This window comes from Trichomycterus rosablanca, chromosome 22 (genome assembly GCF_030014385.1).
Source record: "Trichomycterus rosablanca isolate fTriRos1 chromosome 22, fTriRos1.hap1, whole genome shotgun sequence".
Lineage (NCBI taxonomy): Eukaryota > Metazoa > Chordata > Actinopteri > Siluriformes > Trichomycteridae > Trichomycterus > Trichomycterus rosablanca.
Window position 1 is genome coordinate 13,794,460 of NC_086009.1, and position 72,089 is coordinate 13,866,548.

The 72,089-nt window shown below is 41.5% G+C and overlaps 1 protein-coding gene across 2 annotated transcripts; it reads right to left on the reverse strand.

The window, feature by feature from the left end:
• Positions 1 to 13,703: 13,703 nt before the first annotated feature.
• col1a1a (collagen, type I, alpha 1a) lies at positions 13,704 to 33,696 on the reverse strand. Of its 2 annotated transcripts, none has more exons than XM_062984826.1 (51): positions 33,491 to 33,696; positions 31,740 to 31,931; positions 30,992 to 31,014; positions 30,797 to 30,832; positions 30,214 to 30,306; positions 29,677 to 29,751; positions 28,974 to 29,018; positions 28,726 to 28,779; positions 28,276 to 28,329; positions 28,038 to 28,091; positions 27,892 to 27,945; positions 27,748 to 27,801; positions 27,252 to 27,296; positions 27,111 to 27,164; positions 26,615 to 26,659; positions 26,464 to 26,517; positions 25,597 to 25,695; positions 25,383 to 25,427; positions 25,178 to 25,276; positions 25,037 to 25,090; positions 24,542 to 24,649; positions 24,360 to 24,413; positions 24,160 to 24,258; positions 23,280 to 23,333; positions 23,030 to 23,128; positions 22,875 to 22,928; positions 22,730 to 22,783; positions 22,564 to 22,617; positions 22,416 to 22,469; positions 22,288 to 22,332; positions 22,103 to 22,201; positions 21,891 to 21,998; positions 19,950 to 20,057; positions 19,794 to 19,847; positions 19,617 to 19,670; positions 19,142 to 19,249; positions 18,976 to 19,029; positions 18,832 to 18,885; positions 18,528 to 18,689; positions 18,338 to 18,445; positions 17,987 to 18,094; positions 17,836 to 17,889; positions 17,637 to 17,744; positions 17,479 to 17,532; positions 17,203 to 17,310; positions 16,982 to 17,035; positions 16,768 to 16,875; positions 16,397 to 16,676; positions 16,074 to 16,264; positions 15,737 to 15,979; positions 13,704 to 15,035 (listed from the first exon to the last, which is right to left on the reverse strand). In XM_062984826.1, exons 1-51 carry the CDS (start codon positions 33,570 to 33,572, stop codon positions 14,889 to 14,891), a joined length of 4,350 nt encoding a protein of 1,449 aa, XP_062840896.1. In that variant the 5' UTR covers positions 33,573 to 33,696; the 3' UTR covers positions 13,704 to 14,888. The 2 variants fall into 2 exon arrangements, with proteins under 2 accessions (XP_062840896.1, XP_062840895.1); XM_062984825.1 differs by having other exon boundaries at positions 30,992 to 31,017.
• Positions 33,697 to 72,089: the final 38,393 nt, after the last annotated feature.

A 72,089-nucleotide genomic window follows, 5' to 3' on the forward strand; every position in this document is an offset into this window, starting at 1 on the left:
AGTTGCATCTTGTCTAAAACGCAATTGTAAGACTATCTGTTACAATCTGAATTGATTGACCATAGTCTGGAAAGGCACACAATTTACACTGCAGTGCAAACACTAAGCCATGAAGTCCAAGAAAGTGTCTGTAGATCTCTGCAATCTAATTATGGCAAGGCATACAAATCAATGCAATTATATAAAACAATACATAGGCTAAACAAGATCTGTGGGTTCATGTGTTCCCAGAACCACAGTGGCCTCAATAATATGAAAATGGAAGAAGCTTTGTATAACCTTGAATCTTCCTAGAGTTGGATGTCCAGCCAAATTGGACATCTGGGCTGTAGGAGTGTCAAAAGGAACGAAAGATCAGATAGACAGATAGATAGATAGATAGAGTACCTTTACCACACCAACTGGTGACTCTCGCGCATATAGTGGAGTTACGGGTGGGGTCCGCTCTGGAAATGGGACCTCATGCCAACTCTGGGGCAATCTGCTCTCCCAGGGTGGTTCCATAGTAAGGCCTAAAATGTTGCAACACTGGGCCGAGTTCCCAGAAAGCTAAACAATGCTGGCATACGTGCTATGAGTTTCACAGAGGAGGGATAATGTTATGGGGTTGCTTGAGTCAATCTTAAAGGTAAATAGGTGCAAAGTTGGGACCAACTCAATATTATTCTATGGTTTTTAAATAGGCTGTCATAAAAGCTCCTGTAGATGCAATTTGTAGGTGTCGAAATACTTTTGTTGACACACACACACACACATACACATATTTATGTATATATTAACATATAAATAATATGTAATTAACACATTTTCGGCAGACTTGATGTAGATTTTTTTGCTAAACGTAGCCAGGCTTGGGTGTCTTGCCACCCTACACAGCTCAGACATATGAAGAATATGGGCGATTGATGTCACATGTAGTACACAACCAGTACTTCTAGTACAGCCAGAAAGTCTTCAGTGCTGCTGAAGGCTTCCTGCCAGCAGTATTTTCATCAATTTTGAAGATGTCCAGATCCTGGTAGTGTCACTGTGGTGCAGACCGTGGCTTTTGCTTTAAGATGCAAGTAAATGTCAGAAAAATCCTACTAGAAGAGCTAAACTGTGGTTAATCAGTCACTTCAATGGGCAGCAGGTGTCACTGACTACTATTTAACATGAGTCTGAATGTGATTGGTTCATTCTGAACACAGCCACAGCCACAATTTTTCATGAGTGCACACACCTATGCAACCACATTATTTTATTTTTTTCCTCTCTAAACAGTTTATGTATGTATATATATTTTCCACAGCAGATTTGTTGCATTTTGAAATGTTGGTAAAGTAAAAACTAGATAGATATATACATTTTGTAATAATTGTTTTCAAATCCATCCATCCATCTTATTAAGTACGTCAATCATTCATTTTAATTGTCTTCAGCTGAAGTCCTGGATGAAAAAAATCTTACAGTTGTGAATGTTTTACAGCAGTTCTTTACAGTTGATTAGATATAAGCACCATTAATTTAAAATATGCAAATGATTTATATGATCAAATGTATACTTATTATCGCATCAGCAAGCTTAAATGTCATGATAATATAAATAGAAATGTATTTATTTATTTATTAAGATTTAACGTCATGTTTTACACTTTGGTTACATTCATGACAGAACAGGTAGTTACTTGTTACACAAGATTCATCAGTTCACAAGTTTATTGTCAAACACAGTCATGGACAATTTAGTATCTCCAGTTCACCTAACTGTATGTCTTTGGACTGTGGGAGGAAACTGGAGCTCCCGGAGGAAACCCACGCAGACACTGGGAGAACATGCAAACTCCACACAGAAAGGACCTGGACCGCCCCACCTGGGGATTAAACCCAGGACCTTTTTGCTGTGTGGCGACAGTGCTACCCACTGAGCCACCGTGCTGCCCCTATTATAAGAAATTAATGTCAGGCTGTCAGAATGTTTTCATTAATTAGTCAGTAATCAGGAAGAAAATGCAAAAAAATTGGTAAAGATACATAAAAGACATTTAAACACCACAACATCTGCCAGTATTTTAAACTAATCTGTATTTACCATATATGACCACTAGATGTCAGTATTTGCTTGTTTTAAGACAAGTGTGCGGCATGCCTTATTACATTGAGCAGTATATACTGTATATATAAACACACCCCTTATGGGGAAGTGTATAACACTGATTATCTCTTCATCACGGCACCTGTTAGTGGGTGGGATATATTAGGCAACAAGTGAACATTTTATCCTCAAAGTTGATGTGTTAGAAGCAGGAGAAATGGACAAGTGTAAGGATTTGAGCGAGTTTGACAAGGGCCAAATTGTGATGGCTAGACGACTGGGTCAGAGCATCTCCAAAACTGCAGCTCTTGTGGGGTGTTCCCGGTCTGCAGTGGTCAGTATCTATCAAAAGTGGTCCAAAGAAGGAACAGTGGTAAACCGGCGACAGGGTCATGGGCGGCTAAGGCGCATTGATGCACGTGGGGAGCGAAGGCTGGCCCGTGTGGTCCGATCCAACAGACGAGCTACTGTAGCTCAAATTGCTGAAGAAGTTAATGCTGTTTCTGATAAAAAGGTGTCAGGATACACAGTGCATCACAGTTGCAGGGCTGTTTTGGCAGCAAAAGGGAGACCAACACAATATTACAAAGGTGGTCATAAGGTTATGCTTGATCGGTGTATATATATAGTGAAGACTAGTGGTAGTAGTAGTATTGTTTTAATAAAATCTCTTTTTATGGGTAAATTACTTTTTTATGGGAAATTACAGTTTTTACAGTTGATTTGACAGCACTGTTTCATGACAGCTTAGCGCACAGCCCTAATTATTTCATTCTATTGTGCCAAGTCTTACAGCAAGACTCATTTTAATCATATGGGAGTGTGTATCATTATATCACGTTAAAAAGTCTGGTCAAGGGCCACTCAGGTGAAGCAGCGGTAAAAACACGAGCTGGAACTCGAATACATCGTATCGAATCTTAGCTCTGCCTGCCGGCTAAGGCTGAGCGGCCACATGAACAACGATTGGCCTGTTGTTCAGATATATGCGGGACTAAGCCGGATGGAGTCTCTCTCTCTCATGACTGGTGCAATTAAGACCTCTGCTGGCTGATTGATGGCGCCTGCACAGAGATGAAAAAAGAGTGCTGTCAGGGTGTGTCTCTCCGTACACAACGTTGAGCTGCACTGCACTCGTCGAAGTGTAGGTGATAAGATGCATACGGCATGCTGCCCATGTGTCGGAGGGGGCGTGGGTTAGCTTCGTTCTCCTCAGAGCAGGGATCGGCATTGGTGGAGAGGAAGCATGACGCAATCGGGCAACTGGATGCGCTGAAAAGGGAGAAAAAGGGGAGAAAATGCATAAATAAAATAATAACAAAAAAAAATTTGGTCAGGTACAGTACAGCATAATTCACTTGCCTAGTCAGCTAAATAAGAAATAGATTTATAATATTTGTAAGTATTTAAGCAATATTAATAACGTATTTGTTAAAATAATAGCACGTTTAATGCAGTAATGTAAAAACAATCCCTGTTTATTAACATTTTTATACTACACAGGTTTTTCTAGACATATTAGATAAAAAAATTTACATTTGCATTCAAATAAAGACACCTAAAACATGTAAGTAGGTGTGTTGGCTATTTCTGAATTGACCATAAATTTGTGAATAAGTAGGTTAATAAATGATAAATAATAAAAGTAATAATAAAAAAAGGTGCACATTTTTGCTTCGTTACCACCAGATGGCGATATTTATCCATGCTGCAGAACCTACATTGCATAGGAAATACGGCCAGCTTCTCTGGTGTCTGGACTCGACATACAGAAACAGATTAAAACAGATTAAAGGGCTTGAATTAAAAATACCTTACCACAGGTCAAGAATCTCTAGAGAGCACCAAAATACCTGGCTTTCCCTGACAATTTATGTATGTACAGATGTTGATGAAATTATTGGAACCCTTTCATTGCATTCATATGTGAACCCTTCTTCTACTAGCAGGAATAAAAACCCAATAAAACTAAATTTGAACGCAGGTGAAACTAAATTGGAACTTTTTGGTAATTTACACCAACTGTAAGGAGGCTCAATGATGTTTTGGGGTTGCTTAGGCACTGGGTGCCTTGAATCTATGCAGGGGACAAAGTCGTCAGAAGACTATCAAGGCATTTTGTTTCAGACTGTACAGCCCAGTGTCTGAAAGCTGTGCCCCAGTCACGGCAGGATAATGACCCAAGGCACACACACACACACACACACACCAAAAAGCACCCAGGAATGGGCGAGAGGGAAACATCTGACTTCTGAAGTTGCCTACAGTGAGTTTTGATCTGAATCCTATTAAGCTTTTATGGTAACTGAAACGTGTATCAATCTTATACCTCAAAATTAAGAGCCATAGCCGTTAATTGAACATGGGGGGTGAGGGGTACAGCAGTTCTATGCAGTTGATTAGATATAAGCACTACTAATTTACAGTATGTAAATGCTTTATATAATCTAAATGACCAAATGTATAATAATTGTCACATCAGCAAGCTTAAATACCATGATCATCTCGAAATAAATAATCAGAAAATACTAAAAAATGCTTTTTTAGTATAAGAAATAATGTCTGATTGGCTTTATTTAATTGTCAGTAATCAGTAAATTGGTAAAGAAACATAAAAGAATTTTAAACACAGGGCAGTTGTAGCGGTTAAGTGACTAGACTAATAAGCAGAAGGTCGCTGGTTCAAACCCCACCACTGCCAGGTTGCCACTGTTGGGCCCTTGAGCAAGGCCCTTAACCCTTAATTGCTTAAACTGTATACTGCCACACTACTGTAAGTCGCTTTGGATAAAAAGTGTCTGCTAAATGGCAAAAAAAGTCAAACAGCATCTGCCAATATTTTAAAGTAGCCTGTATTTACCATGTATGGCCACTAGATGTCAGTATTTGCTTGTCTTAAGATAAGTGTGCGGCAAATTCAGGATCACAGACTGTTGCCCAACCAAAATACAACTTCTTTTAATTTTCTTATATATTTACATAGATTATACAATAGTTCTATTTTGTTAGTTTAACATTCTGTAATTCTATATATAATAAACAATAAAATTATGAATATTTTGTTATATTGTGCATAGACACATGGTCACTCACTCACTTGCTCACTCAATAATAAGTAGGTGTTCATATACTTTTGATCATACAGTTTATATTCAGTGCATATATCACAGTGCAGGCCACACCTTCAACTGTAGTGAATAAAGAATGATTATGAGACTGTAAGAGAAGGGAGGGGAACTGTAAGGAGGTGTGGTCGGAGTTCAGGGTGGCTTCCTCTTTGGGCTGGGCCGCCCAACCCCCATTTTTATTTAGTTAAGAAACCAAAACGTAAGGAAATGGGGAGGAGGTGGGTGTGAGGATTCCTTAAGTAAGAGAGAAGGGGGTGCATAAGCAGTCAATTAGGATTTGGGAGGAGTTTCAGATGTGTTCTTTCTCCCAAACTGGAGTTATTCCTTAGCTCCATTAATCAGTTGGAAATCAGCTGTGAAATGTCTATTCTATTTAAGGTAAAAAAAAAAAGGATAATGGATACAATATGCTTCTGTTTCAACTTAGGTTCCACAATAGGTGTCCAACAGTTTATGTACATCTGTATGTAGAATGTTTTGCTCCTAGGCTTCTTTCTTTTGCATTTTGTTTTCACTCTTGGTTCTTATCATATTTCAGAACCCAGATTTGATTATACAATTAAACTTTGTAAAATAGGATATAAAAGGCAAATCTCTTTGTCATTGTGCTTCTGTACTTCTGTACTTACCAGTGATCATCTGCTCAATCAAAACTTTCAGTTCAAACCTGTACAAGGGTAGTTCATACAAGACAACATATGTAAGTAGAAGCTGAGTGTACCCAACTTAAAGTGTCCAAACTACAGACCGCAGGCCATTTGCGGCTTGTTACCATTTTTAAAACGGCTCGTGAGGTATTTTAGAAATAAAATTACATGCTGCTATTACATTTACATTTTCTGCATTTAGCAGACGCTTTTGTCCAAAGCGACTTACATTATACAGTCTAAGCAATTCAGTGTTAAGGGCCTTGCTCAAGGCCTCAACAGTGGAAACCTGGCAGTGGTGGGGTTTAAACCAGCAACCTTCTGCTTACTAGTCCAGTACCTTAACCGCTAGGCTACAACTGCCACAAACTGTTATTGAACAGTTTGAACTCTGGGTGTTGCTATTGTATCAAACTATATACATCTGGGTGTTGCTAAATCTTCTTTCCCCCAACTCAAAACATTGATATTATACTTACATTAACCTTCCTGAGTTTTTGGATAAACATGGCGGCTCCAAAGAAACGGGCTGGGAAAATGAATATTTTTTTTACTGAGTACCAAGTAAAGTGTGTATGTTTAATTTAAAGAAGTACTGTATAACAATCTTCCCATTAGGATTATAAAATGGGGAGTGGAACTGGCAAAATCTTAGTTTACACAACACTGTCAAAGATAGATCATTAGTCACTCAAATAAAAAGGAAATGTAGTTGTTAGCAATCAAGTATATCTACTCACTCACTCACTGTCTTAACCGCTTATTCAGTTAGGGTCGTGGGGGGCCAGCTTTTCACTGGGCGCAAGGCACACAGTAACAACCTGGACGGGGCGCCAGTACATCACAGGGCAGACACACACACACACACGTATATATATATATATACAGTGTATCACAAAAGTGAGTACACCCCTCACATTTCTGCAGATATTTAAGTATATCTTTTCATGGGACAACACTGACAAAATGACACTTTGACACAATGAAAAGTAGTCTGTGTGCAGCTTATATAACAGTGTAAATTTATTCCTCCCTCAAAATAACTCAATATACAGCCATTAATGTCTAAACCACCGGCAACAAAAGTGAGTACACCCCTTAGTGAAAGTTCCTGAAGTGTCAATATTTTGTGTGGCCACCATTATTTCCCAGAACTGCCTTAACTCTCCTGGGCATGGAGTTTACCAGAGCTTCACAGGTTGCCACTGGAATGCTTTTCCACTCCTCCATGACGACATCACGGAGCTGGCGGATATTCGAGACTTTGCGCTCCTCCACCTTCCGCTTGAGGATGCCCCAAAGATGTTCTATTGGGTTTAGGTCTGGAGACATGCTTGGCCAGTCCATCACCTTTACCCTCAGCCTCTTCAGTAAAGCAGTGGTCGTCTTAGAGGTGTGTTTGGGGTCATTATCATGCTGGAACACTGCCCTGCGACCCAGTTTCCGGAGGGAGGGGATCATGCTCTGCTTCAGTATTTCACAGTACATATTGGAGTTCATGTGTCCTTCAATGAAATGTAACTCCCCAACACCTGCTGCACTCATGCAGCCCCAGACCATGGCATTCCCACCACCATGCTTGACTGTAGGCATGACACACTTATCTTTGTACTCCTCACCTGATTGCCGCCACACATGCTTGAGACCATCTGAACCAAACAAATTAATCTTGGTCTCATCAGACCATAGGACATGGTTCCAGTAATCCATGTCCTTTGTTGACATGTCTTTAGCAAACTGTTTGCGGGCTTTCTTGTGTAGAGACTTCAGAAGAGGCTTCCTTCTGGGGTGAAAGCCATGCAGACCAATTTGATGTAGTGTGCGGCGTATGGTCTGAGCACTGACAGGCTGACCCCCCACCTTTTCAATCTCTGCAGCAATGCTGACAGCACTCCTGCGCCTATCTTTCAAAGACAGCAGTTGGATGTGACGCTGAGCACGTGCACTCAGCTTCTTTGGACGACCAACGTGAGGTCTTTTCTGAGTGGACCCTGCTCTTTTAAAACGCTGGATGATCTTGGCCACTGTGCTGCAGCTCAGTTTCAGGGTGTTGGCAATCTTCTTGTAGCCTTGGCCATCTTCATGTAGCGCAACAATTCGTCTTTTAAGATCCTCAGAGAGTACTTTGCCATGAGGTGCCATGTTGGAACTTTCAGTGACCAGTATGAGAGAGTGTGAGAGCTGTACTACTAAATTGAACACACCTGCTCCCTATGCACACCTGAGACCTAGTAACACTAACGAGTCACATGGCATTTTGGAGGGAAAATGACAAGCAGTGCTCAATTTGGACATTTAGGGGTGTAGTCTCTTAGGGGTGTACTCACTTTTGTTGCCGGTGGTTTAGACATTAATGGCTGTATATTGAGTTATTTTGAGGGAAGAATAAATTTACACTGTTATATAAGCTGCACACAGACTACTTTTCATTGTGTCAAAGTGTCATTTTGTCAGTGTTGTCCCATGAAAAGATATACTTAAATATCTGCAGAAATGTGAGGGGTGTACTCACTTTTGTGATACACTGTATATATATATATATATATATATATATATATATATATACAGTGTATCACAAAAGTGAGTACACCCCTCACATTTCTGCAAATATTTTATTATATCTTTTCATGGGACAACACTATAGAAATAAAACTTGGATATAACTTAGAGTAGTCAGTGTACAACTTGTATAGCAGTGTAGATTTACTGTCTTCTGAAAATAACTCAACACACAGCCATTAATGTCTAAATAGCTGGCAACATAAGTGAGTACACCCCACAGTGAACATGTCCAAATTGTGCCCAAAGTGTCAATATTTGGTGTGACCACCATTATTATCCAGCACTGCCTTAACCCTCCTGGGCATGGAATTCACCAGAGCTGCACAGGTTGCTACTGGAATCCTCTTCCACTCCTCCATGATGACATCACGGAGCTGGTGGATGTTAGACACCTTGAACTCCTCCACCTTCCACTTGAGGATGCGCCACAGGTGCTCAATTGGGTTTAGTCCATCACCTTTACCTTCAGCTTCCTCAGCAAGGCAGTTGTCATCTTGGAGGTTGTGTTTGGGGTCGTTATCCTGTTGGAAAACTGCCATGAGGCCCAGTTTTCGAAGGGAGGGGATCATGCTCTGTTTCAGAATGTCACAGTACATGTTGGAATTCATGTTTCCCTCAATGAACCGCAGCTCCCCAGTGCCAGCAACACTCATGCAGCCCAAGACCATGATGCTACCACCACCATGCTTGACTGTAGGCAAGATACAGTTGTCTTGGTACTTCTCACCAGGGCGCCGCCACACATGCTGGACACCATCTGAGCCAAACAAGTTTATCTTGGTCTCGTCAGACCACAGGGCATTCCAGTAATCCTTGTTCTTGGACTGCTTGTCTTCAGCAAACTGTTTGCGGGCTTTCTTGTGCGTCAGCTTCCTTCTGGGATGACGACCATGCAGACCGAGTTGATGCAGTGTGCGGTGTATGATCTGAGCACTGACAGGCTGACCTCCCACGTCTTCAACCTCTGCAGCAATGCTGGCAGCACTCATGTGTCTATTTTTTAAGGCCAACCTCTGGATTTGACGCCGAACACGTAGACTCAATTTCTTTGGTCGACCCTGGCGAAGCCTGTTCCGAGTGGAACCTGTCCTGGAAAACCGCTGTATGACCTTGGCCACCATGCTGTAGCTCAGTTTCAGGGTGTTAGCAATCTTCTTATAGCCCAGGCCATCTTTGTGGAGAGCAACAATTCTATTTCTCACATCCTCAGAGAGTTCTTTGCCATGAGGTGCCATGTTGAATATCCAGTGGCCAGTATGAGAGAATTGTACCCAAAACACCAAATTTAACAGCCCTGCTCCCCATTTACACCTGGGACCTTGACACATGACACCAGGGAGGGACAACGACAAATTTGGGCACAATTTGGACATGTTCACTGTGGGGTGTACTCACTTATGTTGCCAGCTATTTAGACATTAATGGCTGTGTGTTGAGTTATTTTCAGAAGACAGTAAATCTACACTGCTATACAAGTTGTACACTGACTACTCTAAGTTATATCCAAGTTTCATGTCTATAGTGTTGTCCCATGAAAAGATATAATGAAATATTTGCAGAAATGTGAGGGGTGTACTCACTTTTGTGATACACTGTATATATATATATATACACACACACACGCATACACACACCCATTCACCTATAGGGCAATTCAGTGTCAATTAACCTGACTGCATGTTTTTGGACTGTGGGAGGAAACAGGAGCTACCGGAGGAAACCCACGTAGACACGGGAACAACATGCAAACTCTGCACAGGATGGACCCGGACCGCCCCGCCTGGGGATTGAAGCCAGAACCTTTTTGTGTGAGGCAACGGTGCTACCCACTGAGCCACCATGCCGCCCCAAGTAGATCTATTATATGTGTATTTGTTTTATTACAAAAGAGTCTGTGGCCCGTGTTTGCATATTTTTTACTCATGGAATACGTTTCCTGATTGTTTTAATTCACTAATTTTATTAATTTCAATTAACAACTAAAGTGATATTAACATGATTTTTAGGACCTTGTAGCTTAGTGTATAAGTGCTTGCTTTTATACCTTTCTCTGTGTGGAGCTTCATACGTGGATCTGGTGGTTCCCATTTCACCATAAGATTTTTCTAGTGCAGATGAGAAATAAACTAGTTTAGATTACATTTGTACAGGAAAAACTCTTATGTGCATCGCCTGCGTAAAAAGGTTTGACTAAAGCACTAAATGGCTGTGTGTGAAATAGCCTACTACATACTTGTGTACTGATGGGGCCCCAAATCAGTATGCCACCACAATTATTTTTTCCTAGTATGCGAAAGACACCCAGATGACATCATTTCCAGTATGGGACCAGAGCTATATTCATGGCGTACTGCATCCCATCATGCAACGTGGCCAGTTTTGACCTGCCATTAAAAAAAGTGGGCGGAATGTTGATATGTTTGTGTCCTCTGTAGTACGGTTTGCTTTGCATATACGATACTATATTGCATACTACTCAGTGTACATTATGTAGTACACTATTTTGAAGACAGCCATGGATTTAATACGAACAACCATTGTTTTTAATCAACCATTACCTTACTCTAGTTTAAGTTCCACTTGGGTGCAAGTACAGAAAAGTAACTTAATGCTCGTCTTTCTTGAGTTCTGGGTGGAGGATCGATAAGTCATAAGTCGAGCGAGACTAGTGGCTCGGAGGTTGCGTGGTACAAAGCAGGGTTTTATTAGTAAAAGCGGGGTTCTGCTTTGTAGGCGAGCATCAGTGTATGTGGGCAGCTACTGGAAGCCAGTGAAGACACCGCAGCAGTGGGGTGATGTGACAGTGTTTAGGCTGGTTAAAAACCAGGCGGGCAGCTGCTTTTTGAATCATTTGTAAGAACTTAATAGTGGACATAGGAGCACCTGCCAGGTGGGAGTTGCAGTAGTCCAACCGTGAGATTACAAGTGACTGCACAAGAATCTTCTTGATGTTGTAGAGGAGGAACCGGTACAATCTTGTCATGTTGGCTACATTAGAAGAGAAGGTCAGCTGGTTATCCAGGACAACACCAAGGTTCTGTACATATCAGATGGTCTGATCTGGGAGTCATCAAGAGAGATGACTAGGTCTTGAGTTGGAGATTGAAGATTGTAAGCTCGGTCTTAGAATGTTAGATGCTTATACTGACCAGGGTATGATTGGTAAAACTTGTCCTCATCATGACCTCAGACATCCCAAGTGTCCCGGAAGTTCTGGGAGTCTCCCGCATATACATAGCGGCTCCCTGATGCCTGCAAGTCAGATAAAATCTCCCGGAATCTAGAACGAGCGGCCAAGAGTGACACACACACGCACGCAGGCGACACAGACCTTTTCCCCCGATCACGTATTAAATCCGTTATCTGATATACAATCTAGCGCACTGTGTAGGGAACATAAATCAATTGTCTAATATACTGTCTAGTGCACTATGTAGGAAAGATAAATCCGTTATCTGATATACAATTTGGTGCACTATGTAGGGAACATAATTAATTATGTAATACACTATCTAGTGCACTATGTAAGGAACACAAATCATCATCTAGTTATACTTTCTAGTGCACTATGTAGTGAACATGAACGCGTTATCTAATACACTATCTAGTGCACTATGTAGGGAACATAAATCCGTGATCTGATATACAATCTAGTGCACTGTGTAGGGAACATAAACCAATTGTCTAATTCACTATCTAGTGCGCTACGTACGAAAACATAAATTAATATCTAAAATACTATCTAGTGCACTATGTAGGGAACATAAATCCGTTATCTGATATACAATTTAGTGCACTATGTAGAGAACCTAAATCCGTTAAATAATACGCTACCTAAAGCATTATGTAAGGAACATAAGTCTATTATCTAGTACACTATCTAGTGCACTAAGTGAGGAACATAAATTCTTTTCTAATATACAATCTAGTGCACTATGTAGGAACATAAATCTATTATCTTTCACACCATCTAGTGCACTATGTAGTACACATTAATGTGTTTGTGACGCGAACAGTTAGCTTAGTAGCTCAGTTAGCAGCTTCTAAAAGTTCTGTTATCACCCAATATCCTTTGGTGTGTGCGAGAGGTTTTTTAGCTTTTTTTTTTAGGGGGGGTTCGGCGTCCGGGTCCGGGGGTACCTCCCTGAAATGAGTTTTTGCAACTTGGGATGTCTGTGACCTGATAAATGTAACTGGTTTTATATTTTGTTCCTGACCAGATCAAGCTTATTACACCACCCTCCCAGTGCTAAATAAATAAATAAATAAAATAATAACTAAATCGGCAGTAAGTTTCAGACATAGCGTTGTTGTCACCATCCCACATGATTTGAATAGTCATGAATAGTAAATGAATAGTCACCTAACAAGTTTAAATAAACATTATGTGATGGTCATGATTACCTATTCACATATTGAACATAACATTGTGTGGAGGTTGTGTGCTTGCTGGACATGCACCTCAGATTAGAGCCTACACAAAGTGCTTATAGCATAATTTATGCTGTATCATAGTTTGGCAGAATGAAATTCCACAATCCTGCAATGTACAAATAAAATACTAGTCTACTAGTGTATGCTACCAAACCTTGGTACAGGCTACCAGTTGTATTAAAATACTGGAATGGGTCTGTTTGAGGCAGCCCCCCGGTACGGATGCCTGCACATACCTGACACACAATAGCTCCCTTGTATCTAGCAAACCTTCGAGATTCCTTTCACCAACTAAAACCAGTCTGCACCGCTCACAGAGGCACACACATCGCATAAGCTCGTAGGAGCTAAAAGGACCGAGTTGGATTGCGCCTGGGATCGAGTCACGTCTGGGATACTGCCTATCTAGTACGCCTGAATGGAGAGAAGTGAATGCGACCGGTCGGCGGATGGGAAAATACGTTTTAACCAGGCTGTGATGATGAATCTCAGTGGATTTATGGGCAGCTCTAGATTCTCAGAATCTCTGTATCTGTATTTAACTTTGGATTATTTACGATTATTTATGAGTTCAACCAGAACTCCGGACTACAGGCAGGTAATTTTGCTCTACACCCGAGGAGAATCGGTAGTGGGTATCTTAGCAGCTAAGCAATTGAATGAATTACCAGGACATGGTGATTTTAATTTTAGGGTATTATTTAAGTGCAATAAATGTACAACTGTCAGACAGCCATTTCTGTTATTTTTTTTAATCCTCTTAAGTCAAAACAACTGTAACAGGTGCAAGGTGTGCTTCATTCAAGTCCATTGGGCAGTCAGGGATGAGTCAAGATCAATTCTGACAAACATAAGATCGACCACTTAACATGCTTTATTTCAGCACTCAAAATAATTAAAAACATCTCAAATTATTATACATATACAAAATAGGTACAGATCATCTTGTTTGAACCCCCCCTATTGTGTGTATGCTTCTCTCGCTAGTTTGATGGGATGTTCTAATTCTCTTGCCGTCTTGAGAAAGCTTCCGGCTAAAACAAATTCAACAAATCCTGACACAAAGGGGAAGAAAAGGGGGCACTGCTACTTGTTTTGTAAAGAAAACCAAAAGACAACAACCAAAAAGTGTCAAAGGTCGGAAGATTTAAAAAAAGACTCCACCTGCTTATTTCTACACTTGAAAAGACCACGTGCATTAAAGCTTTTATTGTGATTCCATCATGAAAGGCGGCTGCAGAGATCGAGATTGAGGCAACACATATCAGCAAGAGAGGCACATGTTACAACTGGACAGCAAGAGAATAGGATTTTTTTTTGTTTAGCACCAAAGGCCCCGCGAGCAAGAATGTGATGCACATTAGGTTAGAAATCATTCTTAACACATCAAGCTAACAGGACCTCATGAAATAGCACCGTTTGCAGCTGTTACTTGCATGCGTGAACATACTTCTGTGTAAAATCCTTACGGGATGTTGGAAGCACTGGGTCATAATGGTGGTTCTTATTCTGAGGTAGACATAAGATATCCAAACTAAGTTGAACCCCTGTCTTTCTGTGACTCTCGAAAGGAACAATGTTCTGTTCATTCCTTCTGATGGGTAGAACACAAAGACACCTGCATGTCATTTTACAGATTTATTTAACACCTGAACATGGTACAAAGCATTTGTTTTTTTCTTTTTCATTGTCCTTCCTTAGTGGTAAAAAAGTCACCTGTATCTCTCTACTGTTGTTTTTTTTAAGTATTAAACTCCAGGGGGATTTTACACTTTAAAAGTATATATTATTTTCTTGTTGCCAGTGAAACAAATGAGTCTTCTAAAGTATCCTTGGTGTGGATGGTGGCAAATAGTGGTCCCAAAAAAAAAAAGCTTGATAACAAAACCTGTCTTCTGAAGCGTAGTTCTAAGCAAGTGGACCATTTGGACAGCCAAATCGATGTCTATTTTTTTTTTAATGCATAGAAAAAATATTTCAGAGAGATGACTGCTAGAAAACACACACACAACACACGAACAATTTCAAGTCCAGATTTCCTTTTTACAAGAAGCAGACCGGGCCAACTTCAATGCCAAATTCCTGATCGGGTGCACCAACGTCCATAGGAGCAATGTCAATAATGGGCAGCCGAGATGTTTTCGTTGTTTTGTAGTCGATGACTGTCTTGCCCCATGCACCAGTGTGCGACTGGAGGAAAAAAGAAGAGAAAAATATGTTAAGTATATACATCATCATAAAAAGGCATAATTAATTGGGTCTGATTATACAATCTAGGGAATTCAGTGTCAAGGGCTTTGCTCAAGTGTTAGTAATGTGGTTTGAACCAGCAACCTTACTGCTTACTGGTCCACTACCCTAACCACTAAGCTACAACTGCCACACTTAAGTTGCAAGATATTCATCATGCTGAAATCATTCAAAAAGAAGTCGATCCCCTGGTGGGGCGGTCTGGGTCCTTTCTGTGTGGAATTTGCATGTTCTCCTAGTGTCTGCGTGGGTTTCCTCCCACAGTCCAAAGACATGCAAGTGAGGTAAATTGGAGATACTAAATTGTCCATGACTGTGTTATGACTATTGAACCTTGTGTAATGAGTAACTACCGTTCCTGTCATGAATGTAATCAAACCAGTACAGTCAGATTAGATATACAGTCAGGGGGTGTATTGAGTGACTTGACTTTTCTGGTGTATATTGGGGAGCAAGGGGCTAACAGCAAGACAATGTAATTAATATATCTAACTTCACTGTACTAGTATTATTAACTTGTTTTGATTATATACTGGCCTTGTATTACGTTTACATGTGCATGTGTGGTATTGGGGGAATGGATTTAGTTCCTCTTTCTTCTTATTTGATCAAAAAACTCTGTTACTATAGACTTAACATACCGTGCAGCCGTCCTCGGTGACGCTGTATGTGAAGCGGCTGTTGCCCTCTGCTCTGATCTCGATCTCGTTGGAGCCCTGTAGGAGCAGAGCCTTCTTGAGGTTGCCTGTGGCCTGATCCATGTAAGCAATGCTGTTCTTGCAGTGGTATGTGACGTTCTGGGAGGCCTCGGTGGACATAAGGCGCAGGAAGGTGAGTTGGATGTTGACATCTTCAGGCTTGGAGCCCTCGCTGCCGTACTCAAACTGAAGGGGGAGGAGAGAGATTGAATAAGGGTGAGAAAACATCATTAGGATACAATAAGTATTCGAAGTATGCTCTTTTTAAAAGGGTTCTTACCTGGTAGCCATCGCTCATTGCCTCTCCGAACCAGACGTGCTTCTTCTCCTTGATGTTCTTGCTTGTGTACCAGTTCTTCTTGGGAATGCTGGTCTGTGTTGGGTTGACGCAGGTCTCGCCGGTCTCCATGTTACAGTAGACCTTGATGGCATCCTGGTTGCAGCCCTGGTCAGGGTCAATCCAGTACTCGCCTATTGAAACAGTTATAAAAACATGAACCAGGTATATGGTACAACCAGGACCTTTTCTGTTATACGGTGGTCTTACTGTACACTACCTAACTGTGATCATCTCAACTGTTGAAGATAGCTGTGTTTACATACCGCTCTTCCAGTCAGGGTGGCACATCTTCAGGTCACGGCAGGTGCGTGCAGGGTTCTTCTTGGTGCCGTCTGGGCTGCGGATGTTCTCGATCTGCTGGCTCAGAGACTTCAGGGTGGTGTCAACCTCCAGGTCGCGGTCGCGCATCACGTTGGCGTCGTCGGCGCGGAAGTGACGGAAGGGATCCGGGGCCTTCTCCTGGGGTGCGGCAATGAAGCCGATGTCGAATCCGCCACCGGAGGGTCCAGGAGCTCCAGCGGGTCCAGGTGGTCCTGGGGGTCCCTAAACCGGGATGAAAATACGAATGTGAAGTGAATTTGTAGGCTGACAAGGAGACTTTGAAATGAAGAGAGCAAATGAAGGGGCAACTTACGGCAGGTCCGATTTCACCAGTGCGACCACGAGGTCCAGGGGGTCCGATGGGTCCAGGAAGTCCACTCATGCCATCCTTACCAGATGAACCAGAAGATCCAGCGGGTCCCTGTTGTTATGCAGAGTGGGAAAAGTATAAAATTAGGAAAAGGACTGTGCAGATTAATAATCTACTACCTATGAAGTTATATATGAGGTTAAATATTAAAACTCACCCTAGGTCCAGCAGGGCCAGAGGAACCAGCAGGTCCAGCCTCTCCAGAAGGTCCCTACAAGAAAAAATGAAAGACTAATGCATGTGTTTCTTTAAGGCTTAGAAATATAACACATAGGTTTGTGTGGAATGAATATATTGACTCAATATACAACAGCTATTGGTTAATATTTTGCTTCAAAAATGGCTTTAGATATATCAGGACAATAGGGCATCACTTACAGAGGGTCCAGGTGGTCCCTGCATTCCAGTAAATCCTCTGTGTCCCTTCATGCCTCTCTCTCCACCCTCTCCAGCCTCACCCTTGTCTCCACGTGCTCCAGCAGGTCCCTGCACAGAGATATTTGAGCTTAGAATAAAATCGTTGTTAGACATGACTGATCATCCAGTGCCACTTGCGTCCATTCCCAAATCAAGTAAAGGTAATAAAATTGAATGTAAATTTACAGCCATTGTTAATTGCTAATTAGTTATTTACTTTATTTAATAGAAACTTACAGAGGGACCACGGGGACCAGAAGGACCAGCAGAACCAGCAGGGCCAGCGGGACCCTAAAAGAAAAAAGAACAAACAATGCCGGGATAATAAATAACTATGCAGCTATGCAGCAGCTGACAAACTAGATATCTTTCGTTAATGGTAGTTGCAGCCTTACAGACTCTCCACGATCACCAGTCTTTCCTGCAGGTCCGACAGGTCCGGGAGTACCATGGGGTCCGGGAGCGCCAGGGGCACCGGAAGCACCGGACTCACCACGGTCACCCTATAATACACAGAGTGCTCGGTTAACAAATGAAAAGATGACTGAACTTATAATGAGTCTTTCCGACATTTGTCTTGGTGATGTGGTTTACCTTGGGGCCAGCAGCACCATCACGGCCAGAAGGACCCTCATTACCGGGACTTCCCTAGGAAACAAATCACATCACATCGCATGCGTCGCATTAAAATGCAGCAAACATCAAAAAGTCACTATGATGGCAAGTCTGTGATGTGTTTGCTCACCTCACGACCAGGCTCGCCAGAAGGGCCAGCCAGTCCAGGGGGTCCGGTTGGTCCAGAAGGTCCACGCTCACCAGAGAGGCCACCAGGTCCCTGCTTGCCAGGCTCTCCCTAGTAGGTGACAGTAAGTTAGCTGGGTTAATGTTTGAGTAATCCCATTGAATGTACAGAGTTCTGAGGAATCTTTATTATTGTTTAACATCGTAAATGGATAGAAAGGGTCTAACATTTGTTGGGGGGGCATTGGTTACATAGTTTGTTTAGTTCTAGTGTACCTAACTAGGCAAAACATACTCAAATTTATGTTTTATGTACTGTCAGGGCATATTAAAATGATGATATGATTTAGCTTACTGATGGTCCGGGGAGACCAGGGAAACCGCGCTCTCCTTTCTGTCCGGGAAAACCAACAATACCACGGGATCCAGCAAGACCTTGAGGTCCGGGGATACCAGAAGTTCCCTGCAAAAGAAAAACCAATGCTTAAGCTAATCTTGGAAAGCATAGTTATTTTTAATACTCAGCAGAAGAATAAAAGACTTACAGTAGGTCCCTCAGCACCAGGATTTCCTTTCTCACCAGGTGATCCAGCGGGGCCAGCAGCACCCATCTCACCAGTACGACCGGAAGGTCCAGTCTCACCTCTCAGACCTTTGGGACCTTCCTTTCCGGCAGGTCCAGGGACTCCAGGTGGACCAGAGTTACCCTGGGAGGTAAAAAAAAAGGGGTACAGCAGGTGAATGCAAGAAGGCAGGCAAGCAGGTTTTGTGAAATTAAAGTATGTAAAATGTGCCAAAGACTAAAGGTGGTTAACAAATTATGGTTCAAAGTTGTACTGAAGAACTTACAGCAGGGCCAGGAGGACCAACTCTACCAGCAGCACCAGGGAAACCAGTAGCACCCTAAACAGAACAGACAGGCAGGTTGGTATCTTAATAGTAACATAACAAAATGGGATTAAGTAAATCTTAAAAAATAGAAGTAGTTCTTACAGGAGGGCCAGCAGCACCACGGGAACCCTTGGGACCAGTAGAACCAACAGGACCCTGTGAAAAAAACATTGTTATGCATTTGTTTTGTGATGATATTATAAAACGCCCACGTTTACTGTATTAAAGTAATAAGTATGGGCAAGACAGCTTTGGATGTTGACTGTACCTGAGGTCCAGGTACACCTGTAGCTCCAGCAGGTCCGGGAGGACCGGAATCACCCTTAGCACCATTGTCTCCAGACTCTCCCTTAGCACCAGGCTGACCATCGGCACCCTATTTAAGAAATATATAAATATTTAGCTAGCTTGTCTACTACTAGTCTGTATACTGTGTAAGCTATCACAAAAACCAAGTTAGATCCATTAGGGATAAAGCAGTGGATCAGCAGTTAAGATAGTAGAATAGAAATCAAGAGGTCAATTGTTTTGGCCTCGAGCAATTGATGGGACCCTTAATTGCTGGGACTGTTTTTGGTCATAATGCTCAAAGTCCCTTTGAATAAAAGTGAATAAATGTTGTATATGTTATATAAATGTTATAGGTTTTAATTCATAAAATTAGCCAGAAGAATCAAACAAGCTGATATCAATTGGATTTTCTAGACATATACAGACATTTAATTAAAAGTGTATGTACTCACAGGAGGTCCAGCAAATCCAGCGGGTCCAGGAGCACCAGACTCACCACGCTCTCCCTAAAAGTGAAAACTTGTTAGTAATCAGAATGAAAACCTGAACATAATAAATATATTTGTTTATATTATGGTTTCATAGGGTGCAATGCTAGGTCTGTTTTCAGACGGAAAACAAGTCCTTACCGGACCTCCACGAGCACCAGTGGGTCCAACAGGTCCACCAGCTCCAGCCTCTCCCTGTGCAAATACAGAACAGAAAGATTTAGCCCTCAAAGACATAGATAGATGGATAGATAGATGCATAGATAGATGGATGGATGGATAGATAGACAGACTTACCTTGTCACCCTGAGGGCCAGCTGGTCCAGGAGGTCCAATAAGTCCAGTCAAACCACGAATGCCATCCTTTCCAGCAGTACCATCACCACCCTTGGCACCTTGGTCACCCTATGTGGTAAGACATCAGTGTTTTGATTAAAATTGTATAATATATTACTATCAAGTTAAAACGTATGAGTTGTATAATAATCAGGTGAACATTCATTTATTACTTTATTATCTGTTTTACTTTGTCTAACCACTTTAACCTGGTCAGGGTCACGGTGGGTTCAGGTACACTTGCAAGTATATATCTTCCAATGCAGTATTTTGTTTCATTCATGGGTTGAGGAGTAGGCTCATTAAGGCTAACTGTTTTTAGCTAAAGCTAACAGAATTTAACCTCTCTGTTTAGTATTTTCTTTTAAGCCACACAAATGCAGGCATGTATTCACAAAGTCAGAGCAAGGAATACTAAATTTTCTATAAAATATATAACTTATGATACATTATATATGATAGTACAGAGTGTAAGAAAATATGATAATTGGAACTAATAAAACCGTAAAACTCAGAGAAGAGCTGTTGTGTCCCAAATACAATTTTTTATACTAAATAGTGTAGATTTCAACCAATTAAGAGGCTGCTACTTCAAGCGCACTAAACTAGTTTGTGTGTGGATTGAGACACAGCCCTTTAGTTTGCTCGCTAAAGCAGTTTTCTCTGCTCTGTTTGCAGCCTTGTAAAGCTAGTTTTGGATTTTATACTCAGATATGTTTATTTCATTTACATTATTCACATTCTTTATATATACTAATACATATTTTAAACTACTTGTTCACTCTGCTTCCTTTATCTTGTTTTATTTGCATTATTAATTTTTTTTAATTTTTTATTAATTTTTCAGTGATTTCTATTATTTTTGATTAAACAAATGCATTATTTAAACAGTAGACTGGCTAATCAAGGACATTCGAGCTTAAAATGTTAAGACTGCTGTTGTGCAGTAAATCATCAGCAAGTGAGCAGATAAAGTTGAGTTTTACGGTACCATTAATGTAATTTAGAGCTGTCGACCTGCTGGGCATCTACATACAGGCATGTTTGACTATGTCTTCGGGGGTGGGGTGACTGAGGCCATGCAATGGACTTGAGTCCTGTCCGGGATGTGTGACTACAAAAGGATAAGGATAATCTAGGACAGATGTGATGCCTTTATTTGTCATATATACATATACTTGTGGACATTATGATGAAGTTCTGTATTCGCATAGCCCAGCCTCTTTGGAAGAAGAGGTCAGAGCGCAGGGGCAGCCATTGTATGGGTCTTGCTCAAGGGCCCAACAGTGGCTGCAGTGCAGGGTCAGGATTCAAACTCACAGCCTTCTAGTTGGTATTCCAGAGCTCTAGCCACTAGACTACCACTGTCCCATTGTGCCCAGTGGAAAAGCCAGAGCAGGATTAAGCAATGATGAATATTTGTGTGTCTGTGTGTGAGAGTGTGTGTGTATTCAGTTGGCATCCCCCTTCCTAAAAAATATCTTTATGACTACCAGCATGTATGCATTTTGCAAGCATCTAATTCCTTTCTCCTGGTGCCATTGCGTGTGGCAGCCCACTTTGTAGCACTTTCTTTTCCTTGTGTGTTTTAAACATTTTTGTGTGTATTTACTGTATTTTTGTGTGTCCTATGAATATGGAGCCTCTTAATGCAAGCTAGTGCTAGAAACTTCATGTATTCGAGGAATGACACTTAAACAATGGGTCACGTCTGCATAATGCACCCCATCCAGGAGGAACTATGACAGAAATATAAGAGGTGTGGGGCTGGCGCTAAGCTAGATTCATATATATTCATAAACATAGGTCTAGTAAGGCAACAAATAACTGTAAGGTGACTGGAATTCATAATCCCATTTGCAAACTGTCTAATCCAAATTGCTGGGACACAATGATACTCACTCTGTCACCCTTGAGACCTGGCAGACCAGAAGCACCACGCTCACCAGGCATACCTTGAAGACCAGGAGAACCCTGAGTACCAGAAGCACCTGGGGCACCAGGCTCACCCTATAGAGACAGAGAGAGAAAAGATACTTTTAGTATTATCACTGTACTATCTATATACGTTGTTTACTCCAACATTCAGGTCATACGTGGCATGAATGTTTTACCTTGGCACCATCGTTACCAGCTGAACCAGGAGAACCACGGGAGCCAGCGGGTCCGGCAACTCCAGGGGTACCACGCTCACCAGGGAATCCTCTGTCACCCTGAATAAATAGTGAACAGTTTGAGTGAATGACTGACCAGATTAAAGACCGAACCTTTAACTCTAAATAAGCGGCTGTGGACTTACTCTGGATCCAGCAGGTCCAGTAGCTCCAGCTTCTCCGGGCACACCCTGTAACACAGGCAGTTTAGTTCTGTTCCCAGTTCAGCAACAATTTCTATATAACATAGTTTGAAGATGCATTGATCTCTTACCTGCTCACCAGGCTTGCCAGACTCACCAATAGCACCCTGAGGTCCAGGCAAACCCTGTAACAGAGGAGCACAGCATAGCATTAAGAACACTGATTTTGAGCATCACGTCCTAACTTTTGAGTTCCCTCTCAGAGAAGAAGGTCCTTACCTGGAATCCAGCGGGACCAGCAGCTCCAGGCTCACCTCTCTCACCAGCAGGTCCCTATAGACAAAAGCAAACCACAATGTACAAACTTGTTATTGTATGCCAACTATAATTAGACGTATCATTTGATATAAAATGCAGTTTAAATCAAGTGAGCAAAAATACTTACAGCAGGGCCAGGGGCACCAGGAGCACCAAGATCACCATCCTTACCAGAAGCACCCTAAGTATGCAAAAAAAAAAAGCTATAAAATATGTATACACGCTTAAACAAAAGGCAATATATGTCAGAAAAGGTAGATCTTGACACTTACAGGAGCACCAATAGCACCAATCAGACCTCTTTCACCAGACTTGCCAGCCTCACCCTACAGACAAAGGAATTAAGGGTTATTAGTTATAGTCATTAATTTAAAAGCTTTACATCAGACCAAAATAAAGAAATGAGGTGAAGAAGGTGAAGACGTACAGCGGCACCCTTTGGTCCAGGGAATCCCATCACACCAGGCTGACCTCTGGCTCCAACGGGGCCTGGGGGTCCGGGACGGCCATCTTGTCCAGCAGAACCCTGTCAGGATAAAATGAGATCCTTGTTATTATGAGATCCTTGACATATATGAGGGTATGAGCTATGTGGGATATTATTAGCTCTGTGTATTAATATCTGAACAAAGGTGAAGACAGTGTTGTCAATAAGAGATGGTGTAGTGGATACTTACAGAAGGTCCCATCTTTCCATCAGCTCCAGGGCTGCCAGGGCTACCAGTCAAACCCTATTGGGGATAAGGATACCAGGGGGTGTCAGATAAGGTAAACAAGCGCATACGGTACAACAGTACAAGTACTTAGATTAATTTAGATAGTCTGGATTGAATAGAAAGGACACGGCCCATTATCAGGCACTTGGATTTTATTGTTGGATTTAAAGGGCACATAAAGGGTTGAGGGTGTAAACACAAGTGCCCTAAATAGACTGGGGACCTATTAGGACCCTAGAGGACAAAACCTGTTGAAGAGAATGGAAGTTGCCTGGTATGGGGGAAACCAGTGTATTAGTTAATCAGGGGTCTAAAGTTTAAATCAGGGCCTAAACCTGGCAAGGGTGGCATAAAGTTGGAATCAGGGAGACAGTGAGCCAAGGGCACATCGAACGTATGAGAAGGGGGTTGCCAGTATGTTATTCAGACTGGATCATTGATGCTTGATTAAGTCATTGGTGCAAAATGGGATGATCCCAATGGCCCTAAGTAGACAGAAAACCCATAGGCTTAAAAATAATTCAGAAGAACATCTGAGGCGGAGATGATGGTGTGTCATCCAGTCAGCGGAGCATAATTTTGTACTGGCAGTCTAATCAAGCAGCCATCAGCAATGCTTAAGCTAGCCAGGGTACCATAAAGGGCTCTGACTAGACCAGGGACCCAAGACTCAGTGGAGCAGATATTGGATTCACACCCCTACTGCTAGTAAACAAAACAGACAGGGCCTCAGCAGCCATCAGCTGGGTAATACTGCTATGTTATTTGGCCAGTGTCAAGTCTATCCATCTATAATTTCAAGTTCTGTGATTTAAGAAAAGGAAACTTGATGATGACCTACCTTTGATCCAGGCATACCAGGCTCTCCGTTGCGGCCAGGCTCACCAGTGGCGCCCTTAGGCCCAACTGGTCCGACACCACCGCGCTCGCCAGGAGCACCCTGTTTAAAAATAAGGACAGGACAGAAAAACACATGAACTATCTCTTAGGGCTGATCTCGATTAAGTGAAACTTTGGGTATGTTCCAGTATTTAAACTCACCTTGGGACCACCAGCTCCATCAGCACCAGGGAAACCACGAGCTCCAGGGGCACCCTGTACAGAGAACATGTGGATCAAGCCGTGTTGCATATAGCTAGATTAAGTCCTAGGTTATGTGATATGCCTTTATTTCTTTCATTTCTATGCAAAGTATTACAGTAGTCTGTGATTGTGAGACATACACGCTCTCCAGGGGGTCCACGACCGCCAGCAGACCCAGGCTCACCACGAGCTCCTCTCTTGCCCTCCTCACCACCGGGACCTGGTGGGCCTTGAATTCCGGCAGGACCCTTAAGAAAACATAAGTATAAAACGTAAATGGTCAGACAAAGTGCCTTATGACTCACTGTTAGTTCTGACTACAGAAGCTAACTATGCTAACTATGTAGCCTAAAAAAGTGCCATGCTAGCAACATTTTTTTAAATAATTGAACATATTTTATATTGAACAATATGTTATATTCATGTTTAATGTAATAATTAAACATAAATATTAAACACAAGTGGTCAGGCAAAGTGCCTCATGACTCACTGTTAGTTCTGACTACAGAAGCTAACAATGCTAACTATGTAGCCTAAATGGGTCCAGTGCTAGCAAAATATTTTTGCGTACTAGGTGAAGTATGGCTAGCAAAACAGACTTTGTTAAATCAAGCTATCGACAATGAGGTACTTACAGGCTCTCCCTTGACACCAGAATCTCCCTTGAATCCGTGTGCACCAGCCTCACCCTGTGGTACAAAAAATAAAAACTCTTAATACCCCAAAATAAGCACGGTTACTATTTACACATCAAATCTTTGAAAAACAGTTCTTACGTTGTTGCCTTTAGGTCCTGGGGTGCCAGGAGTACCAGTGGGTCCAGAAGGGCCACGAGGTCCGGGGAAACCAGGAGCACCAGCAATACCAGGAGCACCCTGCAGGTGGCAGCAATGGGTCAGTGTAATGTATCGAACAAATAACATACAATAAATAAACAAACAAACAAGCATATCAATAAATAAAAAGTAAATATTAACTTACAGCAACACCCTTGGCACCAGGAGCACCATCAGCACCATTGTTACCCTAGAGCAGAAGTAAAATAGAGTAAACCGAGACTGAATGGTTAAATTTTTACTAAAGAAAAAAAAAAAAAAAAAAAAAAAAAAAAAAAAATATATATATATATATATATATATATATAATTTTTTAAATAAATAAATAACTAAATAAATTGTAAAGACAATCCACTTACAGCAGGTCCAGCAGCACCAGCAGGGCCAGGGCTACCAGACTCACCACGAGCACCAGAAGGTCCCTCAGTTCCACGAGATCCTTGAGGACCAGCATCTCCCTAAAAGATACAGAGGATTACTCTATATGGACACACATATTAGGACACTCTTTCTCATGTGTTTCAGCCACAACAATTGCTAACTGGTGTAATAAATTATATGAATCCAAAAGGTCCATAAAGATGTAAAGAGCTTGGTTTAAAGAAACCAAGAAACTCCAGTGGCCTGCACAGAGCCCTGGATATTTTTGGAATGAACTGGAACATCAATTGAGGCTTTCTTGACTAACAACAGTGCCCAGCTATATGCTAAATGCTCTTTTGGCTTAATAAGCACAAATTCCCACAGACAGATATTAAAGTCTTGTGAGAAGCCTTATCAGAGGAGTGGCTGTTGTTATAGCTGAAAGATCACATAGCTGTCACACTATTTTAAAGCCATTTGGTCAGCTGTCCAAATACTTTTGAGAATAAACTAATACAGTAGTAGCTACACTACTGTAAATACAGAGTAACATTGAACCAATTCTTGTGTGATATAGGCTAAGCTAACTGGATATACATAGCTGTGTTGACCTCCAATAACCTTGTATAGACTCTATTACTCTAGTAACATAATGACCCTTAAATTATTCAAGTTGACCAAAAACATATGTGGTTCAGCCAGCCAGACACTGATAAACATTTTATTTTGCCTGTGTATTACGTCCTATAAAATCAGTCACTGGAATAACTGAATGCAGAATTCTAGCAAGCAGGCAGGTTCTATGAGCTCTATAAGCTAAGCTCGATTTCCCACCTTTGCTACAGGTGAAAACGTAAGCTCACCTTAGCTCCGGGGCCTCCGGGGAATCCTGGGGAACCGGCAGGTCCAGTTGGGCCCTAAAACAAGAAGATAATATGTATAAATCTTTATGTTAAGGTTCACTCGAGAAAGTAATATTGCAAGGGCTGAGGATGAATGGAATTCGTTACTTACTGGAGGACCAGCAGCACCAGCAGCTCCATCGTTACCACGAGCACCCTGCACAAAAATATAAATGGGTTAGAGACACTCCTGGTTATGCTGGAAAGCTATTGTCCACTGTGACCTAAACAGTCTTAGAAGAGTAATAACTCAGTAGCTATACCAACAAGAAATATATAAATATGTAAATAATAAATATATAAATAAATAATAAATATATAAATACATAAATATATAAAACATATATAAAAATATATAAATATAAATATATAAAAATATATAAAATATATAAATATATAAAAAAGGGCATCTCATCAAATCTATCTCTATTGTGTTATTGGCTTAAAAATAAGGACACTAGTGATTCACAGCTGGAAAGGCTTTTAAAGTCTAGGCCTTCCACTGAACAGTGGTAGAACTGGGATTTAAATTTACAAAATGTGATTAGCAGTCCATAGTCCTAACTGGTGATCTGAGATTCAGAAGTTCAGAGAATGCAGTTACTTACAGCAGCTCCAGAGGGGCCAGCACGACCTCTCTCACCAGGAAGACCACGAGGTCCCTAGAAAAGAAGACAGGACATCAGGATCTAGTACTAACACATATATTTTCGATTTCTCAATGATTATGGATGAAATAAATGGCTTACCATGGCTCCAGGAGTTCCATTCTCACCAGGGGCACCAGACTCTCCCTGTGTGGTGAAAAGAAAAAAATGTTATAAAATGATCAGCTATGTAGTTTCTAAAGCCAGAGTTTGTTAAGTTCTGAGCTGATCATGGCTCATTATGGAATGTCCATTCTTCAAATGGATAAAACATCTGTATGCAAAAGCTGCTATGCCAGGGTTAAAAAAAAGGTCAAGCTTTTGTGTAATTTGGTCTGTAATTTGGAATGTTAATCAACACACCTATTGGTGTATTTTAAATAAGCCCAGGAGCAGCGATCACACTGTGATTAGATCCAATATGTCATACATGGTCAGAACTTTCTTGGTTGGTCATTTGATTCCAAAAGCACAATATCAAAGACCAGTGACCATGTGACATATGTGTTCTTGTACCTCCAATCCTTCCTCACAATCAAAGAAAATCCTTTATGATAAGCAAACAGTGTAAGTGTAATACCCAAATATGGTAACTGACCTTAGGTCCAGCAGGTCCAGAGTCTCCCTTAGCTCCATCTAGGCCACTGAAACCCTATAACGAGAGAATAAATACAATTTGGGTGACACAGGATCCAGTAAAAGCTGTAGAAACGTCTGTCCACTAGAGTCACTCTTCACTCACTCTGTGTCCCTTGATACCGGGAAGTCCGGGAGTTCCGGGGAAGCCACGAGCACCCTGTAGAATCAAGATGAGGCAAGATATTAAAATAATGGACTTGCAACGAGTATAAGAATAAGCAGGAAAATTACTAATGCAGACACACTGACCTGTGGGCCAGAGGGACCACGCTCACCACCACGACCAGGTTTGCCAGACTCACCCTACAGATGGCAGAGACAGAAGGTTAACATTCTCTTGACCTAGAGACATGCCATCCATGTCTTACAACCAGGTTATAAACATATTACAAAGATAAACCATCAACTTGTCAGCAGGGTTGATAGTATTTAAATTATTTGGTCAAAAATGCAATGTGGGTTATATGGTATGGATTAAACTACATACATCTTCTCCGTTCTTTCCAGGAGGACCAGCTGGACCACGTGGTCCCATTGGACCCTATAGAAGATAAGCAGGACAAAGCAGGTTAGTACAAAGCCATATAATTTATGCATTTTTATGTATGTGCAATTTAACATGACATGCTTAACCCATGAGCAGCATACACTAATCATGTGCAATTATACAGAGAATAGCCTTAAACCTTATGACCTTTTGACCTTTGACCAATTTAAGGGTCAATTCAGGTCACTTAATATAGCAGATTATAATCTAAGTGTATTGATGGTCTGTATAAACCTGACCGTGGTATACATGGTATACATGCAACCACATATCCAACTGACTGTATATATTTATTAAGTATACTTAATTGTATGCTTTACACACTGAATCCAGGTTGTTTGTTTGTGTTTGTGTTTGTTTTAGTGATACACTGTATAATAAGACACTTACAGCAGCACCAGCCTCACCAGGCTCACCAGGAGGACCATTAAAACCTTGGGGTCCCTGTAATAGGAATCAGTACAAATTAAACATACAATTGGGTCATGTGTATTTAATTCAACTTAATTTAATAAATGAAGCCAATAATAATACTAATTATAATAATATTATTAATAATACATTTTATTCTAACACATTAAGCAGAATAATCCAAAACTCTAATTTGTAACTGTATAAATAACTGAATAAATACTTACAGAAAGACCAGGAGGTCCAGGGGGTCCACGAGGGCCCATGGGTCCCTGTAAGAAAAGGAAGCAACCAATAAACATATATATCTTATATATCTATGTATGCTTCATAGTACATATGATTACTTGATTTAATTCTATACATAATGAATAATAATAATATAATGTAATGTAATATTTATCATAATAATTCAATTTGAATGATTGAATTGTGTATTTAAGCAGTTTGAAATCTGTTAATGCAGAATATCATAATTAAATTTTATGTGAAATTATTAAAGATACAATTCCTGCATTGCATTGTACAGGATTGTTTATTATTAAAGTGTAAAACATCATTTTTATTTAGAAACAAATAAATAGATGTCTAAATGGATAGTAGCAAACTTTAAAATCCTTTATGATAAACTGGTTTTAATATAAAGGATGATTTTAATCTGTGTAGTTGTATAATAGAGATCTAGATATCTCAGTCTTCAGGTTGGAGGGCCTTTATCAAATAAATCTTATTTAGCTCAGATATAAACAGTCTGACATCTGTCTATCTATCTATCTATCTATCTATCTATCTATCTATCTATCTATCTATCTATCTATCTATCTATCTATCTATCTATCTATCTATCTATCTATCTATCTATCTATCTATCTATACACATAGAAGTGAGTGTATGTATAGGTGTGTGTGTGTGTGTGTGTATGTTTTTACCATTGGTCCTGGGATGGCCATGCCACCACCACCAGACTTCTCATCAAAACCGCCAGACATTTGAGGAGAAAAGTTCTGCAGATAAATCCAACAAAGAGCAGGATAAGTCATTTCTGGATTAGAAAGAATAGCTGAACATTGCACATGCCTACTGCCACATAAACAAGGCTTAAAGAAGGTAAAGAAGCTTAGTCTACTCTGCTCATAGACCAAAATTTGGGTTTCACCATAATAGCTTAGGACAAGAAGTTAATAAATACGTTATAAGTGTTAAACATAGAATTATTGGTTCAATATTACACATTAACCTGCAACTAATCCCATCCTAGATGGCGCTCTTCATTCCAATACTGCTGTAATCTATTAGCACTCATGTTGTGGTCACTAAGACCTGCTCCAAACTCCTGTCCTGTGGCTCCCTCTGGAGCACGGACCATTTAATAGGTCACCAGAAGCCTTTAATACAGATCCTTTAGCTGTTGTGTTCTACTCGTCCTGTGCTTTATTTTCTGAAGGTGAGTTACTTGGGTCACTTACTCCGCCAAGGCCGGGAGGTCCAGGGGGGCCTGGAGGTCCAGGAAGTCCAGGCTGTCCGGGAATTCCATCATTTCCGGGAGGACCAGCAGGACCCTGATGGCAAAAGATAAGACAGGTAAGTTGACAAGGTAAGATTATAGGTATACACACTGCTACAAAATGCTGCATTTATTGCAGTTATATATGTAGGCTCACATATTGCATTGTGTTGTGTTATTATGCATGCATGAAACATGCAAAAAATTTTTTTTTATAAAAAATTAATATATATATATATATATATATAATATTATATTATTATTTATTTATTATTATTATATTAAATAATAAAAGACCTAATAATTGTGAATTAAAATGCTCTGTCCTTTCCTAAGTGACCTACATATGAACCTCCGGTGGTCTTAGTAGTCTAAGACTCGGACGGGTACACCCCAACAGCAACCCAACAACCCTCATTAAAAAAATTAATCGTTTGCTACAATGAAATATGTATGCGTGTTAATCATGCATGGCCAAGGACAAACAACCATCCTTCTCTCAACATTAAAAAAAAAAGATTAAAAAGATAAAAACTGAAACCTACCCTCTCACCCTTCTCACCACGGTCACCCTTGGGTCCCTAAGAAAACAACACAGAAGAAATATATACTTAAATTAAAAGTGGGGATTTCACAAGAGGTGAAATGTAATTATAAGGATAAAATTCTGTATTTAATTGCATTTTATTTAAATAATTATTTAGCTCTAATGTGGATGTCGTAAGATCTAGAACATTTACCTCAACATTTGGTCTCTGGTCTTCTGCTAAATAAAAAAAAAAATGATTGAAGCAATTAAGTAATATAAACAAACAGTGTACATATACACCCCCCCAACCACACACACACATACACAAATCCGATGTCTAACCTGCTTCTTGATTCACTAACACAGCCTGTTACAAAGCCTAGTTTGGCCTATTCTAATCTAGCATATATATATATATATATATATATATATATATATATATATATATATATATATATATATATATATATATATAATTATATAAATATAAATTTTTTTTATTTGGTGTAGAATGGAAGCTAGTTAGTTAGAATAATTCAGTCAGATGTTGTCAAACCTCCATACTTATTCAAGTCCACAAATTTTAGGCCCTAGCACAATGCCGTGCTTCCCTAAAAGTAGAGTTAATGTTAATTGAATATGCTATGGATGAGGCTATGACTGTAGTCCTTGATTTTGTAAGAATACCAACACGCAAAGTGAAAAATACTCCAAGAAAATTCCAGAATCCAACACAATTACTTGATGCGGAATAATAAGCATACCCAAAATGCACTGACATCTAAAGGTCTACTAGGTAGAGTAAATAGGCTGTAGTTTTGGAATGTACTTTTTAAATTAAGCAAATCATGTAGCGTACAAAACCCACGCCTGCCAAGAGCTCTTCTCCAAGAGCTTGATACGTAAAGCTCTGGATCTTTCACTGAATCTTAAAAAGAAGAAGCAGTGAGCCAACGTACCCTCATCTGGACAAACGGGGCAGCACTCATCTGTGGGAATTATTGGGTTAGGGCAGTCGACTGTGTCTTCGCAGATGACCTCATCACACATAACCGTTCCGCTGTCGCACACGCAGATCTGGCATGGCTCTGGTTTCCATACATCACGGTCATTGTAGACCACACCATCGAGTGTGCAGCTGGTGCCTGTGCCTGGGAGAGGATGGCATGTGTTAAGACCAGTGTTACACTGACAATCTGCAAGATATGCATACTGTTGAATGTCTGCTTTGGCTCCAAATAAATAATAAAATAATAATAATAATTAATAATAATAATAATAATAATAATATTTGTAAAAAAATATAAAATATTTTATTATTATTTGGAAAAAATAATTTTATTATTATTATTATTATTATTATTATTTTTATTATTATAATAAAAAGTAGAGACCACCAGGCCACAGAGAATACAGTTTGGTCAACCTGTTTATTTTTTCTAAGAAGGGTTACACTAATGCAAAGGGTCTATTATTAATGCACTAACAAAAGGCCTAAAAATGAAATGATAATCTGATTTTCAACGCCCCATTTCACTAATCTAAACTGTTTATGTGCAAACTTATTCTGCCAGATATATCCATGCTGAAAAATTAAATGTTTTTTTTTTTTAAATGTTTTCTTTATATTAACCATGTATAAATTCAAATGTAGTTTAGACTTTAATGACAATTTGAAACCCCCCTCCTTTCAAAGCTGAAATGTGTTGGGTAGACTGGTTACACTAGGTGGCACTGCACCATGTAAGACTTAAGAAACCAGAGTCAAATAGCTCAGATGGATAAAAAAAAAGTTCCTCGTCTTGGGGATTGAATAATTGAAAACTGTCGACCTGGCAACGATGTAAGTTTTTCCTTAGTGGAAAGTCTGGAGAGCCCACATATGTTTCGAATTATAATAAAACTGGGTGGGGTTTCAGATGAGATGCCAAGTGATTATTTTCCAGATATGGCCACGTAGAGGCGCTGCAGGATTGTGGAAACGCATCTGGCAACCTTATTCAATAATGCAAAACATCAACAAGTTGCATTAAAATTTAATTTACTGTAATAGGTCAGTTTAGGCATGTATGTGTGGGTCAACATGTTTTAATTTCTGCTCTAATCCATATACAGTATGAACTTTCTTCAGCTTTGTGTGCGTTATTCACGTTACACACTTCAGGCATCCAACGATGAGATAATTTCCCACAGAAAAAAACCCTCATTTAAAAAGATGGATATAACCCTAATGTTGGCTCCTTTGCAAACAATTGTTTTAGCTCTTTTATGCCTAAATAATTTAACCTTTAAAGAAGATATTTTCTGATCCTAAGCAAATCTCCGCTAAAAATGCGTATTTACGCACACATGTAAACCATCAGTGGCAGCATTTTCTATGCTCTAGCTTAACCCTAGCTTTTTTTTTTAGTTCTTGTTCTTGCAGCACTGGCTCTAGAAAATCTCCAGCTGCAGGGCATTAGATAGACAGACAGCACATGGGCGTGGAAACGCATCTCCAAACCTGCACCAACTTGCCCTCTTTCTCCAAGAACGCAAAAGGTCATCGAGGACTAGTGCATCTCAAAACCAAAACTAGACGCACAGATGTTTGGTGGCAATGAAAACGTACCCACACCCAGTACATCCTCTGTTTTTTTCCCTTCATTGCACTTTAACCACTAAGAACAGTAGCATGCAAGAAGAGAAATAGAAAAATGCATATACTCACGGTCATCCTCGCCTTGTCCTCTTGCTAAAAGCACTGTTGCGCTGAGCAACAGCGCCAGCCGGATATCCACAAAGCTGAACATGTCTAAATATTAGACATGTAGACTCTTTGAGGCGAGGAAAGTTGTCTTTTTTTTGTCCCTTTAGACTCCACTCATACACAGTAGGGTCCGGTCTCCTCTGACTCCAGTACGGACCCCAGCAGAAACTCCCTACTGCCTAAACTAACTTTTTGCCCTGCCTTTTATACTTCAAACTTTCGGGGAGGTGCTGGCCACACCAGATAACTCAAGCATGTTCCAATTTAACTGGGGAAAGGTCCCTCCTTTATTAGACAAAGGGGCTGGCTCAAAGATTTTTCTTTAGCCCTGACATCTAAAGAAACTTGATCTTTGAAAGAAAAGGTGAGAGTTGAGCCAGCAAAAACTTCTGGATTCAGATGGATGGGATGACATGGCACAAGCATCTCTGAGCTAAAACTTTCTTTACTGAAGAAACTTATATTTCACTTCAGTAGAAGAAATCATTCAGAAGGGAAAAGAAAAGAGTAGTTTTCTATACTTCTGCTTTCTTTTTGTTTTATTCAAGGATTCTGATCTTTTGCTTTGGTAATTCATTGCTTTCTCCATTCCATTGATTTCTAACTGCAACCAAATCTCTCTGCTAATGTAGTTATTATTAATATTATAACTATTATGTTGTTCTTTATCAATTCATCTCATGACAAATTTACATTTGCAAAATGACAAATAGAAAAGAATAGAGGAGTAAAATACAAATCATTTAAAATGACAATTGAAATTAAAAGTATGTTTGTGTACAGTGTCTTTTTTACTGTGTTAAACTTCTCCTTCTAGTTATTATTATTATTATTATTATTATTATTATATAAACCAATTCCAAAAAGCACAGTGGAAAAGAAATACCTTCAACTTTTAATAGAAAGATGTAACACTTTTTTTAAACTACACACCACTAGGTCTATGTCAATATTGCAAGCAATGCTACTTTACTTTTACTTGTTGTTTACTTTAACTGTATGTCTTTTGCTTATTTACTCATGCTAGATGATGGACAATGTATGCATTTTGTGTTTGTGTTTGTGTTGTGTAATGCATCATAATTACAGCTATAATAAATAATGATTAAAAAGTAAGATTAGTACTTCTGGGAGTATAATAAATGCTATGTTTATTAAGTGTCTTGTTAATACTCATGCATCTTACATGATTTTGATGCATTAAAACACATAGGAACAGGAAGATCGTATCAATAGAAACTGCATAATGCTGCTTATTTAGTAGCATTAATTAGAAAATGCAATTCGAAACAATTTAATAGACTGTATAGAACAGATATAAACACACACACACACACACACACACAGCGCGAGCGCTCTCAGCACGCTCAGCACCGCGCGCCACGCACAACCCCTGCCGGCCGCGCATGCGCACTGATCGCGCCATATCGGCTTCGAAAGCAGACACGTCGCATCTCTGTGTGGATCCGCTCACCTCCAGTCCCGGCTCTGCCCCCCTCATTCTTTAACTCCGTCCATTTTTTTTTTAACTTCTAAGAACTGACTCTGCCTCATTTAGGCTTTAAAAACAACAGGAGGTGAAAGCGAAGTGCTCGCTGTGTGAGAGAAAATGCCACCTCATCACCTTCAGGTGTGTTCAGGGTCAGTCAGTCAGTCTCTGAGGAGAAACTTCTGCTCTGTTTAGCTAAGCTACAATGATAAAAACCTTGACGTCTTTTACCTGTATTACAGTTTGTGGTGGTATTTAAAGAATTTTATGATTAAATGACACAAATTCTTCCTTTCTGCGTCTCCAGCAACCGCAGGTAACTATGTAATGCCCTGCAATTATAATAGTGGTTAGTGGAAATCGGCCATAACATTAAAACCACCTCCTTGTTTCTACACTTACCATATAGGAGCACTTTAAAGTTCTACAATTACTGACTGTAGTCCATCTGTTTCTCTGCATGCTTTGTTATCCCCCTTTCATGCTGTTCTTCAATGGTCAGGACCCCCACAGGACCACCACAGAGCAGGTATTATTTAGGTGGTGGATCATTCTCAGCACTGCAGTGACACTGACATGATGGTGGTGTGTTAGTGTGTGTTGTGCTGCTATGAGTGGATCAGACACAGCAGCGCTGCTGGAGTTTTTAAACACCTCACTGTCCCTGCTGGACTGAGAATTGTCTACCAACCTAAAATATCCAGCCAACAGCGCCCCGTGGGCAGCAACCTGTGACCACTGATGAAGGTCTAGAAGATGACCAACTCAAACAGCAGCAATAGATGAGCGATCGTCTCTGACTTTACATCTACGAGGTGGACCAACTAGGTAGGAGTGTCTAATAGAGTGGGCAGTGAGTGGACACGGTATTTAGAAAGTCCAGCAGCATTGATGTGTCTTATTCAGTCATACCAGCACAACACACACTAACACACCAGCACAATTTCAATGATCCACCACCTAAATAATACCCACTCTGTAGTGGTCCTGTGGGGGTCCTGACCATTGAAGAACAGGGTGAAAGCAGGTAGAGAAACAGATGGACTACAGTCAGTAATTGTAGAACTACAAAGTGCTTCTATATGGTAAGTGGAGCTGATAAAATGGACAATGAGTGTAGAAACAAGGAGGTGGTCATAATGTTATGGCTGATTGTGGATTAACAGGGTATTTGATGCTAAACTCGTGAACCACAGTATAAAATATGATGAACACTGTTTGGATACAAAGCTGTAAGGTTTTTGTTCTCTCCTCTCCTGTTAAATAATGGCATACATTATGGTGTAACTCAAGAAACTGTGACTTCTCCGAGACAAATATGACTTTCAAATGAATTAAAATCAAAGTAACTAAAAAACTAGAAAAGTAAAGGTTTTTTTTGTTTTGTCTACTGGGAGCACACACATTATCCAAAACTAGCAGGAGCAAAAGAAGAGGCCAAGTATAACACCAAGCTTAAATTGCTTTGATGTGAGCACTGGGATAAAAGATAAAGACCTCAGAATGTATACTATTATGGGTGTCTATTGGGTGTAAAATACCAGGATGTCTTCATTAGGAACACTAGTAAACCTACACATTTATTTAACTATAATATCATAGAAAATCATACAGACATGGATTAGTAAGCAGTCTCTAAAGTCGTCATAGTTCAATGGTGCAAAGAAACAGAACATCCAAAGAGCAGCAATTCATTTGACATAAACACCCTGTAAGAGGGAAAATCAGCCAGAGCTGGCACAAATGCTAAGGCAATTCAACCATAGTAAACTGATAAGCATCACCAGTGCTGGGATTCGAACTCTCAATCTTTTGAACGATAGCGCAAAGCTCTACACACTAGGCTACCATCGTCCCCTGTTTTAGGTACAGAAATACTACATTTACGTTTTCAGCATTTAGGAGACGTTTTATCCAAAGTGACTTACAGTGTACAGTCTAAGCAACTGAGGGTTAAGGGCCTTGCTCAAGGGTCCAACAGTGGCAACCTGGCAGTAGTGGGGTTTGAACCAGCGATCTTCTACTAGTCCAGTACCTTAAGCGCTGGGCTACAACTACCCTACAAGTAGACTTTTTATATACAGTGTATCACAAAAGTGAGTACACCCCTCACATTTCTGCAGATATTTAAGTATATCTTTTCATGGGACAACACTGACAAAATGACACTTTGACACAATGAAAAGTAGTCTGTGTGCAGCTTATATAACAGTGTAAATGTATTCTTCCCTCAAAATAACTCAATATACAGCCATTAATGTCTAAACCACCGGCAACAAAAGTGAGTACACCCCTTAGTGAAAGTTCCTGAAGTGTCAATATTTTGTGTGGCCACCATTATTTCCCAGAACTGCCTTAACTCTCCTGGGCATGGAGTTTACCAGAGCTTCACAGGTTGCCACTGGAATGCTTTTCCACTCCTCCATGACGACATCACGGAGCTGGCGGATATTCGAGACTTTGCACTCCTCCACCTTCCGCTTGAGGATGCCCCAAAGATGTTCTATTGGGTTTAGGTCTGGAGACATACTTGGCCAGTCCATCACCTTTACCCTCAGCCTCTTCAATAAAGCAGTGGTCGTCTTAGAGGTGTGTTTGGGGTCATTATCATGCTGGAACACTGCCCTGCAACCCAGTTTCCGGAGGGAGGGGATCATGCTCTGCTTCAGTATTTCACAGTACATATTGGAGTTCATGTGTCCCTCAATGAAATGTAACTCCCCAACACCTGCTGCACTCATGCAGCCCCAGACCATGGCATTCCCACCACCATGCTTGACTGTAGGCATGACACACTTATCTTTGTACTCCTCACCTGATTGCCACCACACATGCTTGAGACCATCTGAACCAAACAAATTAATCTTGGTCTCATCAGACCATAGGACATGGTTCCAGTAATCCATGTCCTTTGTTGACATGTCTTCAGCAAACTGTTTGCGGGCTTTCTTGTGTAGAGACTTCAGAAGAGGCTTCCTTCTGGGGTGACAGCCATGCAGACCAATTTGATGTAGTGTGCGGCGTATGGTCTGAGCAATGACAGGCTGACCCCCCCACCTTTTCAATCTCTGCAGCAATGCTGACAGCACTCCTGCGCCTATCTTTCAAAGACAGCAGTTGGATGTGACGCTGAGCACGTGCACTCAGCTTCTTTGGACGACCAACGCGAGGTCTGTTCTGAGTGGACCCTGCTCTTTTAAAATGCTGGATGATCTTGGCCACTGTGCTGCAGCTCAGTTTCAGGGTGTTGGCAATCTTCTTGTAGCCTTGGCCATCTTCATGTAGCGCATCAATTCGTCTTTTAAGATCCTCAGAGAGTTCTTTGCCATGAGGTGCCATGTTGGAACTTTCAGTGACCAGTATGAGAGAGTGTGAGAGCTGTACTACTCAATTGAACACACCTGCTCCCTATGCACACCTGAGACCTAGTAACACTAACAAATCACATGACATTTTGGAGGGAAAATGACAAGCGGTGCTTAATTTGGACATTTAGGGGTATAGTCTCTTAGGGGTGTACTCACTTTTGTTGCCAGTGGTTTAGACATTAATGGCTGTATATTGAGTTATTTTGAGGGAAGAATAAATTTACACTGTTATATAAGCTGCACACAGACTACTTTTCATTGTGTCAAAGTGTCATTTTGTCAGTGTTGTCCCATGAAAAGATATACTTAAATATCTGCAGAAATGTGAGGGGTGTACTCACTTTTGTGATACACTGTATATATAATTAACCAGGATTTCCAGTACACCATTTCGCTACCTTCCTTAGTTTGTCTGGGCTTGGGACAGGCACAGAGAGTGCACTGCCAAGTGCACCTTCCAATGGCTAGGCTGTTCAGTCACACAACCTCTTCCCCAAACATAGTCAAGTCAAGTGAATTTTATCTGTATGGCGCTTTTTACAATGGACATTGTCTCAAAGCAACTTTACAGACTCAAGGACCAACAGACCAAAAACCCCTGTTGAGCAAGCCAAGGGTGACAGTGGCAAGAAAAAACTCCCTTAAAATAGAGGAAGAAACCTTGAGAGGAACCAGACTCAGCAGGGACCTCCATCCTTCTTGGGCGGCCTGGAGGACAACTTAAATGAGCAGAATCCACACAACAATACACCAATTTATCATGATTATCATTTAGCCATCTTCTGTCAGCACAATGGATAATTATGGGTCGCCTACCTGATTTGGCACTGTCACTACCTTCCTTAGTTTGTCCGGGCTTGGGACAGGCACTGAGAGTGCACTGACAAGTGTACCTCCCAATGTCTAGGCTGTTCAGTCACACCACCTTCTCCCCAAGCATAGCCACCCAACCTGATAGCACCATTGATATTCAAATCGCGGATGTCGGCGGTAGTGGGTTAGAATGTAAGAAAAAAACACTTAGGGTTGGTTTCACAGACAGGGATTAAGCCTAGTCCTAGACTACACATAATTTTGAATGGAGATTCTCCATTTAAAGCAAAATGTAGTCCTAGACTAGCCTTAATCCCTGTCTGGGAAACCAACCCTTAGCATTAAGAAACCGTTAGCATTAAGTGTTAATTAAGATTATTGGAAAATTGTGCTCAACAAATTTGGTGGTTGATATAATTTAAGATATATTTTTTACTATAGATTAGGAGTATTAAACGTATAGGATGATTTATGCCAGGAAGTCTATAAACCATCGGGATATGTTGTTTTACCCAGTTACAGGTTCTGGAATTTGATGGGTGGGTGTCTTTTAGAGAAACAGCTGTTCTTACCTTAACAATTCTTTCAAGATACAGAAGTCTTGTATAGCAAAAATACCACACAGATTCACACCACTAATCAGACGTTTGCAGCTGTTTTCATTCTGAAAGTATTTATATTGGATTGCTCAAATACTTTACAAAAATCAGATGGCCTGAGGAACGTTTTAACATATTGATGACGAGCACAGAAAGGACATAGAAAATATGGCGGTATTTTTCTTTCTTTCCTTGGTTCTTTTGACGTTTTTGTGTGAAATTCATGGGACAAATCCAATTATAGGTTATGAAAACACCACCATCTTGAAAAACAAAGCTGTCAGAATTATTCTCCACTGATGTGTTTAATACTGCTTAAAAATGGAAAAACCTCAAGGAAACACTTTAGGAAGGAAACACCAGTCACCTGCTTTGGTGCAAATAAAAGTGACAACAGGTGGACTGTTAAGGCAACAGCGAGACAACTACCAAAAAGGAAATGGTTTTGCAGGTGGTGGCCACAGACAGTTACTCTATACTTGTCCTTCTTGACTGATTCTTCTCTAGCTTTGCATTTTGCTAGTGTCCTTGTCACTATTGGTAGCATTAGGTGGTACCTGCTGCATATTCAGGTTGCACAGATAGTCCAGCTCTTCTGGGGTGGTTTGCTCATGGTCTCAAGAGCATGGAGGAGATAACACAAGAGGAACTGGACAGGGCTGTAGAAAGGCATTAACCTATCAGCAGGGCTGGTATCTACTCCTTTGTTTGAGGAGGCCAAAGCCTTGAGGAGGCAAAATGACCTCCAGCAGGCTACTGGTGTGCATGTTTCTGACCAACTCATGTGGGTGGCGTAAGGGTCCAATGTCCTCTAGTACCGCCAAAGAACACCACAGTTGGCGCCACCTTCTCTTCACAGATTAGAGCAGGTCAACAGTAAGCACATGTGACAGATGTAAAAGAGACACAGTGGTGAATGTTATGCTGCCTGCAACATCATTTAGCATCATTCAACATCAAGATGCATATCCTTTAAGAGTTACACAAACCTCCATGTGATAGCCAACGATACCCTGACTGCTGTTAGGTACCAGGATAAAATCCTCAAAGCCATTGTCAGAACCTATGCTAATGCAGTTGCCCCTGATTGGCCTAAATGTGAAGGTAGTTCCTTATGTTGATATTTGATTACACAAACATTTACCTCCCTTTTGTTATTAACATTTTCAATAAAGCATTGAAACCTGTGAAATGCCGTGCAGATTTAAATGTCAGCCCAGTCCCGACAGCTCAGTTCCTGCCAGCAGCTTGGACGCCAACAGTTCTGGAATGGAAACGTAACGTCTGCAACGTATCAGGAATCTAAAAAATGGAAAAGGAATAATAATCTCCCTTAAATCGACTTTAAAGCATATCCACCTGCTTTCAGAATAAGCTTGGTTTGAGTGTTAGAAGATATCAGATTTTAATGATCAAGACACCAAATAAAGTAAAAAAACAAACAAAGAAGGTAGACGTACAGCAGTTAAACAATGTCTACATGTGCTAGTTGTTCTTTATTTTATTTTATTTTATTTATTTTCTTTTTCTACCACAGCTTTATTCTGGTCAGAGCTGTGGTTAGTCTGGTTTTCCTAGAACAACTGGGTGCAAGGCAGAAAAAAAAACCCATACATGGCCAATCATTTAAGAACGCCTTAAAAAGCAACACATGATGCTACATTCTTAAGAGACATAAATACAGATGCAAACTACCAGTCTGGAAAGGTTTACGAAGCCAATGCTAAGGCTCTGGGACTACATTGAACCACAATGAGAGTTACCTACATTTGGAAAAAACTTGGAATGATAGTGAACCTTGCCAGGACTTCATTCCTTCCCAAGAACACATTGACGACCCATAGAGGGGTTCACAAAAGAACATCTAAAGAACTGCAGGCCTTACCTGCGTCAGTTAATGTCAAGGCTCGTCTTCCATTTGCCATAACACATCTAGATGATTCCCAGAATTTGGGATGATAGTCAAAGGTGGAATGTTTTCAAAGACATGGGTCCCATTACATTGCGTTCCACTATAAGAACTTCATACCAACAGTCAGACATGGTGGTGGTAGTGTGATGAACTGGGGCTGCTTTGCTTCCAAAAGTTCTGGACGACTCTCTATCAGAAAATCCTGAAGAAAAATGCTCACCCATCAGTCTGTGACCTAAAGCTCAATCGCAGTTGGGTTATGCAGCAGGACAATGATATGAAGGACACAAGCAAGTCCACCTCTAAATGGATCAAAAAGGAACTAAATGAAGGTTTTAGTTGAGTTGAGAAGCTCTAGCAACGATGTTGCCAATAAATGGAATAATCCTCAGTAAATGGAATAATAAACCATTCTCATACAATTAAGGACATTATACACTGATCAACCATAACATTAAAACTACCTCCTTGTTTCTACACACATTGTCCATTTTACCAGCTCCACTTACCATATAAAGAAGCACTTTGTAGTTCTACAATTACCGACTGTAGTCCATTTGTTTCTCTACATACATTTTTAACCTGCTTTCACCCTGTTTTTCAATGGTCAGAACCACCACAGGACCACCACAGAGTAGGTATTATTTGGGTGGTGGATCATTCTCAGCACTGCAGTGACACTGCAATGCTGCTGGAGTTTTTAAATACCGTGTCCACTCACTGTCCACTCTATTAGACACCCATACCTAGTTGGTCCACCTTGTAGATGTAAAGTCAGAGACGATCGCTCATCTATTGCTGCTGTTTGAGTTGGTCATCTTCTAGACCTTCATCAGTGGTCACAGGACCCTGCCCACGGGGCGCTGTGTGCTGGATATTTTTGGTTGATGGACTATTCTCAGTCCAGTAGTGACAGTGAGGTGTATAAAAGCTTAATCGGCATTGCTGTGTCTTATCCACTCATACCAGCACAACACTCACTAACACACCACCACCATGTCAGTGTCACTGCAGTGCCGAGAATGATCCACCACCTAAATAATACCTGCTCTGTGGTGGTCCTATGGGTGTCCTGACAATTGAAGAACAGCATGTAGGGGGCTAACAAAGCATGCAGAGAAACAGATGGACTACAGTCAGTAATTGTAGAAACAAGGAGGTGGTTTTAATTTTTGTTTTCACAAATTTAAAAGCAAATAATTTCTTAGATAGAAATGATTTTATACACCTGTTAGCAATGCATGTGGCTCAAACAACCGGACTTTCTTAATCATTACTCAGTAAACTGTACAGGAGTCGTGCATAAGCAGCTGTGTCGAAATAGAAACTGCCATTTTACCAAACCTTCTCATCCGACCATGGTCTTTGTAATCTATAGGTCTGTGGTGAACGTCTCACTGCCTTCAGACTTGTGATTATGGGTGGAGTGCTTCTGGACTGCATGGCAGCCTGGAGACTGACTAGAGATTTTATTCTTTTCCATTGAAAGGTACTCTCATTCTTTCTCTTACTGTCTCTTCTATGAAATAAAAAAAATAATTGAAATTTCAGGCAGCGCTTACTTGGAATGAAGAGTGGAACACTGTGAAAAAGACAAAAAAAAATAAAATAAAAAAAATAGTACGGCTTCTTAGGTGGTTAGGAATTTTGATGGAAGCTGTCCTGAAATCTAAAACCTGAAGAAATGGATTGAAGGCGGGGAAGGACTAAATAGCTCAGTCATTGTAAAAAATGTCAAATGTGGCACTAAAACCAGCAATTTTTATTAAATATATTAGGATATTCTAGTTAAAAGTCAGTTGCTTCTTTGTTTTATACAACCCGAAATCAATAAAAGTTGGGACAGTGTGTTCCTTACATTTACTTTGACTTTTATTCGGTTGCAGACAGTTTGAATCCAAGATCAACTTCATTTCATATGTTAATATACCTCCATTCCTGCATTTCAGGCCTGCAACACATTCCAAAAAAAGTTGGGGCAGGGGCTGATGTGATTCCAAACAGGTGATGTCAACAGGTGATTGTAATCATGGTTTGGTACAAAGGCAGCATCCAAGAAAAGCCAAGTCTTTGATGAGTAAAGATGGCCAGAGGATCTCCAGTACCTCAAAGAACGATTGGAAGGGATTTGCATATTTCTCCCTCTACAGTGCATAATATCATTAAACGATTCAAGGAATCTGGAGGAATTTCAGTGCGTAAAGGCCAAGGGCGCAAGCTTAAGCTGAATGCCCGTGATCTTCGATCCCTCAGACGGCACTGCATCAAGAACCGCCACTCAACAATAGCTGATATAACCACATGGGTGAGGGATTACTTTGGTAAACCTTTGTCAAGCACTACAATACAGAGTTACATGCACAAATGCTACTTAAAACTTTACTGTGCAAAAAAGAAGCCTTATGTTAACCATGTCCAGAAGCGGCGTCGACTTCTCTGGGCTCGGAGGCATCTAGGATGGACCATCACACAGTGGAAACAAAGGTCATTTACACTTCTGTGATGGCAGCATTAATGCAGAAAAGTACATTGAGATCTTAGAGCAACATGTGCTGCCTTCAAGACGTCATCTTTTTCATGGCTGTGGAAGAAGAGGGTACGGGTACTGGACTGGCCTGCCTGCAGTCCTGACCTGTCCTTAATAGAGAATGTGTGGAGAATTTTGAAACAAAAAATGTGACGATGACGACCCCGTACTGTTGCACATCTTAAGACGTGTTTGCAGGAAGAACGGGACAAAATAAAAGCTGAAACACTAAATCGCTTGGTATCCTTGGTGCCAAAAGGAATGGCAACATTACAAAGTGGTAAATGCTTTACTGTCCCAACGTTTTTTGGAATGTATTGCAGGGCTGAAATGCAGGAATGAATGTTTATTAATAAATGAAATAAAGTTGAGCAGACAAAACATGAAATATCTCAGGTTCATCCTGTCTGCAATCAAATAAAAGTCAAAGTAAAAGTTAAAGAAACTCTGTAGTTTTTATTATATGCATTTTTTTTCATGCTGTCCCAACTTTTTCTGATTTAGGGTTGTATATATTGTATATATACGTATATATACAGTATATATATATATATATTTTAAGTGCAATTTTTTCCAGTTCATTAACCCACTTCTGAGTATTGCTGCGAGTAATGCAGGGTTTATAGAAGCGTTTTTATTGCTCTTTAATAAACGGCGTCTAATGAGTAAACTATAACCATCCTCACGAAGCGCCAGGCCCCAGAAAGGTGCCTTGTTTTAAAGCCCCTGTTTTTATGAACGGAAGCCCTTCGTTTGAAGTGTAGTCAGAAGCCACATGTTTGTTGAAAGCACTGAGTGGCTGTTAGCAGGTGGGAGACAGGGGGCCAACGACACGCCCGAGCCTAATAATCATACATTACACAGACGCATACACACACCACATAGTTTTTGCACATCTGCAACACAGGAACCGGGGCACCAGTAAATTGGTCATTCCAGTGTCTGTCTACAGCACTTCAGGTTTAATAAGGCACTCATCACCTGAGGGGACGGTTTATTTTGTCATCTCTCTTCACTTCTTATGCTGCAGAGTCAAATGGGTTTGGGACTATTTTAGGTTTTAGACTACACAACAAAGTGCCCTTGACCTACTCGAACAGGAAATCCGAATCCGTCTTTCCCAAACTGTTGCCACAACAATGGAGGCATATAATTCATATAATTAATTTCCAACACCTGGTAGTAATGATTAAACTACCTGAACTCAGTAATAGTAGGGGTGTTAAAGTGTAAACTGCATCACTTTAGCTCTAAACTCTTTACTTTAGCTACAGGGTTATAAAAATGAGAGCTGCGTGCTTCAAGGACCCAAGTAAACAGTAAGAAATGATTAAAATACACTTAGATCACACATCGGATCTTGATGATCAACCCATTGAGACCTGGATTCCAAATGAAGTAAAGACTTGAAATCTCAGGCCGATCCAGTTTGTGTGAATTCACACAAGGCCAGTGGTAGCTCAGTGGTCAAGGTACTGGACTAGTAATCAGAAGTTTGCCTGTTCAAGCCAGGTTGCCACTGTTGGACTCCTGAGCAAGGCTCTTGGCTCTCAGTTGCTCAAGTTGTATTTAGTCGTAATTGTAAGTTGCCTTTGATAAAAGTGTCCACTATATTCTGTAAATGTAAACTTATTAGGTCAGTGGTTAAGTTACTGGACTAGTAATCAGAAGATTGCCAGTTCAAGGACCCAAGTAAACGGTAAGAAATTATTAATATACACTTAGATCACACATCGGATCTTGATGATCAACCCATTGAGACCTGGATATCAAATGACACCAACAAAGTAAAGACTGGAAATCTCAGGCCGATCCAGTTTGTGTGAATTCACACAAGGCCAGTGGTTGCTTAGTGGTCAAGGTACTGGACTAATAATCAGAAGTTTGCCTGTTCAAGCCCCATCACTGCCAGGTTGCCACTCTTGGGCTACTGGCAAGACCCTTGACCCACAGTTGGTCAAGTTGTATTTAGTCATAATTATAAGTTGCCTTTGATATTCTGTAAATGTAAATGTATTAGGGCATTGGTAGCTCAGTGGTTAAGGTACTGGACTAATAATCAGAAGTTTGCCTGTTCAAGCTCCATCACTGCCAGGTTGTCACTATTGGGAACTTGAGCAAGGCCCTTGACCCACAGTTGCTCAAATTGTATTTAGTCATAGTTGTAAGTTGCCTTTGATGAAAAGTGTCAACTAAATTTAGTAGGGCAGTTGTAACACAGTGGTTAACGTACTGGATTTATAATCAGAAGATTGCCAGTTCAAGCCCCATCACTGCCAGGTTGTCACTATTGGGCACTTGAGCAAGCCCTTGACCCTCAGTAGCTCAAATTGTATTCAGTCATAATTGTAGATAGCCTTTAATAAAAGTGTCCACTATATTCCATAAATGTACATTTATTAGGTCAGTGGTTAAGGTACTGGACTAATAATCAGAAGATTGCCAGTTCAAGCCCCATCACTGCCAGGTTGCCACCGTTGGACTACTGAGCAAGGCTCTTGACCCTTAGTAGCTCAAATTGTATTCAGTCATAATTGTAGATTGCCTTTAATAAAAGTGTCCACTATATTCCGTAAATGTAAACTTATTAGGTCAGTGGTTAAGGTACTGGACTAGTAATCAGAAGTTTGCCAGTTCAAGCCCCATCACTGCCAGGTTTCACTATTGGGCACTTGAGCAAGGCTCTTGACCATCAGTAGCACAAATTGTATTCAGTCATAATTGTAAGTTGCTTTTGATTAAAGTGTCCGCTATATTCCGTAAATGTAAATTTATTAGGGCAGTGGTAGCTTAATGGTTAAGGTGTTGGACTAGTGATCAGAAGGTTGCTGGTTCAAGCCTCAAGAGTGACAATAATTCTGTCACTTTGGATAAAAGCGTCTGCTTAATGCTGCAAATGTAAATGTATGTACTCCCAACATCATCTGGACTTGCTCCTAATGAGATGGTGGATGGTGTCCTTGGGGATCTCTTTCCAAACCAGGATCAGGGCATCAGTGAGCTTCTGGATTGTCTGTGGTGCTACTTTGCACTGATACATAACGTCCCAGAGGTTCTCAATTGGATTCATGTCTAGGGAACATGAGGGCCAGTCAATGACATCAATGTCTTCATCGTTCAGAAACTGCCTACACACTCTGGCCACTTTAGGCCAGAGGTTGTCCTGCACCAGGAGGAACCCAGGGCCCACTGCACCAGTGTACGATCTAACATTGGTTCTAATATCGGAGGATTTCATTCTGGTTTCTATCATGTGGAGGCTTGTGCGACCTTCTAAGGATATGACTACACAGAGCATCACTGACCCACCGCCAACCCTGGCATACTGGTTGGTCACTTGTGTTCAGTGTGAACCTGTTCTCATCTGTGAAGAGAACAGGGCACCAATGGACGACCTGTCAATTCTGGTGTTTTCTGTTGAATGCCAATTGAGTTGCTGGGCTGTGAGAACAGGTCCTACTAGAGGACGTTGGTCCGTCATGCCACCCTCTCTAAATCTATTTCTGACAGTTTGCTTAGAAATGTGCACACAGTAGCCCACTGGAAGTCAATCTACAATAAGCAGTAAACTGGAAACTGATGAGATCGTGATCGAGTCAAAAAGTTCAAAAAGAACATTTTTAATGCAAGTTTGCAAATAATGTAGGTATTTTACCATCTACTGTACATAATATTGTAAACATATTTAGTGAATCTATAGAAATGTCAATCTGTGTAGGTCAAGGCTGCTGATTGTGCATGACCTTCCAGCTCTTAAATGGCACTGCAACAGAAACTGTCATGCTACTGTGATAAATATAGCCACATGGGCTCTGGAGTACTTCAGAAAACTGTTGTCACTTAACCCAGTCTGCCGCTGCATTAAGAAATGCAACCTAAAACTGTTAGGGAAAGATAAAGCCAGACATTCTGCAGAGTTCTATAAATCCAAGCCCATCTCAGATGGACAAAAAGACAACATGTGATGTGGTCATATGGGTCCATATCCTATTATCAGTAAAAGATGCAAAAGCCAACATCTGTCATGATATGGGAGTGCATCAGGTACTATTGATCAGGTACCAGTGATGCTAAGGTATATACTGGGAGAGACATTTTAGAGAGACACGTGCTGCAATCCAGGTGACACCTTTTCTCAGGAAGTCCATGCTAGGCCTCATTCTGCACATACAACAACATGGCTTTATTGACAGCGTGTGTGAGCTCGACCGACCTCCATAGAGTCCAGATTTGTCTTCTAAAGTAATAGAGGACTTTAAACTTAAAGCCATAGCAAACAGATACTTGGATGTCCTAGCAAAACAAATACAGTGAAATTCTAGGCTACACAATACAGCAATAGTAGTGTTAGTAGTTATGATTCACCGATGCACATAGGACAGCTTCTGCTTTATTACGCTGCATTGATTACTATGGACAACGACAAGGCCAGCATTGACCAAACAAAGTTTGCATCCTTGATTTCAAAACCAATCACCTTCATATGAACAGAACAGAAACTCTGGCATCAATCTTAGTTTATTTACACACAGAAACCACAGATTAAATGCTTAGCTAGATCTCTTTAACATCACCCTGATGAAAATGCAATCAGTTTCTGGGGTTAGATACCTTCCTATGCATTTTCACTGCTTGTAGCAGCTTGTGTGCAGATGTTTGAGTATAAATGGCCCGCCCTAGGCGGTTTTAGAGCGAAAGTGTACATGTAGAATAAGGACCATGAAGGTACCTCATTAGGAGGAGGCATATCAGTAGCCAACTTTTAATTTTACAATCTGAGCTCCCTGCAGCACTCTTAAAAAATCTGTATCGTATCTTCTTGATTTACGCGCAGGTTTAAAACACCAAACTTTTTAACCAAGTTCAAAATTCACTAGCTGGGTTTGAAAATTAGTGTACTTGTCTTGGAGAGAGATTAATAGACAACTGCAGGGTTCTTCACTGGTTTACTCCCGTTTAGCATCACATTTAAATGACCATTTACCAAATACCTTACAAACAGTTAAGGTTTAAGGGTCTTGTTCAGAGCCCAACAGTGGCTGCTTAGTGGTTGAACCTCCAACCTTTAACCACTGACCTACTGTTGATCATCTGATCAACAATCTCGATAACTTGACATCCGTTTTCCCAAAAACAAGCTAAACCATGGACTTATCTGACCACATCTTACATTTCCAGTGTCTTTTGGACCATCTGAGATGACCTCGGGCCCAGAGAACTCAGCATTTCTGGATAGAATTGGTGTGCGACTTTCTCTTTGTGTAATAGACTTTCAAGATGCATTTTTTGATGCAGCGGCAGACTATGTTAAGTGACAATTGTTTTCTGAGGTACTTAATAGCCTGAGCTACCACTGTCCCAATAAGGTTGGTACAGAGGCATGTTTGTCCAGGGTTGCTGGTTAATTCTGCAAATTCCGCTGTGATTTGGCTAAGGTAGTCCAATCTTGTGTATTCAACCCCAAATCAGAAAAAGCTGGGACAGTATGAAAAATACAAATAAAATAAAAACACAGTGTTCATTACACTTACTTTGACTTTTATTTGATTGCAGACAGTTTGGCCTGAGATATTTCATGTTTTGTCATTTGTTAATATGCCTCCATTCCTGTATTTCAGACCTGCAACACATTGGGACGAGGGCAATTTAGGGCTAGTAATGAGGTGAAAAAACTAAATGATGTGATTCCAAACAGGTGATGTCAACAGGTGATTGTAATCATAGTTTGGTACAAAAGCATCCAGGTAAGGCTGAGTCTTTGATGAGCAAAGATAGAAGGGATTTGCATATTTCTCCCTCTACAGTGCATAATATCATTAAACCATTCAAGGAATCGGGAGGAATTTCAGTGCATAAAGGCCAAAGGCGCAAGCTTAAGCTGAACGCCCGTGATCTTTGATCCCTCAGACAGCACTGCATCAAGAACCACCACTCAACAATAGCTGATATAACCACATGGGTGAGGGATTACTTTGGCAAACCTTTGTCAAGCACTACAATACAGAGTTACATGCACAAATGCCACTTAAAATGTTACTGTGCAAAAAAGAAGCCTTATGTTAACCATGTCCAGAAGTGGTGTCAACTTCTCTGGGCTCTGAGGCGTCTAGGATGGACCATCACACAGTGGAAACGTGTATTGTGGTCAGATGAATCAGCATTCCAGGTCTTTTCTGGAAAAAATAGACGCCGTGTGCTCCGGACCAAAGATGAAAAGGACTATCCAGACTGTCATCAGGAACAAGACCAAAAGCCAGGATCTGTCATGGTATGTGGGTGTGTCAGTGCCCTTGGCAACGGTCATTTACACTTCTGTGATGGCAGCATTAATGCAGAAAAGTACATTGAGATCTTAGAGCAACATGTGCTGCCTTCAAGACGTCATCTTTTCCAGGGACGTCCATGCAGGTAGAAGAGGGTACGGGTACTGGACTGGCCTGCCTGCAGTCCTGATCTGTCCCCAATAGAGAATGTGTGAAGAATTTTAAAAGGAAAAATGCTACAACGACGACCCCGTACTGCTGCACATCTTAAGACGTGTTTGCAGGATGAATGAGACAAAATAAAAGCTGAAACACTAAATCACTTGGTCTCCTCTGTGCCGAAACGTCTTTTAAGTGTGGTGAAAAGGAATAGCAACATTACAGAGTGGTAAATGCTTTACTGCTTTACTTTTTTTGGAATGTGTTGCAGGCCTGAAATGCAGGAATGGATGTTTATTAATAAATGGAATGAAGTTGAGCAGATAAAACAGGTTCATCCTGTCTGCAATCAAATAAAAGTCAAAGTAAATGTAAGAAAATCTGTGTTTTTTTTTTATTATTTGCATTTTCCATGCTGTCCCAACTTTTTCTGATTTGGTGTTGTAATTTTCATGTTTAATTCTAGTAGAGATGGCATAATTCTGCAAATTCGGCTGTGATTTGGCAAATGCTTAGCATCTGGAACACTAATGGTTGCAGTAATAGGGGACACCTCTTCCATGTGTGTGTAGTGTCAGTTTGTGTACACACACTTGTATGCTGAAACAGTTAGCTCCGAGCTGTGAGGTGCACTTCACGAGCTGTTGTTGGCAGTTAAAGGGCAGGGAGGATCTGCTAGTTGGCGCCTACTTCTACGTAGGTACTCCTGTTACACAGCAGGCGAGAAACACACACACACACACACACACACACACACACACACACACACACACACACACACACACACACACACACACACACAGTAGTTCAAGTAGTTGACTTAAAGATTCTACAGGAACACTAGGCCACAATTTAAGGTATTTTAGACTATTTACGAAAAGCCCCAGTAGCCCCAGATCTCAGTGACCTTGTGCTCACTGTATCTCCAGATCTCAGTGACCTTGTGCCTACATTCGCCCCAGATCTCAGTGACCTTGTGCCCACTGTAGCCCCAGATCTCAGTGAGCATGTGCCCACTGTAGCCCCAGATCTCAGTGACCTTGTGCCTACATTCGCCCCAGATCTCAGTGACCTTGTGCCCACTGTAGCCCCAAATCTCAGTGACCTTGTGCTCACTGTATCTCCAGATCTCACTGAGCTTGTGCCAATTGTAGCCCCAGATCTGTGAGCTTGTGCCCAGTGTATCTCCAGATCTCAGTGAGCTTGTGCCAACTGTAGCCCCAGATCTCAGTAAGTTTGTGCCCACTGTAGCCCTAGATTTCAGTGACCTTAAGCCTAATGTTGCCTCAGATCTCAGAAAGCTTGTGCCCACTGTAGCCCCAGATCTCAATGAGTTTGTGCCCACTGTAGCCCCAGATCTCAATGAGCTTGTGCCCACTGTAGCTCCAGATCTCAGTGAGCTTGTGCCTACAGTCGCCCCAGATCTCAGTGAGCTTGTGCCAACTATAGCCCCAGATCTCAGTGAGCTTGTGCTCACTGTGTCTCCAGATCTCAGTGACCTTGTGCCCTTTGTAGCCCCAGATCTGTGAGCTTGTGCCCACTGTTGCCCCAGATCTCAGTGAGCTTGTGCCAACTGTAGCCCCAAATCTCAGTGAGCTTGTGCCCACTGTAGCTCTAGATCTCAGTGAGCATTTGCCCACTGTAGCCCCAGATCTCAGTGACCTTGTGCCCACTGTAGCCCCAAATCTCAGTGACCTTGTGCTCACTGTATCTCCAGATCTCAGTGACCTTGTGCCTACATTCGCCCCAGATCTCAGTGACCTTGTGCCCACTGTAGCCCCAAATCTCAGTGACCTTGTGCTCACTGTATCTCCAGATCTCAGTGACCTTGTGCTCACTGTATCTCCAGATCTCAGTGAGCTTGTGCCAACTGTAGCCCCAGATCTCAGTGACCTTGTGCCCACTGTAGCCCCAAATCTCAGTGACCTTGTGCTCACTGTATCTCCAGATCTCAGTGAGCTTGTGCCAACTGTAGCCCCAGATCTGTGAGCTTGTGCCCACTGTATCTCCAGATCTCAGTGAGCTTGTGCTAACTGTAGCCCCAGATCTCAGTAAGTTTGTGCCCACTGTAGCCCTAGATTTCAGTGACCTAAAGCCTAATGTTGCCTCAGATCTCAGAAAGCTTGTGCCCACTGTAGCCCCAGATCTCAATGAGCTTGTGCCCACTGTAGCCCCAGATCTCAATGAGCTTGTGCCCACTGTAGCTTCAGATCTCAGTGAGCTTGTGCCTACAGTCGCCCCAGATCTCAGTGAGCTTGTGCCAACTATAGCCCCAGATCTCAGTGAGCTTGTGTTCACTGTGTCTCCAGATCTCAGTGACCTTGTGCCCTTTGTAGCCCCAGATCTGTGAGCTTGTGCACACTGTTGCCCCAGATCTCAGTGAGCTTGTGCCAACTGTAGCCCCAAGTCTCAGTGAGCTTGTGCCCACTGTAGCTCCAGATCTCAGTGAGCATGTGCCCACTGTAGCCCCAGATCTCAGTGACCTTGTGCCCACTGTAGCCCCAAATCTCAGTGACCTTGTGCTCACTGTATCTCCAGATCTCAGTGAGCTTGTGCCAACTGTAGCCCCAGATCTCAGTGACCTTGTGCCCACTGTAGCCCCAAATCTCAGTGACCTTGTGCTCACTGTATCTCCAGATCTCAGTGAGCTTGTGCCAACTGTAGCCCCAGATCTGTGAGCTTGTGCCCACTGTATTTCCAGATCTCAGTGAGCTTGTGCCAACTGTAGCCCCAGATCTCAGTAAGTTTGTGCCCATTGTAGCCCTAGATTTCAATGACCTTAAGCCTAATGTTGCCTCAGATCTCAGAAAGCTTGTGCCCACTTTAGCCCCAGATCTCAATGAGCTTGTGCCCACTGTAGCTCCAGATCTCAGTGAGCTTGTGCCTACAGTCGCCCCAGATCTCAGTGAGCTTGTGCTCACTGTGTCTCCAGATCTCAGTGACCTTGTGCCCTTTGTAGCCCCAGATCTGTGAGCTTGTGCCCACTGTTGCCCCAGATCTCAGTGAGCTTGTGCCAACTGTAGCCCCAAGTCTCAGTGAGCTTGTGCCCACTTTAGCTCCAGATCTCAGTGAGCATGTGCCCACTGTAGCCCCAGATCTCAGTGACCTTGTGCCCACTGTAGCCCCAAATCTCTGTGACCTTGTGCTCACTGTATCTCCAGATCTCAGTGAGCTTGTGCCAACTGTATCCCCAGATCTCAGTGACCTTGTGCCCACTGTAGCCCCAAATCTCAGTGACCTTGTGCTCACTGTATCTCCAGATCTCAGTGAGCTTGTGCCAACTGTAGCCCCAGATCTGTGAGCTTGTGCCCACTGTATCTCCGGATCTCAGTGAGCTTGTGCCAACTGTAGCCCCAGATCTCAGTAAGTTTGTGCCCATTGTAGCCCTAGATTTCAGTGACCTTAAGCCTAATGTTGCCTCAGATCTCAGAAAGCTTGTGCCCACTGTAGCCCCAGATCTCAATGAGCTTGTGCCCACTGTAGCCCCAGATCTCAATGAGCTTGTCCCCCCGGAGCCCTAGATCTCAGTGACCTTGTGCCCACTGTAGCTCCAGATCTCAGTGAGCTTGTGCCCACTGTAGCTCCAGATCTCAGTGACCTTGTGCCGTTTGTAGCCCCAGATCTCAGTGAGCTTGTGCCCATGGTAGTCCCAGATCTCAGAATCTCAGAAAGCTTGTGCCCACTGTAGCCCCAGATTTTAGTGACCTTGTGTCCACTGTAGCCCTAGATCTCAGTGAGCTTGTGCCCACTGTAACCCCAGATCTCAGTGACCTTGTGCCCTTTGTAGCCCCAGATCACAGAGCTTGTGTCTACAGTCGCCCCAGATCTCAGTGAGCTTGTGCTCACTGTATCTCCAGAGCTCAGTGAGCTTGTGCCCACTGTAGCCCCAAATCTCAGTGACCTTGTGCTCACTGTATCTCCAGATCTCAGTGACTGTAGCCCCAGATCTCAGTAAGTTTGTGCCCATTGTAACCCTAGATTTCAGTGACCTTAAGCCTAATGTTGCCTCAGATCTCAGAAAGCTTGTGCCCACTGTAGCCCCAGATCTCAATGAGCTTGTGCCCACTGTAGCCCCAGATCTCAATGAGCTTGTGCCCACTGTAGCCCTAGATCTCAGTGAGCTTGTGCCCACTGTGGCCCCAGATCTCAGTGACCTTGTGCCCTTTGTAGCCCCAGATCTCAGTGACCTTGTGCCCATGGTAGTCCCAGATCTCAGAATCTCAGAAAGCTTGTGCCCACTGTAGCCCCAGATTTTAGTGACCTTGTGTCCACTGTAGCCCTAGATCTTAGTGAGCTTGTGCCCACTGTAACCCCAGATCTCAGTGACCTTGTGCCCTTTGTAGCCCCAGATCTCAGAGCTTGTGCCTACAGTCGCCATAGATCTCAGTGAGCTTGTGCCCACTGTTGCCCCAGATCTCAGTGACCTTGTGCCCACTGTATCCCCAGATCTCAGTCAGCTTGTGTCCACTGTAGCCCCAGATCTCACTGACCTTGTCCCTGCTGTTGCCCCAGATCTCAGTGACCTCGTGCCCACTGTAGCCCCAGATCTCAGAATGCACAACATGTAATGCCTCAGGGGTGATTCCTTGTCTCTTGCTGTTGTGGATTTCAAGATTGTACTGCACTTTCTGCTCACCATACTGTTAACCCAGTGTATACAAGAGAGAGGTAGAGAGAGTACATAACCCATTATTAGCAGGCATAGGCGTTGGTATCATCATATAACACTGCATTTAGAGTGTCATCTAAATGCAGTCTTAAATAATAAAAACAATAATAATATTCCTGCAGTCAGATTCCTCCCAGATATTTAATATTAGACCTAGGGGACCGTATTTGTGCTTCTGAGAGTAGGGAGTAAATAATAATAATACGTAAGGTAATAAGCAATGAAGGATAACTGGAGAAAATTGAGCAGTACATAGCCATCAATCTGACGTGGACTGTTCTTTAAATTTGAGGAGGACATAAGCATGGAGCAGGATCTATCTATCTATCTATCTATCTATCTATCTATCTATCTATCTATCTATCTATCTATCTATCTATCTATCTATCTATCTATCATCCATCCATCCATCCATCCATCCATCCATCCATCCATCCATTCATCCATCCATCCATCCATCTATCTATCTATCTACATACACCAATCAAGCATAACATTATGACCACTGACAGGTGAAGTGAATAACACTGATTATTTACATTTACATTTAGCAGACGCCTTTATTCAAAGCGACTTACATTACAGATACAGTATACCGTCTGAGCAATTGGGGGTTAAGGGCCTTGCTCAAGGGCCCAACAGCAGCAACCTGGCAGTGGCAGGGCTTGAACCAGCGACCTTCTGACTACTAGTCCAGTACCTTAACCACTGGGCTACGGCTTGCCCTATCTCTTCATCACGGCACCTGTTAGTAGGTGGGATATATTAGGCAGCAAGTGAACATTTTATCCTCAAAGTTGATGTGTTAGAAGCAGGAAAAATGGGCAAGGGCCAAATTGTGATGGCTAGACGACTGGGTCAGAGCATCTCCAAAACTGCAGCTCTTGTGGGGTGTTCACAGTCTGCAGTGGTCAGTATCTATCAAAAGTGGTCCAAGGAAGGAACAGTGATAAATCGGCGACAGGGTCATGGGCGGCCAAGGTGAAGGCTGGTTCTGATAGAAAGGCGTCAGAATACACAGCGCATCACGGTTTGTTGCATATGGGGCTGCATAGCCGCAGATCAGTCAGGGTGCCCATGCTGACCCCTGTCCACCGCTGAAAGCACCAACAATGGGCACTTGAGCATGTACACCATGTACACGCTTTCATGGAAACGGTATTCCCTGATGGCTGTGGATTCTTTCAGCAGCATAATGCACCCTGCCACAAAACAAAAATGCTTCAGGAATGGTTTGAGGAGCACAACGACAAGTTTGAGGTGTTGACTTGGCCTCCAAATTCCCCAGATCTTAATCCAATCGAGCATCTGTGGGACGTGCTGGAGTCCGATCCATGGAGGCCCCACCTCACAACTTAGAGGAGTTAAAGGATCTGCTGCGAACATCTTGGTGCCAGATACCACAGTTTTTTTTTGTTATTTAGTATAATGTGACCAGGCAGCTGTATGTGACAAATAAACTTTGATTTGATTTGATGTTTATGATCTAACCATTGATTTTGAGGACAGTGAGGGACATCTCAAAAGCTTCGGCGTGTGATTCACCAAGGTATGTGTTAATTCATTGTTTTTTTGTAAAAGCCAGCTTCTTTTCAGATTCTTTAATTTCTCAACTAAGTGTTGAGACATTAGCTGCCAGAATGTCCCCAGAATTTCCTACTTAGTTGAATCCATTCATTAATACCTGTGCCAACGGTTGCCACACAAGCTCTAGAAGTAACAGATCCACCTCCATTCGTAACACATGGCAATGCATTTTACATTCCTTATACATTCCGTTGAAAATTTAGGCTGAATTATTTAATAATTGAATATCTTTACCTGTCAATAGTTGTCATTTCCAGAATGCTTCCGGATTACATTGATGTTGATCATCCATTCTATAAATGTTGACTTTTGTGATAAGGTCACAGGTTAGACTGCCTGATTTTTACTCGCAGACAGGTGCCCCAACTCGGAAGCAAATCAACGTTCGCTCTGGGGCTTGAAAGTTGTCTCTATATCGCTAAGTGTGAACTGTTTAATGAATCGATTAAAGCGGCTCATCGATCACTTACAGACTTAAGAAAAATATCTAGCATGCTAAAGATCTGGACCTGTCGTCAACTCAAAATCCTGTAGTTTAAAAAGTGTTGCGATCAGGTCGTGACTGGCAGTGAGTGCGGTGTCAAACTACAGCCAATGAGAACACAAGACACGGAGTGAGGGGCAACCCGGGGACGGAGTTGTGTAACATTGTTAAGTGTCCATCATTCATCAACAGTCTCTTTGTTTAAATATATAATACTGTGCTTTAATAAATAGGGAGGTAAAAAAATGTGGTAAACTAAAGGAGTAGATGATAATCCATACCTTAGTGTGATATTAAACCCTATGACCGCCACACAGATGCAGTCTGTGCGGACACCCTGTTTAGACGCAGATCCCATCCTGGATCAAACAGGATCAAACGCTGACAATAAATTAAATGCGATGTTTCAGACTCTGTATTTTTCAGCCCCTCACCCGGCCCAACCAGCCACCAGGCGCATCTGTGGCAGCGCTCGTGCTTTGATAACCTCCTCGCGTTCCAGACAAATAACAGGGTGAGTGAGGGGGTGAAATCAGCCTTTTCAGAGCCACCTCGGCTATGGAGACACCTATAAACGTCTGTCATTAGCACCAAGGTAAAATCAGCCTTAACAATTACAGGTGCCCACCAAAGCCTATCTTAGATTAAAATGTACGGATGGTGACCAGGGCTGGGGAGGAGGAAGCACAACTCGGAGCTTTTTTTTGGGTGGATTTGCTAAAAATAGTTTTAGAGTATCTCTGAATGTGCAATTTAGACCATAAAAATAACATAAAGTTAAACATATTTTAATTTTTTTTAATGTAAATTTGCTTTAGAATAAATGATCAAGAAGGTATATGTGGGTTTGAATCTCAGCAGTGCTATCAACAGGGCGGGCGTTTACACAGACATGATCGGCTATGTCAGGTGGTAAGCACAGTAGTACCGAAGGCCTGCAATGGATTGGCACCCTGTCCATTATATTCCTGATTTGCACCCAGTGTTTCCCAGTAAAATCAGGCCCACTGTAACCCTGACCAGTATAAAGGGTTGAGGAAAAAAATTACCCAATATCACGTCAGCTTTTAAGAATTTCTTGATTAAGTGGAATGTATCATTTCGGCAATAATAGCAAATCCTCAAGACCCTGATCCAGCAAAATGCTCCCAACAGTGGCAAGCTGGCAGATGAGGGCCTTGAACCAACTACCTTCCAATTATTAGTCCTGTACCTGGGCTACATGACTAACCGCTGAGCTACCCCTGCCTCTAGAATCACTAGATTTGCGACTTGCAATTGAGCAAGCAATTGAGCGTTAAGGGCCTTGCTTAAGGGCCCAGCAGTGGAAAGCTGGCAGATGTGGGGCTTGAACCAGCAACCTTCTGATTACTAGTCCTGCCCCTAGAACCACTAGACCCTTTTTAGTGTTTAGCAGATTCCTTTATCCAAAGCAACTTACGATTGAGTCTGTATACACTGCAAGCAATTGAGGGTTAAGGGCCCAACAGTGGCAAGCTGGCAGATGTGGGGCTTGAACCAGCAACCGTCCGATTACTAGTCCTGTCTCTAGAACCACTAGATTTTTTAGCATTTAGCAGACGTCTTTGTCCAAAGTGACTTACAATGAAGATTGTGTACATTGCAAGCAAGTGAGGGTTAAGGGCCTTGCTCAAGGGCCCAACAGTGGCAAGCTGGTAGTGGGGCTTGAACCAGCAACCTTCCGATTACTAACCAGCAACCTCCCGATTACTAGTCCTGCCCATAGAACCATTAGATTTTTTAGCGTTTAGCAGATGCCTTTACCCAAAGCAACTTATAATTGAGACTGTATACATTGCAAGAAATTGAGGCTTAAGGGCCTTGCTCAAGTGGAAAGCTGGCAGATGTAGGGCTTGAACCAGTAACCTTCTGATTACTTGTCCTGCCCCTAGAACCACTAGATTTTTCAGCATTTAGTAGATGCCTTTACCCAAAGCAATTTATAATTGACACTTATACAATGCAAACAATTGAGGGTTAAGGGCCCAACAGTGGCAAACTGGTAGAGGGGCTTGAACCGGCAACCTTTCAATTATTGTCCTGCCCCTAGAGCCACTAGATTTTTCAGCGTTTAGTAGACGCCTTTACCCAAAGCAACTTATAATTGAGACTGTATACACTGTAAGCAATTAAGGGTTAAGGGCCCAACAGTGGCAAGCTGGTAGAGGGGCTTGAACCTGCAACCTTCCAATTATTAGTCCTGTCCATAGAACCAGTAGATTTTTTGTCATTTAGCAGACACCTATATCCAAAGCAACTTACAATTGAGACTGTACACACTGCAAGCAATTGAAGATTAAGGGCCCAACAGGGGCAAGCTTGAAGATGTGGGACTTGAACCAGCAACCTTCTGATTACTAGTCCTGTCTCTAGAACCACTAGATTTTTTAGCATTTAGCAGATTCCTTTATCCAAAGTGACTTTCAATTGACACTGTAAACAATTGATGATTAAGGGCCCAACAGTGGCAAGCTGGTAGAGGGGCTTGAACCAGTAACCTTCTGATTACTTGTCCTGCCCTTAGAACCACTAGATTTTTCAGTGTTTAGTAGATGCCTTTATCCAAAGCAACTTATAATTGAGACTGAATACAATGCAAGCAACTGAGGCTTAAGGGCCCAACACTGGCAAGCTGGCAGTGGGATTTGAACTAGCAACCTTCCGATTACTAGTCCTGCCCCTAGAACCACTAGATTTTTTAGCATTTAGTAGACACATTTACCCAAAGCAACTTATAATTGAGACTGTACTGTATACACTGCAACCAATTGAGGGTTAAGGGCCCAACAGTGGCAAGCTGGGAGATGTGGGGCTTGAACCAGCAACCTTCCTAGTATTAGTTCTGTACCATAACCACTGAGCTACCCCTGCCTCTAGAACTACTAGGCCACCTTTATCCAAAGCAACTAGAAGGTTGTGGATTTGAATCCCTGCCCTGCCATGCAGCCGCTGTTGGGCCCTTGAGCAAGGCCCTTAACCTTCTCAGCTCCGGGGTGCCGTACAATGGCCACTGTTGGGCCCTTGAGCAAGGGCCAGAGCACAGGGGGGTCAGCTGGGGTCAGAGCACAGGGTCAGCATTTGTAAGGCACCTCTAGAGCTGAGAGGGTTAGGGGCCTTGCTCAAGGGCCCATCAGTGGCTGCGTGGCAGAGCCATGATTCGAACCTACAACCTTCTAGTTGGTAACCCACAGCTCTGCCCATTAGACTACAATATAAAAGGTGTAAATGTGTGATGCCCTGCTAGGGTTTGGGGACGGGACTGTGTCTGCTTTGTAGCTAGTGGTTCTAGAGGCAGGAGTAGCTCAGCTACAGGACTAGTAGTCGGAAGGTTGCTGGTTCAAGTCCCACATCTGCCAGCTTGCCCTCAATTGTTTGCAATGTATAGAGTGTCAGGTGCAAGTCGCTTTGGATAAAGGCGGCCTAGCAGTTCTAAAGGCAGGGGTAGCTCAGCGGTTAAGGTAGATCAGGTAGTAAGGTAGTAAATCAGAAGGTCGCTGGTTCAAGCCCGACATCTGCCTGCTTGCCACTGTTGGGCCTTTATCCCTCAGTTGCTTGCAGTGTATACAGTCTCAATTGTAAGTCGCTTTGTACAAAGGCGTCAGTTAAATGCTAAAAAATTTAATGTTTCTAGGGGCAGGACTAGTAATCTGAAGGTGGCTGGATTAAGCCCCACATTTGCCTGCTTGTCACTGTTGGGCCCCTGAGCAAGGCCCTTAACCCTCAATTGCTTGCAATGTATACAGTCTCAATTGTAAGTCGCTGTACAATGGCTGACCCTACGGTCTGTATAAATACACTGATCAGCCATAACATCAAAACCACCTCCTTGTTTCTACACTCACTGTCCATTTTATCAGCTCCACTTATCATATAGGAGCACTTTGTAGTTCTACAATTACCGACTGTAGTCCATCTGTTTCTCTGCATGCTTTTTTTGCCTGCATTCACCCTGTTCTTTAAATGGTCAGGACCCCCACAGGACCACCACAGAGCAGGTATTATTTGGGTGGTGGATCATTCTCAGCACTGCAGTGACACTGACATGGTGGTGGTGTGTTAGTGTGTGTTGTGCTGGTATGAGTTTATTAAACAGAGTTTTTAAACACCTCACTGTCACTGCTGGACTGAGAATAGTCCACCAACCAAAAATATCCAGCCAACAGCAAGCCGTGGGCAGCGTCCTGTGACCACTGATGAAGATCTCAAAGATGATCAACTTAAACAGCAGCAATAGATGAGCGATCGTCTCTGACTACATCTACAAGGTGGACCAACTAGGTAGGAGTGTCTAATAGAGTGGACAGTGCGTGGACATGGTATTTAAAAATTCCAGCAGTGCTGCTGTGTCTGATCTACTCATACCAGCACGACACACACTAACACACCACCTAAATAATATCTGCTTTGTGGTGGTTCTGTGGGGGTCCTGACCATTATGGTAAGTGGAGCTGATAAAATGGACAGTGAGTATAGAAACCAGGAGGTGGTTTTAATGTTATGGCTGATTGGTGTATATATGACAAATAAAGACTCAGCACAGTAGGAACAGTAGAATAATAGTACAGTCAGTGTATGTAGTAATTTAGGACTGTCTCTGCCTCACTTATTGTTTGGTTGGTAGACAGCATGTGGCTTTAGAAGAAGGACACGGAGTCCTCAGACGTTTTTTTGATACTGCAGCATCAGTTCCATCTGATTTTAAAAGAACGTCTGGCGTTATTCTTATACACGTGCGTTAATCCCATGCCGTTCCACGCCTACAACCGAAACTCTTATTACTGCCCCAACCATCCGGTCACTTACAAGCGGTGCCCACGAACCTGGCACACCTGTATGCCACGCTGCACCGGATGCTTATTCCTGTGGAACCCCACACAAACACAGACGCGTCTAATGATCGGGCACGTGAATTCTAAGCTGGGGCCGTGGAGCCTGCCTGTCCGTTGTGTGTGTGCGAGAAGCCACCGGCCGGGCCTCTTCGCCTGCCAACACGGCCCAACCAAAGCAGTGTTTTTGGTTAAATGAAAGGGGAATCTAAGCTGGAAAGGGTGGGGTGCAATTACAGGCTAGTCAAGTGTCTTCCTCGTGGTTCAGTGTCATTCTAAAGGAGGCTGGAGTGTACCTCTATATATGTATATTTTCGCCAGGTATTCTTCAATCTTTTATTTTTTATATTTTTTTGGGTTGCCACAACTGTAGGAATTGGTGTACAAATATTTACTGAAATTCTAGGACTGATTTTTTTCACTGGTTGAACAAATAAGTGGTTTTAGGGTTTAACTACATTCAAGACAGTCAGTCATAATTTAATTATAGACATTATAGACATTATTTTGCTGTACACTGATCAGCCATAACCTTAAAACCACCTAATTGTTTCTACACTGACTGTCCAATTTATCAGCTCCACTTACCATATAGAAGCACTTTGTAGTTCTACAATTACTGACTGTAGTCCATCTGTTTCTCCGCATGCTTTGTTTGCTCCCTTTCTTCCTGTTCTTTAATTGTCAGGACCCCCACAGGACCACCACAGAGCAGATATTATTTGGGTGGTGGATCATTCTCAGCACTGCAGTGACACTGACATGGTGGTGGTGTGTTAGTGTGTTGTGCAGCGCTGCTGGAGTTTTTTAAATACAGTGTCCACTCACTGTCCACTCTATCAGACACTCCTACCTAGTTGGTCCACCTTGTAGATGTAAAGTCAGAGACGATCGCTCATCTATTGCTGCTGTTTGAACTGGTCATCTTCCACACCTCCATCAGTGGTTGGTGGACTATTCTCAGTTCAGCAGTGACAGTGAGGAGTTTAAAAAGTCCAGCAGCGCTGCTGTGTCTGATCCACTCATACCAGCATAACACACACTAACACACCACCACCATGTCAGTGTCACTGCAGTGCTGAGAATGATCCACCACCTAAATAATACCTGCTCTGTAGAGGTCCTGTGGGGGTCCTGACCATTGAAGAACAGGGTGAATGCAGGCTAAAAAGATATGCAGAGAAACAGATGGACTACAGTCAGTAATTGTGCAGTAGAATCACAAAGTGCTCCTATATAATAAGTGGAGCTGATAAAATGAACAGTGAGTGTAAAAACAAGGAGGTGGTTTTAATGTTATGACTGATCAGTGTAGATTTTACTGCCAAATATAATTGATTCCACTTTTTTTGAGTGAAATAGGTATAATTCTTAACAGAAAGTCTCACTCATCAGGACGCATGCATTCTTGAGTAACAAGTGGTGTCTGGGAAAAGAGTATTGTGGTTTAGCAGATCAGTGCAGATGAGGAAGAGAAAGGGAGGGCCCTTCTTATAGCAGAGCTTAAGCGGGAGGCTATAATTTTCGGTAGCAGTCGAGGAGAATGGAAACAGAATTTTATTTTTGTCTGGCCAAATTTAATCTCCTCGGAGTCTGATTATGTGTTTCAGGTTGAGGTGAGGCTGCCGAGCACCCCCACCCTTTTTGTCTGAGCTGAATCTACACAGAAATAATATACTCTGTACGAATACTTTAGATCATTCTTGTCTTAGATTATCAGTAACAGACATAGGCAGGCTTTCTTTGACACTAAGAACCAGATTTTTGGGGGTTTAAAAAAAGGAACAGGCTCACCCCCTTTCTGAAAACTGCAAAGCAATCGGACTTACTACATTTACATTTTTGGCATTTAGCAGACGCCTTTATCCAAAGCAACTTACATTATAGTTACAGTATACAGTCTGAGCAATTGAGGGTTAAGGGCCTTGCTCAAGGGCCCAACAGCAGCAACCTGGCAGTGATGGGGCTTGAACCAGTGACCTTCTGATTACTAGCCCAGTACCTTAACCACTAGGCTACGGCTTCCCTTACATTTACATTTCAGGCATTTAGCAGAGGCCTTTATCCAAAGCGACTTACATTACAGTTACAGTATACAGTCTGAGGGCCTTGCGCAAGGGCCCAACAGCAGCAACCTGGCAGTGGTGGGGCTTGAACCAGCAACCTTCTGATTACTAGCCCAGTACCTTAACCAATAGGCTACAGCTTGCACTAGGCAACTTACTAACTGGCTTGATTTCTTTACATTTACATTTTCGGCATTTATCCAAAGCGACTTACAGTACTGTGTCAGTATATTGTCTAATCAATTGGCCCAACAGTGGCAACCTAGCAGTGGTGGGGATTGAACCAGCAACCTTCTGATTACTAGCCCAGTACCTTAATCACTAGGCTACAACTGCCCTTATTTAACACCCAAAGTGTAATTTATCATTAATTAATTTTAATAAGGGTGACGGTAGATCGGTGGGTAGCACTGTCGCCTCATAGCAAGAAGGTCCTGGGTTCGATAACCAGACGAGGCCGTACGGGTCCTTTCCGTGCTGAGTTTGCATGTTCTCCCCCATGTCTGCCCGGGTTTCCTCTGGGTGCTTCTCTTCTTGTTTCCTCCTACAGTCTAAAGACGTGGAGTAAGGCCAACTGGAGATACTGAATTGCACTATAGGTGAATGGGTGTGTGTGTGTGTCTGCCCTGCGATAGACTGGCACCCCGTCCAGGGTGTTACTGTGTGCCTTGCGCCCACTGAAAAGTCCAGCAACCCCCCCTGGACTTTTCAGTGGGGGAGTTTTTCAGTGAGTAATTTTAGCAGCTCGGTGGGTAGCACTGTGGTCTGGTTCCTCTCAAGGGAGTTTAAGGGAGTTATTCCTTGCCACTGTCCGCCCCGGCTTGCTCAACAGGGGTTTTTGGTCTGTCGGTCCTGGATTAAATAAATTTCACTTGACTTGACTGTCGCCTCACAGAAAAAAGGTCCTTGGTTCGATTGCCATGTGGAGCAGTCCGGGTCCTTTTCTCTGTAGAGTTTGCATGTTCCTCCGGGTGCTCCGGTTTCCTCCTACAGTCTGAATACATGGAGTTAGGCCAAATGGAGATACTGAATTGCCCTAGGTGTGAATAAGTATGTGTGTCTTTGGACTGGTGACCTGTCCAGTGTGTTTCCTACCTTTCGCCTGGGGAATTGTACTCATTGTGACCCTCAGTAGGATTATGTGGTGGTAAAACAGACAAAGAATCAAAGAATGATAATAGTATAAAAGTTTAAGCATTACCTAAGACTATTTGTTCAATTTCTCTCATTGTCATGGAATGATTGTCATATAAAGTACATGGACTGACCAATCAGCTCAGGGTTAATCCTTAAATTAGAAAAACACTTAGATTACATAGATATGATGAAATAGATACTTAGAAAATATGGTGGGGAATAAGGTTGTACTGAGGAAAATCTTAGAATGGGGTTACTAGCCAAAAAAGAGCCCCTACAGTATGCATTCAATGTCTATTTTACCACCACTTTATCCTATTTAGGTAAAGTAGGGTAAGAAACACTCTGGACAGGTTGCCAGTCCATCACAGGGCACCAGAGCACTCAGAGGAAACGCACACAGTTACAAGAGAACATGCAAACTCCACACAGAAAGGAACTGGACCGCTCCACATGGGAATCAAACCCAGGACCTTCTTGGTGTGAGGTTAAAGTACCACCCACCGAGCCACTGTACTGCCCGCCCCTATATTAATTTACCGTAATAATAGGACTAAAGTACAAAAATGTGAGCCACACTGCCAAGATTTGTGGGCTGCTACTGGCTCACAGACCAAGGAATAAAATCTAAAGTACTGAGACTCTTTAAAACACAATAATCAAAACATTATAAGAAACCTTCTTCCTGTTACTAGTCAAGCCAACAGTGGTAAACATACATCGTCTAAATGTTTACAGAGTAAAACTGTTGGAGTCATAGGGTGAGAATACATTCCACTGTACTGGCCAGACAAAGGCATTTTTCAACCAGAATCTGTACCATTAAAACCACCTTCTCATTTCTACCCACATTGTACATTTTCTCAGCTCCACTTACCATATAGAAGCACTTTGTAGTTCTACAATTACTGTCTGTAGTCCATCTGTTTCTCTGCATGCTTTGTTAGCCCCCTTTCATGCTGTTCTTCTGCTGTTGGTCAGGACCCCCACAGGACCACCACAGAGCAGGTATTATTTAGGTGGTGGATCATTCTTAGCACTGCAGTGACAATGACATGGTGGTAGTGTGTTAGTGTGTGTTGTGCTGGTACGAGTGGATCAGACACAGCAACGCTGCTGGAGTTTTTAAATACCGTGTCCACTCACTGTCCACTCTATTAGACACTCCTACCTAGTTGGTCCACCTTGTAGATGCAAAGTCAGAGACGATCGCTCATCTATTGCTGCTGTTTGAGTTGGTCATCTTATAGACTTTCATCAGTGGTCACAGGACGCTGCCCACGGGGCGCTGTTGGCTAAATATTTTTGGTTGGTGGACTATTCTCAGTCCAGCAGTGACAGTGAGGTGTTTAAAATCTCCAGCAGCGCTGCTGTTTCTTATCCACTCATACCAGCACAACACACGCTAACACACCACCACCATGTCACTACTCTGTAGTGGTCCTGTGGGGGTCCTGACCATTGAAGAACAGGGTGAAAGCAGGCCAAAAAGGTATGTTGAGAAACAGATGGACTACAGTCACTAATTGTAGAGCTACAAAGTGCTTCTATATGGTACAAGGAGGTGGTTTTAATGTTATGGCTGATCAGTGTATGTTACATTAGCAAAACCGCTCTCTTTCACACAAGTACACACACGTGTAGCCCCTTCTCAATGATTTTCGGAGTGCGCACAGACAGTGAATGCTAGAAGGCAGACAGAAGAGTGAGATAGTTTATGGAAAATATGACGGAGTCCGTAGCGCCAGAAACAACAGCACTGAAGAAGGATGGGAGAAGCGAGGGAGTAAGAGCAATCCCTTATTTAAAGTTGGGGGAAGGGCCGTAAAGAGGCACAATCTGGATTTTCGGAAGTAGGAAGGCAGAAGGGAAAACGATCGGTGGGACTGTAAGAAATGAAAGACTTCCAATGCAGAAAAATACAATGAACCTGAACCTGTTTGTCTCTGTATATATGAGACACATGCTATATACTGTATATATACACACTGATCAGGCATAACATTATGACCACCTTCCTAATATTGTGTTGGTCGCCCTTTTGCTGCCAAAACAGCCCTGACCCGCCGAGGCATGTCTATGGACTCCACTAGACCCCTGAAGGTGTGCTGTGGTATCTGGCACCAAGGTGGGACCTCCATGGATCGGACTTGTTTGTCCAGCACATCCCACAGATGCTCAATTAAATTAAGATCTGGGGAATTTGGAGGCCAAGTCAACACCTCAAACTCGTCGTTGTGCTCCTCAAACCGTTCCTGAACCATTTTTGCTTTGTGGCAGGGCGCATTATCCTGCTGAAAGAGGCCACACCCATTAGGGAATCCTGTTTCCATAAAAGGGTGTACATGGTCTGCAACAATGCTTAGGTAGGTGGTACGTGTCAAAGTAACATCCACATGGATGGTAGGACCCAAGGTTTCCCAGCAGAACATTGCCCAAAGCATCACACTGCCTCCGCCGGCTTGCCTTCTTCCCATAGTGCATCCTGGTGCCATGTGTTCCCCAGGTAAGCGACGCACACGCACCCGGCCATCCACGTGATGTAAAAGAAAACGTGATTCATCAGACCAGGCCACCTTCTTCCATTGCTCCGTGGTCCAGTTCCGATGCTCACGTGCCCCATTGTTGGTGCTTTCGGCGGTGGACAGGGGTCAGCATGGGCACCCTGACTGGTCTGCGGCTATGTAGCCCCATACGCAACAATCTGTGATGCACTGTGTATTCTGACACCTTTCTATCAGAACCAGCATTAACTCCTTCAGCAATTTGAGCTACAGTAGATCGTCTGTTGGATAGGACCACACGGGCCAGCCTTCGCTCCCCACATACATCAATGAGTCTTCAACGCCCATTTACCACTGTTCCTTCCTTGGACCACTTTTAATAGATACTGACCACTGCAGACTGGGAACACCCCACAAGAGCTTTTGGAGATGCTCTGACCCAGTCGTCTAGCCATCACAATTTGGCGCTCGTGAAACTCGCTCAAATCCTCACGGTTGCACATTTTTCCTGCTTCTAACACATCAACTTGCTGCCTAATATACCCCACCCATTAACAGGTGCCGTGATGAAGAGATAATCAGTGTTATTCACTTCACCTGTCAGTGGTCATAATGTTATGCCTAGTCATATGTGTATATATACTGTACATAATGGGTCCAAATCTATGGTTTTGGAATAAGTGAGCTTTATGATCTATGTAATTGCTTTCTTAAGCTCAGTTCTGTCAGTGGAAGCAAACTGAAAGTACTGGTCTAACTGGTTTAAAGGTCTAACTAGACCAGGTTTAAAACTGGTTCATCTGGTGGAATATCATAGCTTAAGGCCAACAAAATGCATCTATTAAAGCATAGATATATTTGTGCTACTGCTCTCCAGGATTGTCACTCTCGTCATCTGAAAGCAAATCTGTTTGACATTTCTGATCTTATTGAATGAATTTCAAACTATCTAACCAAACAGGTTCCATATGCTCCATAATTTAATACTATCTTTTGTATTTTATTCTGTCATGCATTCACTATTTGTTTGCAAATGTATTTCTTTGTCCCAATTTTTCATCCGTTTATTCACTTTCCAAAGCTCTTTATCCTGAGTGAGCTCAGGTACACTAGGTAAACACTATGGACAAGGGTAAAATACACACAGGACAGTAAGCAAGTCCTTCAAAAAAGAAGCATCACACACCTAGTATAATGGCACACACCTATTGGCATTGCTGCGCAATGTGGAAACATGCCAAACTAAACACAGACAGTATCCAGAAGCCAGGAACAAACCGGAGTTGCTGCAGCTGTACAACATATACAAAAACTGTTGCATGACCGTGCTGTGACAACAAAACATTTTAAAGCATATTTGTCACATTTTATCGTTTCAGATCTTCAAGGAACCCCTCTACCTGCTTTCAATCATGAGCTACCTGCCTAAGGTCCTTCCAAAGCACCTTAATGGGCTTCAATTCAAACCTCATTCTGCATGAGTTACAACAGCATGGTTAGTAGAAACAGAGAGTGTGTGCTTGACTGGCCTGTCTGCAGTCCTGATCTGTCTCTTACTGAAAATGTATGAATCAAACAGACTGTTCAGCAGTCCTGTAAGTAGACACAATGGGCAAAATTTCACTTGCAAAACTGCAACAATTAGTATCTTTGATTCCCAAACATTTCTACAAAAAGTAGAATTAAAATAAAAGGTGATGCAACTGTTTGAGTGTGTTGCAGTCATCAATTTTTACATTTGTATTTAGCAGAAGTAATCAAGATTAAAACAATAAAATAAATACAAATATTTTCTTTGTTCTTTGTTCCATTATTATTATTGTTAATAATAATAATAGCAATAATAATAATAATTATAACAACACTAATTATTAGTATATAATTATTAGTATTATTATTATTATCATCACCATCACCACCACAACAATAATAATACTAATAATATTAATAATACAATTATTATTATTATCACCATAAATAAATAAAACAATTGTAATTATTTTAATTTAATTAGTTAAATTCTATCAGCCAACCAATTTATTGGCCAGGCCCTAAAAAAACACTCATTTCACATATAACACATTTTTCTTTGTCCTTTGTTCCATTATTAATATTGTTAAATAATAATAATAATAATAACAATAATGACTAGAACAACAATAATTATTATTATATAATTATTATTTTATTATTATTATCATTATCACCATTGATAATATTAATAACAATAATAATACAAATAATATTAATAATAAGATTATTAGCATCATTAATAATAAATAAATAAATATATAAATAAATAAAACAGTTTAATTCTATCAGCCAATCAGTTTATTGTCCAGGCCCTAAAAAACGCTCATTTCACAAATAACAAATTTTTTTTGTCCTTTGTTCCATTATTATTATTGTTAAATAATAATAATAATAATAATATAATTATTATTGTTATCACCATTGATGATAAATAAATAAATAAATAAATAAATAAATAAATAAATAAATAAAAAAAACAGTTTAATTTTATCAGCCAAACAATATATTGTTCAGGCCCTAAAAAACACCCGTTTCACATATAATATATTTTTCTGTGTCCTTTGTTCCATTATTATTATTGTTAAATAATAATAATAGTAATAATAATAATAACAATAATAATAATTATAACAAAAATAATAATTATTTTTTTATCACCATTAATAATAACAGCAAAAATAATAATACAAATATTATTATTAATAATAAAATGATTATTATTATCACCATTAATAATAAATAAATAAATAAATAAAACAGTTTAATTTTATCAGCCAACCAATATATGTCCAGGCCCTAAAAAACTTTTTCTTTGTCTTTGTTCCATTATTATTATTGCTATTAAACATGATGATGATGATATTATTAATAATAATAATAATAATAATAATAATAATAACAACAACAACAACAACAACAACAACAACAACAATAATAATAACAATAATAATAATTATAACAATAATTATTATTATTATTTTTATTACTATCAATAATAACAGCAACAACAATAATAATACTAATATTAATAATAATAATAATAATAATAATAATAATAATAATAATAATAAAATCACCAGTAATTTATTATCACCAGTAATAATAAATAAAGAAATAAATAAAATAGTTAAAAAAACACTCATTTCACATATAGCACAGCATTCAGCTTATTTTTTGTGATTTTATTCTTGTGCTGGTTTGTGTAAACAGAGTGTTTTGTGTGGTAACTGCCTTTGTACACTCAAACTAAGCTGCAACAATAATCAGACAGGAAAACAAAGCTAATCTATCTAATCTAATAGATTTGACTGATAATTGCTTTTGCCCACATGTAGCGCGCACACACACTCACACACACTTTCTCTCTCAGGCCTGGAGAATATTCTTTGTCCAGACCTGTGCTCAGCTGGAAAATTCTCTCAGAAAGTGATCGACTGCTCCCTTCCCCCCTCTCTGTGGTGTTCCAGTTGGGAAAATTAGTCAGAGTGAGCTCAGTCCCACGTCTGGAGAGCACATTACGTCCTCCTGCTCACATAGCAGCAGAGGAAAAGAAGGAAGGATTAAAGGTAAAGACTGGACAAAGGAATGAGCAAGAAAATCATTCACATTGTTTCTTCGGCAGCAAAAACAATCACTCGATCATAGAAATTAAAACTAGATGGTAGTTTACTTATTATTACTGTACTGCTCTAATCAGTAAAGTAAATAATACGAGACATTGGTGAATGCAGTGCTAAAATACAGGAATGATTTAATGCCACACCATAGAGTCCAGGCTTTCCAGTAAGATTGCTGCCATTGCAGCTCTTACAGTTCTGTACCAGAAACCCTTTTTTTTTTTTTTTTTACCAGAGGCCTGTTTCTGATCCTGGGAGTCTGGCTCAGTAGTGTGACTCAAATGTGGGCTATGTACACAAATAGTTTCTTGCATGCAGCACTGTTCAAGAGGGCTTGCAAATTTAATGGATATTCAAAAGGGAGAGAGAACTTAGGTGCAAAAATCTGATTTTACTGTATGTTGTTTCTAAACTCACTGTCCCTTTTATCAGTACTACTTACCATATAGAAGCACTTTTTCTCTACATACTTTTTTAACCTGCTTT

Excerpts from the sequence above, each read along its gene's own strand:
- col1a1a (XM_062984825.1), bottom strand. The coding sequence starts at position 33,572 with ATGTTCAGCTTTGTGGATATCCGGCTGGCGCTGTTGCTCAGCGCAACA. Across the intron at positions 22,784-22,874 it reads TTGGTGCTATTGGTGCTCCT|GGTGCTTCTGGTAAGGATGG; the intron begins GTAAGTGTCAAG and ends TTGCATACTTAG. Across the intron at positions 18,446-18,527 it reads CTGGTGCTGAGGGACCTACT|GGAACTTCTGGTATCCCCGG; the intron begins GTAAGTCTTTTA and ends TTTCTTTTGCAG.